The 70658-nt window shown below is 39.3% G+C and overlaps 6 protein-coding genes across 9 annotated transcripts in view; 3 read left to right on the forward strand and 3 right to left on the reverse strand.

Moving 5' to 3' along the window:
• Positions 1–3219: 3219 nt before the first annotated feature.
• On the reverse strand, positions 3220–8550 carry LOC102298157 (zinc-binding protein A33-like). The gene has a single exon (XM_005938852.3). It carries the CDS (start codon positions 8124–8126, stop codon positions 6723–6725), a length of 1404 nt encoding a protein of 467 aa, XP_005938914.1. The 5' UTR covers positions 8127–8550; the 3' UTR covers positions 3220–6722.
• A 3121-nt stretch (positions 8551–11671) lies between these two features.
• LOC102298794 (nuclear factor 7, ovary) lies at positions 11672–14384 on the reverse strand. The gene has a single exon (XM_005938854.3). It carries the CDS (start codon positions 14148–14150, stop codon positions 12744–12746), a length of 1407 nt encoding a protein of 468 aa, XP_005938916.1. The 5' UTR covers positions 14151–14384; the 3' UTR covers positions 11672–12743.
• A 681-nt stretch (positions 14385–15065) lies between these two features.
• On the forward strand, positions 15066–27262 carry LOC102298468 (deoxyribonuclease-1-like 2). Of its 2 annotated transcripts, none has more exons than XM_042225827.1 (10): positions 15066–15198; positions 18463–18548; positions 19449–19537; positions 20142–20222; positions 20450–20562; positions 22246–22358; positions 22583–22740; positions 22996–23092; positions 24600–24672; positions 25141–27262. In XM_042225827.1, the coding sequence occupies exons 2-10, from the start codon at positions 18468–18470 to the stop codon at positions 25635–25637; spliced, it is 1302 nt and encodes a 433-aa protein (XP_042081761.1). In that variant the 5' UTR covers positions 15066–15198; positions 18463–18467; the 3' UTR covers positions 25638–27262. The 2 variants fall into 2 exon arrangements, with proteins under 2 accessions (XP_042081761.1, XP_005938915.1); XM_005938853.3 differs by having other exon boundaries at positions 15069–15198; positions 25018–27262.
• Positions 27263–27389: 127 nt separating this feature from the next.
• tma7 (translation machinery associated 7 homolog) lies at positions 27390–30872 on the reverse strand. The gene is made up of 4 exons (XM_014338942.2): positions 30749–30872; positions 29828–29883; positions 29186–29273; positions 27390–28085 (listed from the first exon to the last, which is right to left on the reverse strand). The coding sequence occupies exons 1-4, from the start codon at positions 30762–30764 to the stop codon at positions 28051–28053; spliced, it is 195 nt and encodes a 64-aa protein (XP_014194428.1). The 5' UTR covers positions 30765–30872; the 3' UTR covers positions 27390–28050.
• An 8-nt stretch (positions 30873–30880) lies between these two features.
• Positions 30881–36093, forward strand: ccdc51 (coiled-coil domain containing 51). 2 transcript variants are annotated; one of them, XM_005938855.2, is made up of 7 exons: positions 30881–30988; positions 31476–31556; positions 31630–31837; positions 31941–32078; positions 32195–32359; positions 33107–33313; positions 33904–36093. In XM_005938855.2, exons 2-7 carry the CDS (start codon positions 31552–31554, stop codon positions 34465–34467), a joined length of 1287 nt encoding a protein of 428 aa, XP_005938917.1. In that variant the 5' UTR covers positions 30881–30988; positions 31476–31551; the 3' UTR covers positions 34468–36093. The 2 variants fall into 2 exon arrangements, with proteins under 2 accessions (XP_005938917.1, XP_005938922.1); XM_005938860.2 differs by having other exon boundaries at positions 31636–31837.
• Positions 36094–59229: 23136 nt separating this feature from the next.
• osgn1 (oxidative stress induced growth inhibitor 1) overlaps positions 59230–70658 on the forward strand; it is an 11897-nt gene continuing 468 nt past the window's right edge. The window contains exons 1-8 of one of the 2 annotated variants that reach the window (XM_005938861.3): positions 59230–59455; positions 65220–65282; positions 66288–66424; positions 66508–66699; positions 66966–67057; positions 67901–68100; positions 68308–68651; positions 68759–70658. The exon at positions 68759–70658 is cut by the window's right edge and continues 468 nt beyond it. In XM_005938861.3, the coding sequence (XP_005938923.1) occupies positions 65225–65282; positions 66288–66424; positions 66508–66699; positions 66966–67057; positions 67901–68100; positions 68308–68651; positions 68759–69337 (1602 nt within the window). In that variant the 5' untranslated portion in view covers positions 59230–59455; positions 65220–65224 and the 3' untranslated portion in view covers positions 69338–70658. Of the gene's footprint in view, positions 65283–66287; positions 66425–66507; positions 66700–66965; positions 67058–67900; positions 68101–68307; positions 68652–68758 lie in introns of both variants that reach the window. The other variant, XM_042225826.1, reaches the window with a different exon arrangement.

Below are 70658 nucleotides of genomic sequence, written 5' to 3' on the forward strand. Positions count from 1 at the left end.
CTATACAGTAAAGACCCTCTTTACTGTGATTTATATCAGCTTACCATCTGAACGTTCAGGGGAAGCTGGATCTAGAAAAGCAGGTGTTTTCATGGCTATTAAAATGAAGCGTTGCACTAAATTCTGCTGTGTATATCTGGGTGCTGAATGCTTAAAAAGAAATCCCAGAAATAATCAGCAGGACAGGATTTCATTTGTATGATTTTTTTTTAATGCCACCAGCTTTATGGATCCCACCTCAATTTTAGGCAGACCTGCCTGAATGACTCACTTGAACCAGCAATATACCTAAACACAACCATTAGAGCAACTTTGGGACCTATATATGTAATTATGCATAATAACTTTGACATAGAGTTCTAATGCCTAATTCACTCTGTGCTAGCCTGTAGTGAATGCTGCTAAGGCAGAGCTGATGAGGAAGCAGGAGGAGCTGGCAAAGAAACCCCAGGGCCTGGAGAGTATAGAGCGGAAGCTTGTGACACACAACCTCGTAGCAGGAGCAACGGGAGTTAAGTGTAGAAGTCAGAGAATTTGAAACCTTTAGATTTAAAAGACCCTTCTCCAACATTATTTTTTATTTCTTACTGTGTACGTGATTATTGCAATTTTTGAGCACCCACAGCTTCACAAGTAAAAGAAGCCAGCCACATTCATTTTTTTTTTAGAATCAGCTTTATTGATTAAGTATATGCACAGATACAAAGAATTGGGCTCCAGTTTTTTTCATTGCTTTGTGTACTCAACAGAGTTTATAAACAGATAATAACAACATGGATATAACACATTTCCAGACTTATATGTGCAACGGAGCAGAGTGCATGATGCTGGATTCATTATGAAATGAAGAAGGGTGGATAACTGGTTACTCTATATAAAGTACCTGGCGATAACACCAGCTAACCTAATCTGCTTCATAAAAGCACCTAAGGAGCACCTAAGGCAGCTGATAGTAGCTGAAGTTCCCTCTGCGCATTGAAAAAAGACTGACTGAGGGGTGACATTGTGCTGGTGTCAGGATTCAAAAAGGACATTGCAATGCTGGAGCTTACACTACTCTTCAGAAGAAAGAGTACTTCTTGTCACTGATTGCTCTTTTTTTTTGTCAAAGAAATGTTCTAATATCCCCAAAAGTTGATTTTGTTCCTCTGGACATAGGGTTTTCAGTGGGAGAAATATAGTCATCCATTGAAATTCTTAAATTTACTTATGGCTGTGTTTTCTTACCCGACATGTAACATAATAACTGAAACAGTATCAAAAATATTTCTCTATAGATTGGCTCTAACAGATGTGTTCATACATTGTAACACCTGTTAAACAAATAGGAAATGAACTGATGACATCCCAGTGACACCAAAGTGTTTTTTGACTTTATTCTTCCCCCTCCCCCCAAGACTTAAGACTTGCTAGTTGGAGACAGTAAACTGATTCGTGCATGCGTAACTTCTCCTACACTGTCTGGCACAAGAGCTTGAATATTTGTACAAAGACTCGCGCTTCACTGTTAGATCAAAGACTTGGGGACACTGACATGGGGCATCTGCAAAACAACCAATCCAGCTGGTTAAGCTTGCAGAAGTTCTCCTTGAGTCCTTCAAAGAGAAATTGTAGAATTTCTCCACACCTTGTCTCTTAGATTAGGCCAGGAAAAAAGTGTAAGAGGAGCCTTTAATATTTCCTTGATACTGACACTTGACACGGATTTTGAAAGTGAGAGAGAAACTAAATGTTGCTAAATAGAAGGGAAACAAAACAGAAACAAGTTCTAGTTTTGTTCTTTTACAGTTTTAAATGGATAAAGCAGAGATGTCAAACATAAGGCCTGGAGGCCAGAATTGGCCTTGCAAAAATTCCAATTTGGACCACTGAATGGCTTTGGAAAACATGATGGAAGGCATAAATATTGGACTTCTAACTGCATTTTGTGAAGTTTCACAGAGGGGATTTTAGAGGGGACTGTTTGCTTTAAGATGTAATTGCATCATTTCTTAAGAGCTGATGCAATTCAACTGACTGAGCTGTCACAGGGTGTATCCAGTAAAAACAGCCTGTAACTGCTTGTGTCATTAATAATTATAATTTCGATTTTTGCAGAATTATCAGATTTTGAGGACACCTGGACCTGTAAAACTGTAAAAGTGTTATTAAGATTACATTATGCAGTTTCTGTGTGAAAATGCAAAGAACAAGAGATTTAAAAACAGTGTGGAGCTTTTTTAATAACGGCCTGTCACACTCTGAAATCTTGACCAGGCAGCAGACGACAACAGTACCTGTGAAAAATGGCATCATATTGCATCAGCCAGAGTCAAAAGGGAGAAGGATTGTTTGGTTTTGATCCCTAAAGTCAGGCTGCAGTTCTTTTCCTTTTTATTCATAGTCTCTTTGTTGCTTATCTATGTCAAGTCTGCACAGGCACGCTGTTCTTCAACCTGACCTCTTCCCTGGCCCTGTTCTGCATCACCTCGTCCAGTGATGCTCGCTCTGGTCTGTGCCTCGCCGCCCTGTGGGTCGTACTTTTCACTCCCTGCTCCTTTATCTGCTGGTATCGACCTGTGTACAAAACCTTCAGGTGTGTTGTCAGTTGTTTTCCTTTTTGGTTTTTGCTCAGTACACTCACAAAAAATTGTCTGAGTTGTTAGTTACTGTGCAGACAGCTCAGTAATTATATTGTTCCCTCTTCTAGGAATGACAGCTCCTTCAACTTCTTTGCCTTCTTCTTCATTTTCTTTGCCCAAGTGGTTGTCTTTGTCATCATGACCATCGGCATCCCTGGTTGGGGGTTCAGGTAAGGTACCTAAAAAAACATCTCTTTGTTATCCCAGCTAAAAACTAGCTGGCGAGTGGTTGCTGGCAGTCAGTAGGTCAAACTGATAGAAAAGCAACTATTGCATTAAAACCCAAAAGTATATGGCTCAGTTAAAGTCTAAACAATACTAGAAATCCTGCTCATTTGGAAGTATTAAGACTTGGATCTTATTTTTAACTATAGAGAAAGGTAGTCCAATCATATTGGCTAATGAACTAATACAAAATTCTTTCTGAATCTTTTGAGCAATGTGATTCCTACATTTGTTGTTCTTGCCCATGCACTTTGTTCATTCTAGGTGCATTGCCGGTGCGATCATGATGATCAATGCCACTCTTTTTACTGCAGAAACCATCATGTCATGTTCAACTCAGGTTGAACATGACATAAATGTCACTTAGATAACTTAGAAATGTTCATGTTTGGTTTATCTTAGTGTTTGGCTGAGATTAAAGTTAAGCTCTTCATAACTGAACCGTTTTATTTCAGTTTAGAGTCTTACTTGGAGAGCTGTCACTATATTTTAAACCAAATATTTCACCTGTCATATCCCCTGATGCAATATGTGCTGTTCTTATTTAAACAGCTGACTTTGAATTAAATCTAACATTAAAAATATTTAAATTCAGGAGGAAATTCAGGAGGTAATAAAGATCCTGAAGCCTGCTCCAAAAATAAAAGAGTTCTAACATCTCATCTGTTTGTTTTTATTCAGGCATACATGTATACTACTTTTATTAATAGCGAGAATAAGCGTGTGTTTCAGTCATAATAATTGTGTTTAACTGTATGAAGCTTATTAGACATTATGAAAAAGATGATATGTAAAAGCAAATTTTGCCAACGCGCTTGATACTTTTTAAATGACCTTTGTTTTCTTAAAAAAAATAGACAGGTAGATAAATAGATTCAACAAGAATTAATTTCCAGATGAGTCCTATTCACGATGGTATGGATGACACTGGCTCTCTTATAAAGTGTAGTTTTGAGACTGACTGCATCAGTAAGAGTTAACGATATGCAGTTGAATGAAAGGAGCGATTAGCATTTAAAGTATTTCTTATATTTTGAAAGGAAAAAGGGAAATGTTTGAAAAGTAAAGAAGGAAAATATGAAGAACAAAACACAAAAATTCACAAACCCGATAAATGCTGATCGGATGTATAAAAAAAAGTATTTAAAAAACAGATATGTGGTGCAAAAATAACTACAGAAAACAACAAAGACACGTTTAATGTTTATTCTTAAGCATTTTGAAAAAAAAACTTTTTTTCACACACACCCACCAATTGTATAACATTCAAAAAGTGCAAATCAAACGCCGCACATGTAAACTCACTTTTCTGTACATTTTCCCATTTCTTGTTAAAGTTAAAATTAGCCAATCACATGACAGCAAGTCAAAACATGTAAGCGTTTTATCATGTAGACACAGGTCAAGACTACCTTCTGAAGTTCAAATCAAGCGTCAGAATACCCTCTAGCAGATCGTTACGTGGAGAAACAAGTGTGCTGATCCACACTGGTGTTCACTGTTCACAGTGCAGCACAACATCGTTCAATATTTAGTATTTACTGTTATTTGCTGTTAGCTATTAATGCGATGGTGTTGTGTTTATTATGCCGCTCTCTTCTTTTTTGCTTGTTTTCTCTTTTTTCCTTTTTTTTCTCTCAACGGTTAATTGAGGAGATTTATATATTTTTAAGTGTCCTTTCTCACTGTCCCTCTTCCCCTCTGGTTTTCTTTTCCTTCATTCTTCTTTCTCCCTTTCCTATCCCCCAGCCATGTTTGTCCCATCTGTGAGAACTGAAAAAAAAAGCATCAAAATAGGAAACAAAGGTGATTTAAGGCAGGCTAATTTCAGAAACTGCATATATGCTGGGAATTTCCCACACAAACATCCCTGATATTTACAGAGAATGGTCCAAAAAAAGAGAAAATGTCCAGTGAGCAGGAGTAAAACTGCCTCGTCGATGTCAGAGGTCAAAGGAGAATCGAGAGCAATTTGCATGATGCTGTCACATTAATATGGACAAAACAAAGTATCAGTAAGATGTACCTATATAAGTGTCTGTTGACTGCAATAAAGTCTCAGTGACAACCAAGGCTTTAAATGAAAATGAAAAAGTCTACAGCCTCCCCATGTGGTCATTTTATGAAATGGCACCAGACAAGCAGGAAACAATGCACTTACTCTATAAGTGTATTTACCAAACCCATGCTAGTTTTTCAAGCTGAATTGGTTATATTGAGCTATTTTTCAGAACATGTATGTAAAAAGAAGCCAGTTATGTTAAAATGTTATTCTTTCGGATGTGCAGAATGCATAGACTGTACCAACTAGCAATAAAATAAACAAAGGCATCACATGTAATCCACCAGGCATGGGCTCTTTTTCCAGGAAGCAGCTCAAAGACTGTTCAACATGTTTCCTGCAATAGGGCCCAGAACACCACATAATCCTGTGTTCGTTGCTTCTGTCCCAGACACATCAGACACAGCCAATAAGCGGACTGAACGTGCCACAAAATTTATAGCCTACAGACACTTTTCAGTTCAGTTGTTTGTCCACCTGGACTTTTCTGCAAAACCAAACACCAGGAAAATGTTCCAAGTTTTGCAAACTCATACGCTGATTTGGATCAGATTAAAACAAACTAAAAGACTCCAAGACTTCTGCAGCGATCAATGACTACCAGTCAAAGTTCATGTTACATTTTATCATTCAAATGTTAATGAAACCAGTGTTACTGTAAATACAGCAAATTAGGCATAGGATAGAAACAGAGGAGGTCTGTCACATAATTGATACACACATTTGTGCTGTGTATGGGGCACACAGATGAGACAACAGTGAGTTCTGGGTGTTTTAACATGTTGTATAGTTTCTACAAGTACAAACAACTTGTGTATGGTGCACATCATTAAAAAGTGTATTCTAATTATCTGAACTAAAGTAATAAAAAGTGCATTTAACTTTAAGTAGAGTAGTTTTACTTCAGTATGCTACATTATTGCCTCTTTTCAGCTTAATTGTTAACACTGTTGTTGAAACCGTGCTGTAGTAAATGATGTCTTTATATCTATGTGTCTCTATCACCCTAACATGGACCTTATATAGAACTTTTATATTCTAGCTAAGCACCCAAAGTACCGTATACAACTTGCCCCATTTACCCATTCTTGGGTAGCATCCATACAGTTTAGAAGAACCAGGGATTGAACCACTAACCTTGAAACTAGTCGTTAACCGGCGCTACCTCCTGAGCTACAGCCACCCGACATCACAAGAGAAACTGAGCTGATAATGTTAACTTGAAAATGACAAACCTTAAGCAACCGTTACTTTTTCTGAAATGTGGGTTGTAGAGAGATGATCAGAACCGAGTTATAAAAAGAAGGAAAAGTGCATATGTCTACATTAGCATAATGTTAGCCTTGCATTTGAATTCCAGCATATCTTGCTTCACAGAGTTTTTCTTCTTTTCAATACTGTTATTGGATGTACTAGTTTTCCAATATACCATGGTTTACACCTCATTAATTCAAAACAAACCTGACATAATTGTTGATGGCAATACACCCCATTCATTTATTGCTGTAGGATAAATCAGCTATTATCCTTCTTAAGTAGGTAAATAAGTACTTTGAACATGATTGAAACTCAGGCAGAATTTCCCACTTCTTGATTTCTGGGGGGTCAAGTCTACAGATTTTACAGCATGCAAACATTAGTAACATTAAAACCACTTACGGGTGGTGAGAAAACCATTAATCTTCTCATTTCGTTGCAGTTTTCTGCTGAGAAACCTTAGGTTCTGGGTCATGTGTGTGATACTTTGACACATTACCTTGGTGTCTGTCCATGCACAGAAGGACAATGCATCTGCTTATCAAACACAACAAACTTTAACTGAGATAATCTCTTGTTACAGAAATTTTGTCTGGTAATATCTTCAGTGGCATGTCGTTTAAAGTACCTATGCATGGAAACAGCTTGTCAGTGCAAGAGTGTGTGAAACTCTGTAAGTGTGAGCCAGTATCAGGATCAAAGAATGACAGCTTTCCTCTGTTCCAGTCCAGATGAACTCTGATCCTCTGCAGCTTCTTTTTTACTCGGAGAGCAGACGGTGGGGCTCCCAGTATGCGTGTGCTGTATTTACCATTGTAGAACTCGATTTGCCAGAATCCTGATTTTACCCGCTCCCTTTTCTGAATGGATTCGGCTGCCACTCCAACAAACCAGGCTGTGTTGTCTCCCACTTCAACATCCCAGCTGTGGGTCCCTGAGTTAAAGCCCTCCCAGCCGTGGACAGAACGATGATAGTCAGTCCTCTCTGGGTTTTCGGGAAGCTTCTGTCGCTCTCCGTGACTTACACTTGTCAAATCTTCAGAGAGGATAAATTCTGGGTTGGCAGTGTTTGGATCCAGAATCACAGGAAAGTAGGAGACCATTTTCTTCATTTTGTTCCAGATGTTGAAGGTCAGGTTGCCCAGGTGTTTAGCCACATCTATCAGAGCTCCTGTGGCCAGCTCTGGATCATCCAGTAGGGGCTGCTGTTGGACTAACTTCACTGCATCGTTGTAGTTCTGCAGGAATGAGACGTCTTCGGCTTTCAGCTCTTCCTCCGTGGCTCTAATCGTTTCTGAAAGAGCTGCTATCTCTCTGATCAGACTTTCAATCTTCTCCTGTATTGTCTTAAACTTCTGCTCCTCTTCCTCCCTCAGTGCAGTGATCCTGGCCTCCTCTTCCTCTTGTAGAAACTGGTGCATCCTCTTAAAATGCTCTTTAATCTGTCTCTCTGTGTGGCGAGCCTGGACCTTAATGTGTTCTGCTGTTTTATCACACTTTTCTTTAATTTGTTCAAATACTTTCAGTTTCTCATGTAAAGGCTTCAAGGATTTCTGGAGCCCCCTTTTTTGCTCCTGTGCAAATTCTTGGATGGGTCTAAACCTGTGGTTGATATGCATTTTTGAGTCTCTGCAGATAAGACACACCAGCAGCTGATGGTCCAGACAAAAGAGTTTGAATTTTTCTGAGTGCAGGCAACAGAGAGCCTCTGACTCCACAGAAACCCTCTGATCTCTCTCCATTTGAAATGCCTTACACGCCTTTGCTAATGCCAGGTTTCGAGGTGGGTCACTCCTCGATGATTTCCTTTTACAAAGAGGGCACTCATGTACTGTTTTATCACCCCACCATGTCTGCAGACAGCTTTTACAGAAGCTGTGGCTACAGGAGAGGACAACAGGATCTTTAAAAATATCCAAGCAGACAGTACAGGAGAGGTCCTCCTCAGACTGGAAAGCCATTATCTCACTGAAGCTGAAAACACGCCAGGCAGAAAGCACAATGCGACAGCAGTCATTCGTGGCTAATCTCACTCCTCCAGAAAGTTCCCGGAAGATCCCAGTCTCTTGTTTTTCCTTCTTAGAATCACAGATGGGATAGCAATTTAAAGTTGCAGTACTCACAGTATTTGCTGCTGTTGCTTTCCCCCCTCAGGAAGTCGTGTGTCTGATCTGAATGAGATAATCGTTCTCTCCCTCTCAGGGCGTGTCTCTTTCTCCCTACTGGATGAGCAACAACCGTTTCCAGGTATTTCTTAGGTGACGTTTTTCCAGGTAATGTGTGTCAGACATTAAGCCACTATGTCAGGGCACAGCACCTTAAATATAGTTTCTGTATTAGACAAGACCAACAAAAAAAGCTCCTCCCCTTTTTGGTAACAACTAAAATAGAAATAGGTTAGGCACTTATTTCTGCTGCATTCAGGTAAGGTATGAAATGTAGCACCAACTTATAGTTTTATGCAATTCCAGGGACATTTGAAGAGAAAGACACAGTATTTTTAAATGATAATAGGAGAATTCTGCAAACATGCTGTAGAAGTATAACTGCCAAAAAAAGAAGAGAAAATGAGCTGAGGCCTGTGCTTTGAAGCAGGATTCCTTGTTAGTCTTAACCCTGTCTTTTCTGTACTATGATGGTGGTTCACTTCTTACCATTGTAGAACACCACTGTAACTTGTGCTGTTGCTCTGGACCAGATTAGGTTTCACATTAGAGGTCAGCAGATATGAAATCACTGCGTATTTACCAATCAATTCTCCAGAAAATAGTGTCACGCTTCCTGAAGTTCCTTCAGACTTTTGTGGGGAGGGTAAGAGGGTTTAAAGTTTTTGCATTTCCCTGATAGGCATCAGTAATGAAGATAGATTCTTAAATCAAGGAATAAATTTGCATCTATTTTTTTTGTTGGCAGCAAACAATTTTACAACAGTTTTATTTTTCTGTAAACATAGTCTAATAGGCTATATGATCCTAAAACAGGACACACATGCTGTATTTCCTGGCCTCATATCAAATTTGCACCCAGATTAAGCCTATGTTTGAATTCAGTTACATATTTACTGTCAAACCTTAAACTGCAATGAGTCTGCAGCTGAAAGAATAAAACATGATAGTGTAAGACTAGCTCCTCTTCTAGCACTCTGCTTCACTGGGTTTATGATTCGTGGAGTACTACCAGACTCCATGCTGTGTATTTTACTTGTACCAGTTATGAAGGATAAAGCTGCAAAAGTGAGCTGTCTGGATAATTATAGGCCGATTGCACTAGCCAGTATTTTATCTAATGTGCTAGAAAGAATCTTGTTTGACAGAGATAGTGTGTTCATCTCTTCCCTGGAAAATCAGTTTGGCTCCAAAAGCACGGCACTGGGATGTGCATATATGCACTCAAAGAATAGGGCCAAAAATTAATCTGTCCTCATGTGTTTCATTGATGCCTCTAAAGCTTTTGATCGAGCGAACCACAGAAAACTTCTTGATAAATTGAAGCAACGGGGAGTTCCTCGATACATTGTGAGGATTCTGTCTTGCTGGTACACTCGTTAGAAGATGCAGGTTAAATGGGAAAGCAGTATTTCTGCCCCCTTTGTTGTTAGCAATGGTGTCAGACAGGGTGGGATTTTATCTCCAATTTTATTTAATTTATATGTTGATGATTTGTCCATACAGCTGAGAATGATGAATGATGATGATGACATATACAGACAATGTTGTAAGCTCTATGTGCAGGCAAATATTATTGCACGCAAATTCAGCTTTTGTTCACTTCCAGTTAAAGTGGCTTTGTTTAAAGCATATTGCACACTGCTATATACTGCCCCCTTGTGGCCATCCTACAAACAATGTAGCATGCAGAACCCGCATGCTGCAACTTCACACCCGATCAGATTTGCACACTGTTAGACCTCTGCTTTACCACCACAGACAAAAACATGGCTGTGCCATGGGCTCCCCTGTGTCACCTGTTGAAGCCAACTTTTACATGGAGGAAGTGGAAAGAAAGGCTCTTGGCTCTTTTAAAGGGAGAGCACCCACCAGCCACTGGTACAGATATGTAGACAACACCTGGGTCAAAATCAAAACACAAGAAGTGGAATCCTTCACTGCGCACATTAACGCCGTGGATAAAAACATCAAGTTCACCAGGGAAGACACAAAGGACAACTGTTTGCCTTGGAGTGACCAAACACCTACTTCACAAGCGCATGGCACAACATAGAAGAGCCACCTCCACAGGACAAGACTTGGCTGTCCATCTGCATCTTAACGACAAAGGTCACTCTTTTGAGGATGCTAATGTTCACATTTTGGACAGAAAAGACCGATGGTTTGAAAGAGGAGTGAAAGAAGCCATTTATGTCCATTGTGAGCGACCATCTTTGAACAGAGGCGGGGATTTACGACGCCAACTGTCTGCCATCTATAATCCAGTTTTGGGATCCCTTCCCAAACGCCTTAACACCCACTCACATCCTGGGCCATCTGACCTCAGGAAATCACATGATAGGGTGGGGCCAGGTTTCACAATGAGCTCACCCGAAATTGTGACCCACACCCGTTTTCACACCTTTGCTCATGTGATTAGGTAGAGGATCATCAGGGGGTCCTTTTGTCCCTCTTTGGTAAACTCCCACTGGGTTTAAATCTGGGACTCTCCGCCATTTGACCTTAGAACGGAAGAAGCTTCTCGGATGAGAGGTGAAACGTCTTCAAGCAACTTAAAGAAGTCCAGACGCTTTTCTTTCCAAGCTCCTTAGACTACGATGACCTGGATGACTGAGAACCTTCACAGACACGCAGAACCTGCATGTTGCATATAATGATGCAATGAGAATCCTTCGTAGGATACCTAGAGGCGGTAGTGCCAGTCAGATGTTTGTAGCTGTGGGTGTTTGGATTTTTAAAGCACGTTTAAGAAATCTGATGTTCACTTTTAGGGAACAACTGGATGGCTCTAGTAACAGTATCATTTTAGCACTCACAGATCCGACGGTGAGTGGTCCCAGTTACTCATCTAGTCTGAGGAAGCACTGGCTGAAGTGTTTGTGTATTTATTGATTTCTTCTAAGTAATTGTGTATTTTATGTATATTATGGTTTTATATTTTTACAGATATTTAATATTTTGTTATTAAGGTTTATATGTTGTGTTTTGTCTTGTTTCTTTTTTTCTTTTCTTTTTTTTATTTGGACTATGGACATAAAGTCTGTCAATAAAAATTGAATTGGAAAAACTAGAAATTGAAACTGTCAGCAGCAGTGGTGTGACAGAAGAGGGTGCTAGAGACAGGATTAGATGATCTGCTGTGAGGATCCCTAAAAAGAGCAGTCCAAAGAAGAAGAAGTAATCTCTTCTGCCCGAATTTTACTTCACCTTCTTGGATTTTCTGTTTGGATATTTTATCACTGGAATGCACAGATTCTTCAAAAGTTGAATAAAAGATAAGCCAATGAATGGAAAACTATTGGTTGATAAAAAAAATAATAAAAAAAAATAAAACACAATGAAGCTACAGATATTTATTTACAGTTAAACTTGCTACCATTGCTTTAGCAAAGAAGCTTTTGTTGCTTATAATGATATAACATGAGATATAAGAAATGTTCCTGCCACAACCACAAGTCTGGTTTGTCTTCAGATTGCTATTCATGACAATATTTATGTAAGTATGTAACATCAGCCCCACCACATACACACACTTGTCAAGACATACAGTATGCATGAGAGATTATAAGAAACACACACCATAGAATAAATACATAAATGGAAATTACAGAACAGAGAACCGTAGGAGGTGCAAACTCATAAGCTAATGCTACATACTTAGTGTATAGCATTGGCTGAGTGGTGTTGTGGTGGAGCCTGACATACACCCCACCACAACACCACTCTGACCTGGATAAGTGGAACGGATGGATGGACAATTGTAAAGCTACTTGAACCACAAAGTGTTTAAAACATCAGCAGACTAATACATGATCAGTATATTCAGTATTAGCCAACACTGATTTTTGTGGTGAAATGAGATGCCATCCCTTTATTGTATCAAATGAATATTGAGCCACTGTAAAACTAACACAAACAAATATTGAAAAAAACGTTATAATGAAAAAATCCCTTGATTTTTACAACAAAAACAAAACAAAAGCTATAACACAACTTTTTGTTTTAAGAATTGCCAATGCATCCAGACATGCACGTCGCAATTTAGCTGCTATCTAAAATGCCAGTGGACCAGAAGGCATACATACCAAAATCCAAATAAGCTAGTCGCTTACATTAGCCTACATTGGATACAATATTACTGAAAGAAATATATTTACATGATGTGAATTTTATTGTGAAATGTCCATTAAAGTAATTGACATCATATTCAACTCAGACGTTTTTTTCTTTCCCAGCCTAACATACCATACAAAATGATCTGACCTATTCAAACTCAGTACAAAATCTTAAGCATGTGTCATTTAAGTAACATTAGCATGCTTTCAATATTAGCTTCATCAGAAGTCAAGAACAAAGAAAAGATCTTTGAATAAATAAAATGACCTATAGTATTTGATAATCCCATCATTTTCATTGATTAAGCAGTTTTACTGTTGCAGAAACCTTCAGCGGAAGTATTTTTAGCTGGTGTTCTTTCTTATTGATGAAGTATGGAAACAGCTTCTCCGTGAAAGTGTGTATGAAGGTGTGTATGTGTGTGTCAGTATCGAGATCAGAGAATGACAGCTTTCCTTCGTCCCAGTTCAGATGAACTCTGATCCGCTGGAACTCCTTCAGTGGGTGAATAAAGGTGTGTTGTGATGGGGAGCATGCTCCATATTTATCTTCAGTTAGCCCAATTATCCGCCAAAGTCCAGATTTTATTTCACTCTTTCTTTGTACAGACTCTGCTGCTACACCCAAGACCCAGCCTGTAGAGTCTCTAACCTCAACATCCCAGCTGTGGGTGCCTGAGTCAAAGCCCTCAGAGCCCAGGACAATGCAATAGCAGCCAAACCTCTCCGGATTGTCAGGAAGCTGATGCCCATCTACAGCTCTTACGCCAGTCAGATCTTCTGATAGGATGAGCTCTGGATGAGCTGTGTTTGGATCCAGAATCACAGGAAAGTAGGAGACTATCGCTTTCATCTCATTCCAGATGTTGTAGGATAGGTTGCCCAGGTGTTTGGCCATATCTATCAGAGCTCCTGTGGCCAGCTCTGGATCATCCAACAGAGGGCACTGCTGGATTAATTCCACTGCATCGTTGTAGTTCTGCAGGAACGAGACATCTTCAGCTCTCAGCTCCTCTTCCGTGGCTCTGATTATTTCTGAAAGAGCTGCTATCTCTCTGCTCAGACCTTCAATCTTTCCCTTCATCATTTGACTCTTCTGCTCTTCTTCCTCTTTTAAAGCAGTGATTCTGGCCTCCTCTTCATCTTGTATAAACTGATGCAACCTCTTAAACTCCTCCTTAATTTGTTTCTCTGCCTGCTGGGCCTGGACCCTAATGTATTCTGCTGTTTCATCAAACTTTTCTTTAACTTCTTCAAACACTTTCAGTTTCTCCTGTAAAGATTTCAAGGATTCCTTGAGATCCTTTCTGTGATCTTCTGCAGCTTCATTAACGGGTCTGAAGCTGTGGCCGAGATGTATTTTTGAATCTCGACAGACGAGGCACGCTGGCTGCTGATGATTCAAACAGAAGACTCTCAGTTTCTCATGGTGCAAACTGCAAACAGTTTCAGAGAATGCAGAAGCATTTTGATCTTTCTTTTGTAAGAAGGCCTCACACAGGTTCTTTAAGGCTGAACTAACCGGTGGCTCACCCAGCAAAGGTCTTTCCTTACAAACCGGACACTCTTTTATGGGTTTGTCTCTCCACCAGGTCTCCACACAGGTTTTACAGAAGCTGTGGCTGCATGCCAGGACGACAGGAATATCAAAGATGTCGTGGCAGATAGGACAGGACAGGTCCTTTTCTGGATTATAAGCCATTCTCTCGTTCTCAGGTGAAAGTAAAAAGCTACAGCGCAGAGCATGAAAGAAGGAAGTTCAACTTCACTTTCTCTTTGCTTGTTTTTCTTCAGTCAAAGGCAGGTTGAAATGCAGGATTACGATGCTGTGTTACGTTTACTTCTGCTGTGAAGAATTATTTCCCCTTTCCTCTCAGTTGGAGCCTCTCTTCCAGTGAACAATAGCTGAGAGAAATACATTTCCTGTGTTTTTTTTGCCCTAGGGTTAGAGGTGGAGCTTCGCCCACCCATCAGTGTGTTTCACTTAAAGGAGCCTGTCACACTGCACTGCCACATAATGTAAGCAAATATGTCATGGTAGAGTAATAGGATGAGCTCTGTCTTGCGAATTCAAACCTGATTCCTTTACCTTGTCATTACCATGTTTCGTCTTCTTTTTCCATGACAATCCCTTTAAAGGCTTCCAAAGTACAATGACTCCTTCTGCTATTATGAATACATAACTGTTTTTGTTTTTTTGTTTTTTGTTTTTTAATGAAAGCTTTTAATGAACAATGTTAAATAGAGGTGGAACAAACTGTGGCTCATGAAAGAGGCCAAGATGTAGGAAATGAAGGTAAAAAAGTGCAAGAAAAGCAAATGTCAAAGTCAAGTAAAGAAAAAAACAAAGGAGTCCAGCAGGAATTATAAATATTTCAGTGTGAACTTACACAGAGCAGTAAAAATACAAATATACAAATCCATAGATTTGATTAAATTTACAGGATTGTGGGAAAAGAGGCAGGGATGCTCCGGCTTGGTTGTCCCACGTGTGGGACTAATAAAGGTTATCTTATCTTAATCACAGGGCCAACACAAAGAGGCAGATAATCACTCACAGTCACATTCACATGGCTAATTTAGAATGAATGAGGAAGGAAGTAAGCCAGAGTACCCAATAAAAATCCATGCAGCCAGAGGGAGAACCACACATGATTGGTGCAAACCACCGACAAGTCTCCAAACGAAATGAACCAAGAACACATTTGAACCTGCCCTCTAACGGACGTATTACTGCAAAAAAAGATTTGGTAAGTGCTCCTTTAGGTTAGTAGGAAAAAAGCCTGGACAAGTTTAAGGAGAGGAGATTATTTGGGTTGTAGTTGATACTTTGTTGGCGTTAGTGCGCCTTGGTCATCATTGAGCAGGTGTCTGAAACAGGAAATGAGTGCTGGTCTTTCTGTCATGGTCCATTTTGATATAGTTTCTTTTTGCGTCTTGTTTTGAGTTTACCACCACTGCTGGGTGGAAAAATGCACTTAACCCATTCACACAGTGAGGCAGTGGGCAGCCACCAATGCAGCGCCTGGGGAGCAGTGTGTAGGGACGGTACGTTGCTCATGGGTGCCTCAGGGTAGGCGTTCAGTGGATTCGAACCCCTGACCTTCTCCCAGTTTTTACCAAAACATCATCAGGATTGAGGTTGCTTGCTTTGTTGCAGCTGTTATCTGCTGCAATCTCTTCTGATCGGGTGTCTAAATAGGAGCACAAAAGCAAACCAGTCCGACAACATTTTTTTGTGCTCGGTTAAACCACAACTTGGAAACAATAAGTGGCGCCAGGGCGGGAACACTGACAGTTAATATCCACCCTGATGTGTGTGGACTCATACCCAGGCCTGTGAACAACTGTTCATTCTTTATTTTGTTTATTAGTTTTCCACCATTAGCTGAGTCTGAGCCTCTCCAGATCCCCTTCTCCCCGCCACACACTCCAGCGTTTCGAAGGATTCCCCAAGTCAGCTGATGCATTCTGCAGAGCGTGTCCTCAGTCTGCTCCACTTGGACATGCCCAAAACATCTAGGAGGCGTGCAGGCTAGTCGAGTACCCAAAACCAACTCTGCTCAGAGGCAGTCCTGAAAGGATGAGCACCTCACCCTATCACAACAAGACACCTGCCTCATTTTTTTCTATGCTTACATACCTAACTTTTTTTTTTTTTTACTTAGAGGTTTTCTAACTTGTCCTTGTGTACTTAAAGTATTACATTTATACCAAAAGAAAAACTGAATGCAGCCTTTGTCAGAATAGATTTATAAATGGAACGAACCAAAGTGAAAGAAACACTAGAGTTAAAATCAAAATAGTTATATAAATTGAATGAGGAAACACATATTAGGCATAGTTTAATAAATGTAGTTAAAAAGACACAACAAGCACAGTAAATGTCAGGTGCAAGTATCAGTCACAGTACAGATGATTCTCTAGACTGTTGTTGAGCTGACGCATCAACTACTTCTTGTATGTGTAGCTTTGCATGATTCAGTTAAAAATAATCCATATTTATTTTGTGCTAAGCCTCTGTTCATCCCCTGTCTGAATCAACTTATTTCAACTTCTCTTCTGATTGGCTGCACCTTGCAAATGGAAGGTTTGAGCATATTAGGAGTATCATCTCTGATTAATGTCATGTTGATGAAAGGGTAGAAAGTGTTTAGGTCGTAAACATTCCTTGTACATGACCTGAAGTCTTTATTTAAAACCATATATGACGGCTTAGATCCTTTAATTCTAATGATTAAAACTCCCTACAGCTGATGGTTAAACTGAAGAAGCTGCTTCTATAAGGAGCATATCTGGCAGGAAAAGGCATCACTGGAGACTCACAACTGCTGCATGGAGTCAGTGTCACACCCACTGTGTTTTGACTTCTAGTAAACCCTTTAATTTCCTTTTACATTTGTTGGCTGGTACGTGGGTTAGGACAAAGTGTATATGAGTCACTGATAGAGTATTCAAGGTGCAGTATTGATGTAAAGCTGCAGGTATAGACTCAGCTCAACGGAGACGGGGCTTTGGAAAGCAGTGCTGTAAAGACGGAGACTGAACCTGTTAGAACAGGTTTCCTGTCTTCGTTCCTCACACTAATGTGAGGGATCTCAGTGGGGAGGATTTTGAGAAGAGCTTACTGATTTGTTAAAATACGTCAGCAGCAGCAAAAAAACAAACTCCAAAATGTTTAATGTTGTTTAGAAAGGTCCTCAAATAAGAAAAACAAATGCAATAGAAAAATTAAAATCAAAAGATACATTTCGACTAAAAATAAAAATAAACACAGAAAAAAATCATCTGATTTAATCAAACACTAATTTAAAAACAGGTTAAAATGTATTCATGTATTTTGGAGTCTGAACAAGATTTTCTTTTACTTATTTCAGGTTAATCTTTCATACTTGATTTCATTAATTATTTTATGTATTTATGTCCATCCTATCAGTTTCTCCATAAAGGTGAATACACCTGTTGTACAACTCAAACAACTATCAAACATTTAAATTGTCCCGTGGGGAAAAAACATGGATTATTTGCAGAAAATATGAACTTTGTAGTGTTTCATGAAGGCCTCAGGCAAGCCGATTTGGAAAGCTGCCCAGAGTTTGTTTATTCAGCCTCACCTCTGGTGCAGGTGCCCACCTCTCAATTTTAAATACATGTAGACATTGAGGGTTCTCAGGAGGGGCCGTGCTGAGGCCAGCTGCTATCTGACAGAGGGTCATTGGTACCATGCCCCTTGTATGGGGTCTTCATAACCCCATTCTCTGTGCGCCATTTGGGGCAGGGTGCGGGAGAAGGAACTGGCCGTCTGGTTGGGGTCTGGGCTGTTGGGCCTTCCTGCTGCTGCAGGACTGGGGGCAGTCTGCTTGTCTCCACCCCAGAGTAAATGGAACCATTTCCTGGGTCTGGGGGTGGATTGCTCTTCTGGGGGTCCCTGGACCTTGGGGTACAGAGTATTTTTGGGGAGTATGAGTGTGTGTGCAGTGTTTAGTTCTGTGTGCCTCCATGTTGGATGAGTATAACTGAGCCTAACATGGTTCCCAGTTAAATACCTTCTTCAGGAACAAAAGGCAGTACACAGCTGTTTCACACTCCCTTGCTACCTCCCAGAGTCCTCAAAGAGACAAAGGTTTCTTTCTGTTGAGCTGTCTGCTTCCCCCAACGTCCGTACTAGACCCCACCATTTGTCTTACTGTATGAGTGTGAGACATGTTAAAATCCAGTGGCACCAAGGCATTATACGATAAAATAATGTGATTAATATATAAGTAAAAGAAATTCCTATACAACGCCTATCTTCCCCAACTACGCTCGCTGCAAGTGGCTGATGCTCCCACCCGTTGGTGGTTCTCAGTGTCCGGGGCTGGGTGCTCGGGTAGATCGAACAAACTATGACAATCAAGTGGACCAGTATGGCAAAAGCAATAATGGTCCACTTGGAAAAATGGGAATATCTGTTGGGAATTTTTCTTGGCCTTCAGACAATAATTCTGATTGCTATGCTTGTCCTCTTTTTGCAGACATCATGAAAATAGCATCTTTTAACATTAAGAAGTTTGGAAAGAAGAAAGTGTCAGACCCTGATGTCCTCGAAATCCTGACTAAGGTAATAACCAGTATAAAAGCCCACACATACTTTCACCTTACAAAACTGTACATGACCTGCAGGTCTGGCTGCTGCTTTCATTAAAATGTCTGATAATGTGACAAAATAGTAAGCTTTGCCTTTTTGTCACATAAGAAGACCGAGGGCGATAACAATGTAGAAAAGTAGTCCAGCCCTCCTACCAATTATTAAGTATTTAAGTAATTAAGTATTATATAAAAACTTTCTATTAAATAGCTGAGTTGCAAAGTGGTAAAATAAGTATCAGGACTCACTGTTTAAGTAAAAATGTAATCCTATATATGCATCTGAAAATATACTGAAATACATGGAGTAAGTTGTATTTTGACTTGTGGTTTCTTGCTGTATCATTGAATCACTGGTTTTTACTTTACTTTTATTCTGGTGATGAGGTTACATTTCCAATTCTTTGCTTAAACCCATGTTTTATTATTGTTATTGTATTAGATCTGTTTCATATTTAGTCAACAAGCCACTGTACAGGTCAGCCGCCCTGAGTGTCGGCTGTTTAGGAACCACAATAGCAAACACACAATCAGGGTGTGTTAATTTAAACGTGGATCCACTGGCCTGTTGTCCCTTCAAGTAACCACGCTCAGTGGCAGCTTGCCCTTCATTCACAGAACCACCATTACCTCTATAACCACACAATTTAAGTCACTCAGCATTTCTCTGATTGTTCCCATCTCTGTCTTTTTTGATACCTCTTCAGCTTTATTGTTGCAACTCAGAATATGTACATAAGTATTTTTTTTAAAAACACAGAAAAATGTCAGTTTATATTTTACATATCTGGAAGAGCTAAATCTTAACTGAACAATTATCTTTAAGGTAGTAACGCATCTGATCAGTTCAGCTTTTTTTCTCTCTGTTTCAAAGATTGTGTCTCGATATGACATCATTCTGATCCTGGAGGTGGTGGACGCCAGCAGAGAGTCCATAGAAATCTTCATGAAAGAACTCAACAAGTAAGGAAATGCTTTGTTTCCAGCATCATCACTGTTATTATCATTTAGGGTGCTCGTGTTTAAGCATGATGATGGTGGCCCAAAGAATAACAATTTTCTCATGGTAACCAAAAATGATTACGATTTTTAAGGATTATTATATTAAAGAATATTTACACAGTTACTTCTGAAGTTATTTGTGTATTATAAACACAATGGTATATTTATTTTTTTAAATAGCACACTTATTGGCAGCATCTGTATAATAGTATTATGCAATAATATTATTATCAGGAATTCTTTCGGCTTCAATAATCATGTATTAAAGTCTGATAGCGTGACAGCTGTAATGACAACACTAAAAACTGCTGATGTTAACAATTTATGTTGTTAGTCATGTTCATCTTATTGTCAGGGAAAATGTAATTTGGAAATAAAGTTTGAATGAATGTAAAAAATTCAACTTTGACCTGCTTTTTGTGTTAAATGAAAAGGTAATGTTTCACTAAAGCGTTGCACATTCATCCTGAACCAATTCTTTTCAGAGAATCAGAGGACATAACATGATTTAATGGACCAAAATTAAAGAATTATACAAAATTTCTCTCAACTTATATCTTCTCAGAGTCCACGAGGGATACACCTATAACATCAGTGATCGTCTGGGCAGTACACGCTACAAGGAGCAGTTCATGTTCATCTACAAGTGAGAGTTCACTGACAACACACATCCTGTTCATTTGCAGCTTCAAATTTTTATTCTTGAACTCACTAGAGCAGCTTTGCATGATTCACAGTTCTGCCGGGCCTTGGTGCAGTGGAAGCAGGTGGACAGTGTTTCATTGCTCAGAGCCAGAGTTGAAATGACTATATTATTAACATCCACACTGTGTGTGTGTGTGTGTGTGTGTGTGTGTGTGTGTGTGTGTGTAGAAGTGATGTGGTTACGTTGGTGAACCATGAGCAGTTTAATGAAGAGGCAACAACAGGAAAAGATGTTATTAACAGAGACCCCTACATCCTGAAATTAAGATGCAGCAATACAGGTAGGATATGTTTGTCATGGAAACAAATGCAAGGATCAACAGGGAGTTAAGCTTGTGTGTAATCAGTGTAACAGCTCACTTTAAAGCTGATACTATGTCTTCTGTGGCCTTCCTGTTGGCTGCACCTTTATGTAACCTGATGTACAGATGAGTCTCTGGTCCAGGTTTTTTTTTTTAAAGCTGTGATAACCTAAATCTGTTTACACATTATGGGGAAGTGTGTATTTGTATGGAGAGAAAATCAGCTGGTTTTAACTTTAGGGTAATTAAGTAATATATAATTATTTCATAAATGTTATTAAAAGGCAATCAATAATTTGAACTAATTTACACTAATGTAAATAATCAGTAAGACTTGAATGTAGTCCTGCCCCCTGTGTACAGTCCCAGATACACTCAAGCACAAATTCACAACCAGGTCCTCAGGTGTCTAGCCGAGAAAGTTGAGTGCAAAAGGAAATCCATCAACGCTCAACCTTTCACGAACCAAGAGGAGCATCAGTTTTCATCAACATTTGTCCGGGAGGGAGACAAGCCGAGGACAAGCCCCTCAGCCCAGGACCTGGGCCCGCTGAAGGCTGCCAGGGATTGGCAGATGCAAGTGGACTTGGATCAGAGGCTAATTTTTCCCACAGAGATCGTAACAACTACTCTGCGACCAGACCTCGTCCTTTGGTCTAACTCTCAAAAACATGCGTATGTCATTGAGCTGACGGTACCGTGGGAGGAAGCAATTGAGGAAGCATTTGAGCGGAAGAAGCTGCGCTATGCCAACTTGGCAGTTGAGGCAGAGGACACAGGCTGGAAGATCAAGGTGCACCCGGTGGAAGTGGGGTGCAGGGGCTTTGTTGCCAGTACAACAGCCAAACTGCTTAGAGAGATTGGGATCAGAGGACACTGCTGAGAGGACCAGTCACTGGCTATGCCTAAAAAGGGCTGACATCACTTGGGCAGTTAAGGCAGTCAGCTAACTGCGAGAGAAAATAAATATTCTCCTCTTTTCCCCTCTGCTCTTCTTCCCTTTTCTGGGAGGCAGTGGGGAGGTAGAGCGTACAGCCCAATTCGGCGGGGAGGTGTGGAAAGCCAGCCCCAGCCCCCCTTCCAGCTCTCTTCTCTGCTCTCTCCTATCTTGTCCCTCTTGTCTTACTTCTCTCTATCACCTTTTCTATCCCTTTGAAGAAGTGAGGCTCCATAAATGCTAAAGAGGTAAGTATTATTTCTCAGTTGCAGTGAATAGACAGAAAATAAACTGTAGAAAACTAAACAGAAGAAAGAAGAGAAATAACAATTTAACATAAACCAGTGACACACTCCAGGGCCTGATCAACCCTGGCAGGGCCTCGGTGGATGAGGGTGTTTAGTGATAATGGCCAAAACACCCGATGAATCCAAGGTCCACAATTGACAATGTGTCCCAAATTTTAATATGATAATCTAGATCAGATCTCTAATTCCTGAACCTAACCAAGGAAGAAAAAATGGCAGATTAGCCTGGGTAAAAGACCGAAAGTTGAGGCACACAACAATGTGTGCTGCTGGTAAAGTTTCTGGGCTGCCTTTCCTCATAACAGAGATCCCTCAAGAGTCTCTCCATTTAAAGCAATGCATTATCAGGGACTGTAACATCTAGTCCTTTTACTGAGTCATGGATGTAAACTATGTGTATTTGTGTTCTCGCTGTAGTTGTGGAGGACCTGGTGATGATCCCAGTTCACACCAAACCAAAGGACTCTGTGAAGGAGCTCGATGAACTATACGATGTCGTCATGTTTGTTAAGACGGACTGGAATACTGATGTAAGGAGAAATTAGAGAGTGTCTAAAGCTTTGCAGCTTGGGTTGGTTGCACAACAGAGAAAGCAGGAATTCATACTTCTGTGAAAATTTGTAGATTTTGACAGAGTTGTGTAGCAAAAGGCGTATGAACCAATCCAACCACTAAACTGGGAAAACAAAACAAATATATATTGAGGAGTTAAAGCAAAACACTCAAGTGCAAATATTTCATGTCTGTGCTGCAGAACATTATGATCTTGGGTGACTTCAATGCAGACGGCTCGTACGTTTCCGACCATGACATGAAGACCATTCGCATTCGTAAAGACGAGAACTTCCACTGGCTGATTGGAGATAACGTCGACACTACAACAAGCACCAAGAACACCAACACCTATGACAGGTAATGCATAGCAGCTACTGGCTGCAGCTTTATTTTGAATCGACAGACGTGAGACTGGTATCGATCTGTTCGTCAGCAAGAAAATAAACACATCACGCTGTTTCTTCAAATTATCTGAAATAAGGAGGAGTAGATTCTTTTGTTTTGCCACATTAAAATGGAGTGATGCTAAATGTTCTTGCTTTTTTCTAATTATGTATTTAAATTTGGTATTATGGGTTTTTAAAATAAGTCTTTTTCTCTATCTGCGTTAAGGATCGTGGTCTATGGAGATGACATGCTTAATGCTGTGGAACCAGAATCTGCAAAAGCCTTCAACTTCAAGGAGGAGTTTAATCTCGATGAGAAGCAGGTCTGTTTTGATTAATGCTTTTCACCAAATGAATTACTCTTATATTCTCTGCCTTATTTGCAATATCACACGTAGAATATGATTAGTCAGAAGGGTTTTAGACACTAAATTATAAGGCAGATAATTGTGTTTTTGTCACATCACTCAGTCTGTTTAAAGATCACTGAAATAGCTGGACATGAAAAACAGAACTCGGTGTGTAAAAGCTGGCATGGTTGCTTAAAGACGGTACCAAAGTACAGCTGCGGTACGGTGTTATGGCTTTAATTAAAATTCCTAAGAGGCCGTCAATCAATGGCCACAAAAATGTTGAAAATCAGCAAGCTTTCAACTTTCAAAAAGAGAGGGTTCAGTGATGTGGGACCTTTATTCTTACAAACAAAAGGTTAGGGTAAATTATTAACAGTGTCACAGTCACCAAGTGTCCTTGGTAACTCTATGACAGGGGTGTCAAACTCAAATACGCAGTGGGCCAAAATTCAAAACTGGAACAAAGTCGCGGGCTAACATGAATATTTATTGGAAAAAAAAATCTTCCTCCAGATATAAGAATGAATCTTTTCTTATGGACTCAAATAAGTTTTGCTGGAAAACTGAATATGGAACAAGCATAGCTTAATACTAAACAATATATATATTAGCTGTATAATACCAGTAGGCCAGCTCTGATAGTAATTTGGTATGGCTTCGCGGGCCAAATGTAATTAGGCTGCGGGCCATATTTGGCCAGCGGGCCAGAGTTTGACACCTATGCTCTATGACCTGGGTTTGACAAAGACTCTACCCTTGGCCTGTCAGCTCATTGTCTTTGAAAATGTAAACCACTGCAGTATGGAAAGTATCCATACTGTCATAATGACAGTATGGATACTTTCCATACTGTCTGTCATGTTTGCGGCTGTGTGCAGGCAGGATGAGGACCCAAACGCAAGCTCACAAAGGCAGGAATGAACTCAAAAACACAGCTTTATTGCTGGAGAGAAAAGAGAGACAGCCTGAGGAGAGCACAGACATAACAGGCTGGGGAAAACATGGAATAAAACACAAGGAGGGGAAACGAGGGCTCACAGATATACAGAGGGGCACACGGGGGGTAATCAAATAAGGAACATCTTAACAGAACAACCTAGAAACCACGGCATAGATAAAGAACAAAACCCAAAACACATGAAAACTAAGAATGCTGGGCCAACATGGCCCAGGATCATGTCACTGTCATTAGGTTTTGCCTCTTCAGGCTGAACCTGCACACCAGGTGCACAGCATCAAGCTCTCACCCCAGACCTAACCTTGTCCCAGGAGGGTAAACTGGTCCCTTGAGTGTGTCCTCATAGGGTTTTGTGAAAAACTCTCTTGGCCTCTTACCCAACACCATTTTGCTTTTGTAAGACCCTAGCAACCCCAGACAACATACCCCATGCACAAACCGCTGATTCATGGGGACATTCAGCTAGACCTCGATATTTGTTCAAAAACTATTAATCAGTACATTTTGTTTCTTTTGCAGGCTCTGAAAGTGAGTGACCATTATCCAGTGGAGGTTGAGTTGAAGTCCATAGTTGAGACAGATGAAACAAACGGTAAGCAGGATATTTATACATATCCAAGGCTTATGTACCATAATACTACAAGACCTGTTAAAATTGTGAAGTCAGTTTTTCATTCTTATTAAGAAATGTTTTTTTTTTAATCTTTCCCAAAAATGTAAAAAATAAAACTTACACACGTTTTAGACATTTGTTAGAAAGATATGCTTACGTTGAATATATGCAGATTATGTTCAGAGAGTGAGTTCAAAATCAACTAGATGCAGAATTTGTTTTTTCCTGACATGTTCAAAGTGTGATATGAACTTTCTGCTCAAAGAAAATATTTATACATGCAAACATGTTTAAAATTAATTAATTAGAGCAAATTAATTGCAGCCAAAAAGCCGAAAGGAAAACCCCCCGCCTACGCATTCTTTGTTGCGGACTTCTATAAGGAGCACAAGAAGAAGCACCCAGAAGCCAAAGTAATATTAACAGAGGTTTCCAAACTGTGCTCAGAAAAATGGAAGTCCATGTCACCTGAGGAGAAGGCAAAGTTCAAAGAGATGGCCAAGAATGACAAGCGCCGGTATGACCAGGAGATGAAGTCCTATGTACCACCTGCAGGTGCCAAGAAGGGCAAGAAGAAGAAGAAGAAGGACCCCAACGCGCCCAAAAGGCCACCTTCTGCTTTCTTGATCTTCACCTCTGAACACCGTGAAAAGATCAAGGCGGATAACCCGGTGATCTCCATCACTGACATCGCCAAGAATTTTGGTGAGATGTGGAAAAAGATGAGTACCACAGAAAAGGCCCCCTATGAGGCCAAGTACGCCAAACTGAAGGAAAAATATGAGATGGAAGTGGCTGCCTACAGAGCCAAAGGCGCCAAGAATGTGGAACCAGCTGACGACGATGATGAGGATGAAGACGATGAGGATGAAGATGATGATGACGAGGATGAAAATGATATTGACGGGAAGATGGCTAAGTCGTTTCTGTATTTGAGGATGTGAAGTTTGTGATGCGTTTGTTTGTTTATGTTTGTTTTTGTTTTGGGTTGGACGAGTTCAGCAGTATAACCTGCTGTCCCTGTCGGTTGACCTCATTTGAGCTGTACTCTTTTTCTAATTCAGGGTGTTAGATTTATATTGTTTATTGTCATTTATGCTTAGAAATATTTAACCATATATGCTTAGAGGTGTATAATCGATTGTGTAGTGATAGGATGTGTGATCTTTGGCAGTCTGCATAGGCTTGGTGTGCATTCCACAGTGTTCTGGCATTCACACCCACATTCTGGGAGCATGGGAGAGGTCATACCTTCTCTTATTGTTTTATGGTAGGATAAACTGTCTGTATCTGTTCTAGTCTAAGTGCTTTTTGTTTAGATGAACTGCTGGACTTCCAAACCAGCAGGGTTAGGGAAGTTATTTATGGGGTCACACTCTGACCCCACCCCCCCACACACACACACTTACACAACGCACAGGCAAGGTACTCTTTGTGTGTATGTATACGTCGTATGTTAATGCACCTATGCATATTCATGTAACCTCAATAAAAGAGCAGTGTTACGGGGGAGAAGATGAGAGCAACTGGGGACAAGCGAAGGAACGGCGTTTGTCATTCTCTCCCGTGCACGAGAAACATGAAAAACTTTGCCTACTCGTGTCTTGCTTTGCTGTGTAATTAAATTGTCCTTAACGTTCCAGCGAATAGGTTTATGCTACAAACCTATCACAGGGATTTAGTTTTTGTCACTTAGTCCCCTTTAAGATTTATATTTTAAAATTTTCTACTGTAATGAAATTGTATATATTACCCATTAAAAAAAACTGACTGTGAAGCTATGCTTTTAACACGACACAATTGAAATAAATATTAAAATCACAATTTTACAATTTATACTATGTATTTATTGGGACAACAAAATCCACAAGATAAGAGTTACTTTAAAGGAGATGGAAATATTGGAAAAGTGATTTCATACAATAGCGTTAACACATCTGTTCTCAGGCTCAGCATTACTTATAATTGTTAGCTAGAGTCTAACTCATGGTTTAATAAACAGGGTTGTAGCTTTCAAAGACTGTATAGATGAAAGACGGAAGGTGTGCCACTGTGACATCATCCACTGATTTGCAAAGTGCTATTGCCTACCACTTTCACCAAAGTCACAAGTACGCGGTAGATCTTAACATGAAATCGAGTGATCTAGCGTAGCTTTTTCACATTAATGGAGAACATAATTTACAAAATAAACATATCGTGTTCAGTGAAACTTGAAACTACCAATTGCGGCCATGAACTCATTAAAGTATTTACTAAGGTCAAAAAGGAAAAGCAGTGAGCGCTTTCCTTTATAATCCTTTACAATCACTACTCTTTCTGCCACCCCCTGCTGGCTATTAGACCTGTCTCCAGACATGTCTGCACTGGCTTCACTTTTCAGACTGAAGCAACATCTTTTATATACATACTTTGAGAGCAGTTTCTATTGCTGAATGAGAAATATTGAGTTGAAAAAAATGCTACAAGCATGTATGTGCCTTTTTGTTTAATCTGTATGTAACTACAACACTTCAGTTGTCTCTTCAGTCCTAAAGTGCTGTTGTTTAATTTAATAAAACCAGAAACAGATTAAACATTTTAATAGCATTTCAAATAAAGCTTCATCACTACTGTTATTTTAAACACAGCTTGATAATTAAGCTTTAAGTGATTTCTTACCAAATATTTTTAAAAAGAACAAATAATAACAAGCATTAATTAAAAACAAAAAACTTTATTGGCATCTCCTGCTTTACAAGATAACAAAACTCATGGACTTGGGCTGGTTTGTGATGGTTAGAAATTTCATTTGGACACAAAATGCAGTGGACATTAGTTTTACAGTCCTTCTAAATCTTAAGCTGCAGGCCTTTATTTCATTTCATAACTAGATTTAAAGATATTGGTCAATATACGCTGATCAGCCACAACATTAGAACAGGATGTCATCGCCTACCTAAACATTGGTGCATGGCAGCAGCCTCCTCTAGCAGGACGATGAACTATACACAAAGCAAAAACTGCTTAAGAAACATGAAGGTGTTGGCCTGGCCTCCAAAAATACCCAGACCTCAATCTAATCAGGCTCGATGGGCAGAAAGAGCCCAAAGAGATCCACTGCCAACGCCTCCACACAATAATGATTTGTGGCTGATCTGTGTGTATGAGTGAAACATCACAGTTGGAGGGCCATTGTCCTTGAAAACCTAACATCATTAAATTTATTCCCTGTACTACTCCACTAAAGGTTGAGCACCCGAGCAGGTTTTGAGTTTGATGCGGTTTATTTTTTAACGAGCAAAACAAACTGTAGTCTTTCAGCAAAAAGACGAAGGAAGCGAGAACAGGATCAAACAAAAATCAGCAGCTCAGGTTTTACTTCTTCCCAGATTTCTTGATGCCACCTCCAGCTGAAAGAGAGAGAAAGCAAACAAAAAGATTGGATGTTAGAAAGCATCTAATTAAAACTGCAGCCACAACTGTGACCAGTGAGATTTCAAGTTTGAAAATATATTGATGACTGAAAGACTTTAAAATGAGAGGTTTTCTCAAACAATAACATAAATTTACTTTATTTTTTCTAAAAGAAGAGATCACTGCATAAAGGCATGCATGCTTATAAAAAGTCTGAAATCAAAACAAAATAGCATAAACAAAGTATAAAATATTTGAATTTTAAAGGAGACGCAAACATCAGAGAGACATGAGGTCTACTTTGGACTAAATTTGCTGCAAGTTTGGGGTTTGTTTCAGTTTCCTGACCTGCAGAGAAAGTACAAGCTGTACAGTGAAACACCAGGGCTAACCTGAGGCTTTCACTGTAGCCATGGTAAGAAATGTTAAGCAAGGTTAAGCTACCAAGTTGACAAACATCTGAAAGCAGTCTATGGACGGAAATAAGAAAATTGAAAAAAAGTGAACCCTGAAAACTGAAATGGCTACAGAAATTGGCAGATCACCTGAATCCTGCAGCTCAGCACTCTGCTGAAGTCACTGTATTCCTGAACTCTCACTGTGTGCTGGTAACGTATCAGTTATAGAAACACCACAGCTGGTGTGTATGATCATGATGTGTATGTTTGGAAATATGTAAGGTTTGTCATTATGAAACAAAATTAATAAATTCAACCTGATCCGGATTTTTTCTGTTTCTATATACGTGGGATGGTCTGGTGATTGAATGTTGGGTGGATATAGACACAAAGGTTTTATAGTGTGTGGGTTTTCTTGGTTTGTTTTTTGTGCGTGGGACTGGGGCTGGAGGTTTTCAGGTATTATTGGTATTATTCATGTATTATTGGTATTATTCATGTATTATTGGTATTATTCATGTATTATATTACTCCACTTGTAACTTGTGCTTTGAGTATGTATTTTGCATTTTATCACTCCTGTGTGCACCTGATCACGGAGCAGTGTAGCAGTAGTTGCGGGAGTACATAAATCTGGTGCATTTCTTCACTTCTTGTTTTTGTGCATAATTCTTTACAAATACAAACACAGCTCTTACTTAAAGGTCCTTTTCCTGATGCTTTGGCTTTCAACGCATCCAGGGCCTTCTGTTCGTCCTTCTGCTTCTGCTTGAAGGCTACATCATCCTACGGAGACACATACAATCTAAAATCTTTCTACGCTTCTGTCTTATGCTCAGCTCATTCCAAGCCACAGCTGACATTTACCTCTGAATATTTCTTCCCTTCAGTCAAATAACAAAAATTTATATTTCATCTGATTTCCATTTATCAGATTCTCAGCTGACACCTGAAGACATCGCACTGGGTTGTGTAACAATGATTTGATTTGATTTTGTTATCAACAAGTTAAGGAATACATTTTTATCACCAGTTCTAATTTTCAATGGGCATTAATACAGGTTACTAAAGCAGAATTAAATGACAAAGTAGATCACAAAAAATATAAAGGGTTAGCGAAATGATCCATACATCAAAGTTTATGTATCAAATTATCTGTGAAAACAGCTTTACTTTAAAAAATAAACAAAAACGAAATGTATAAAATATTGCAATGATGCAATGTAAATGTCTTCTTATCCATGTTATCTTGATTACAAAGGGATGCAAATGATTTAGGGGCTTGATATTAAATGTTTTACACAGTCTATGGTGAGGGGGGAAAAGAGCCAGATACATACGTCATCCATGTCCTTGTTCTGTTTCTTGGGAGCCTTCAGTGGTTTCTTTTTACCTCCTGAGAAATAAAATTTACATAGATACATAAATACAGTGAGAGCAAAATGAAACTCAGAACTATAAAAGTAAATTAATAAATAACACAATAAGTAGATACAAAATATGAAAACGTAAGCTAGGCAAACGTATTTAAAGAACAGATCCACAAAGTAAAAGTATACTAATAAAAACAGTGGGGAAAAAACTGCATTCTATAACAATGGACTACAATGTCTGAACGTTTCTCTTTAAAATAAATTGACTAAGTTTAGACAATCTTCATTACCTTGTTATGAAAATAAAATAGAAAATATAACTAAATCTACAATATCTAATAAACAATAGTCAGTGAATAAAAATGAAATATACGAAGGAATATGATCCAAGTTACGTCATTACGTCAACACAGCGTTCTTGACTTTTTTTTTTTTTTATTGTTTGCTTGGAAAAAAAATTAACCTAAACTCCTTAAAATCTGCTTTAACTTAAATGGCAGCCAGATGACCGCGAAACCTTGAGCCTCGAATACAAACGTTAGTTACCACCACGGGTTATTCGAAGAAAGAAGAAGGAATATATTTAAAATTTTAAATATTTCGTTTATATTGTCTGTTGCCTGAGAGAATATTTATAAGCCGAATGGTCCATTCGGTCCCAATAATTTAAAAATGGCCTGAAAATATCTTCTATCTTCCGTATGTATATCCCAAAACAGAAAAAAAATCGTAATATGGCACATTTTTAACTGCCGATTGGTCAGAGAAAACGTTATCTTTAGCGGCAGCTAGCATTAGCCCACTATAAACGTGCTAAACTGAAAATCGTCAGTATCTTTTAAGATGTGCAGATTTTACAGACGAATCTCAAATGAAGCAATCTCCCACCTTCTCTTCCAGACATGGTTACAGTTTGTTATAAAATTTAAAGGAAAGGAAAGTTTGCTGCGAAGACAACTGGTACTTCTCGCTAATCCGCGCTGTTAGGTCCCCGTTGAACCGGAAATAGAATGACCGCTTGTTGCCTGTCTCAAAGAAAATTCTTGACATCAATATGCTACAATGCTGTTACCCTAAAGAAACGTAATTCGTGTCTTATGCGTCCGCTGACATAATTGAAGAAAACGGGTATGTTTGCTCTGTTATATCGTTTTGTACATAACAGTATCATCAGAGTCCCAAAACAGTTTAAAACTTATGAAAAGTCAGCTAGCCGGTAGCTACATGGAGCAACATCTAGTTAGCTAGGAAGTAGGTAACCTTGGTGGAAAAGTACTCTTGATATATTTAAAATGATATCCAGACATTTTTTGAACCGAATCTGTGACAAAGTGCAGTGCTCGTGAGGTCCTGCACCCACTGGGAACGAGTTTGACTTATTATTGGCAGACTAAGCTCTCACTGTGCCTGAATGGCCTTTGAAAGCGTGCCTATAACCACTACTACTAAGCAGGATTTCTGGGAGATTTAAAAGTTATCCGAAGAAGCTCCATATTACTAGATGGTCTGTCTTCTACAACAGCACACCCCCTGCTGACTGCCTTATGCAAGATGCCACAAATCTTATAAAGCTTATAGTTAATCAAATTAAATTGTTTTCCCTTTATTCTCCCAGGTGCCTGTTCCAGTGTTGGCTGCTGTGACGGTCAATCTCTGACTATTCTTAACCTGTACTGCTGCTGCTCTGCTCAATGAGGTACTGGTGTGAGCATTGTATCTGTATTTGTGATTGTAAATATAACTGGTTAATGTTATCTTTACTCTGTCAGGTACAGAGGGGCTCAGATCTATCTCTGGGTTCATGGCTCATGCTGTCTGTCCCGCTACTCACTGCCTGGCAAACTCACTCAGGTACGAACCTACAGTGCTCTCCATCAGCCTGGTTCATCACCGCCACCACCTCCAAACAAGCCTTCCCCTTCTGAAGGGAAAAAAGGATCAGAGCTTCTGAAGGAGCGTGCCTTGACTGTCTTACAGGTACAAAAAGGATCTTCTTCTTACGGTAACAGCAGAACTTCAAAACACAATGAAACAAATTTGAACACTGTCATCCTTTTTCTCTCTTCTCTTTATCTTTAAGCATGCAGGTGAGTTTGGGCGGCAGTGGAGTCAGAGGTCGGCTCAAGCAGCCACTGCCACAGTAAACCACTGGTGGGAGAAGTATGAGGAGTTTGTGGGGCTGAATGAGGTCCGCGAGGCTCAGACAAAGGTCACTGAGGTCAGTAAAAACACGGCGTCCAAGTTTAGTCTGTGCCGACATGACTTAGTGGATAATGAATAAGGAATGTCAGGTGCTTGTTATACAGTTCTCTGACAGATCTTTGTATTTTCCAGGCTGAGGCAGCATTCATGGTGGCCAGAGGGATAGTTCGTGAGGCTCATGCTAGCCTGGAGGCTCAGCAGGGCAGGCTGAAGGAGATCAGAGACCGACTGGACAGAGTCTCAAGGGAGGAGCCACACTACCTGGAACTGGCCACAATGGAGCACAAACTCCTACAAGTGAGCTGAAGCTATTAAAATACACAAAACCCATGTCCTTGAGTCATTAAAAATTAAATGTCTTAAATTTCATGTCGCTTTTGTTGTAATTTGTTTTTCAGATGGTTTGTTTAAAACAAACCATAATCTCACAGACAGTCCAAAAACCACAGAGATTCACTTTACTGCCATGAGTGACAAGAAATAAAATTAAATACCGTACTGCAGGTATCACTGGTTTGTTGGAGACTATTAAGCATTGATTTAAAAACAAATCTTTGATTTATTTTTAATTGAGGTCGAGACTTCCATAACAACATGTGGTCCATCAATTGTTGGTTTAGGTTTTATAGTTGGTTTGAGGTCAGTAGTGGAAGTGGAAGTGCTTTTATTTTGAGTTAACCACAGTTCACATTATACAATCATACATCATTAATCTCCTAAGACCTGAACTCTTCCATGGCATGCATTTTTAATTACTCTTTGATATTTGGGCGTATTGGGACCCAATGAATGTAAGAACAAAGAATTACCAGGTTTTTATTTTTATTTTTTTACCTGATTTTGGTTTCTAACATTCGTTAGACATTCGTTTAAAGTTTCTATAGTTTCCTCGTAAGTGGATATCAGGCCCTTGTAGAGCAAAATTGAGTATTTTGGTCTAAATAACCCAAAGTGTGATGTCCACATATGTGGACGCCAGGTCCTAGGAGGTTAATGATGTCGGATAAGAAGATTGAATTGAACCCCACCTCTCTGTCACTGCAGGAGGAGCGCCGCCTCCGGACAGCGTACGAGAATGCAGAGGGTTCAGAGAGGGAGAAGTTTGCTTTATTCTCTGCGGCCGTTAGAGGAAGCCACGAGAAGGAGAGGACGAGAGCAGAACGCACCAAGAACTGGTCCATCATTGGCTCGGTGCTCGGAGCCCTGATCGGAGTCATGGGGTCAACATACGTGAACCGAGTCCGCCTGCAGGTGAGGAGGGGTGCTACACTAGGGGACATCATTCAGTGCACCGATTCTTTTTTCTTTTTCTTTTTTTTTTTTTACCTGAAGCAACTGCGCTGGCGCTGTTCCAACACCCTCCCCTAAACTCTGGGTCTTACTAAACACTAACAACAATGTGAAGCTTTGTACCTGTTTTTGAAAAGTGTCTCATATTTTTTTATTAATGTTTTTAGCTTTACTGTTATAAATGCCAACAAGAAATAAGAAAATGAAAAAGATGAATGAGAACAGTTCACAAGCGTTGTTGAAAGTGCGAGTGAAACGGAGTAAGTGGTGGACTTTCTCAGGAACTATACCCATACCCAATAGCACTGTAGTTCCTGTTTCTGGAAGGTTTGCTATGCAAAACCTACTGCCATGTTCCTTTAAGAGAGCCTTCATGAGGCCAATTTTGGACTTAAAAACAGGTTAAGTTAGAAAAATGACTGGACTAGCCTCCTTAATGTAGGTTTTTCCTTTAATATGTCACCCATCTGTAATTAACACTTGCCTTTATCTGATCCTCACCAAGACAGCAGTTATTTCAGCTCATATACGTTCTCTTTTCTCCTCTGCAGGAGCTGAAGAATCTGCTGCTGGAGGCCCAGAAAGGTCCAGAGAGCCTGCAGGAAGCCCTGAAAATCCAGGCTGGAAACCATCGCTCCCAGCAGGACGAGCTCCGAACGCTCATTGACAGTCTCAGAGTTGCTCTGAGTGAAACCTTCGCACAGAGGAGAGCTGTTCGCCAGGACAAAGAAGGCACAGCCCCACACTCGCCCTCTGTGTCTGTTTCAGCCTTAAAAGATCTCCACACTGGAAGCAAAAGGACCGAGTCCCTCTTAGAGTCCCTGCCACCAAAACTGGGACAACTGGAACGAGGGCTTGGGAAAGTTGAAAGTGAAGTGTCAACCGTGAGGAAGCTGCTGGAGACCAAACCACAGCTTCAGACACAAGCTGGTCAGCTGCTACATGAGAGACCAGAGAGAGCTGAGTCTGAGGCAGTGGTGAGGAGTCTGGAGGAGACTCAGAGGACTCTGGGAGAACAAATCAGGACCACCAATCTTTATAATGCAGTGTTTGCCTACACCGCCACTGCCATCACCATCTCTGCTGTCTACCTGCTGCTCAGAGGAACTGGTTAGATACGATACCTCCAGTTTGAATATGTAAATGTACGGGAACACTATCGGGCACTGGGACTAATAATCTGAACAAATGAGTGCAAATTACAAACCGCAGTGAACTCGGTTTATCTAATAAACTGGCTGCAGGTGTTGATTTGGGTTTATTATCTACCTCTGCTGCTTACTGCACTAATGAGGCTGAGGACTTATTTTAACTGCTTCTAAATATTTAAAATTCACTGATCTCAAGCTGGCAGATAAACAGGAGCGCTGTTGGTGAATGTCACGTTTAGCAGCTTAGAAGAGAATCCCACATTACAACAACTAAAAATGATGTTTGTTGTCTAAACTGAACAAACCGCTGAATCAGACTTCTCAACAAATATCCACAAGAAACTTGAGTCTGGGTTATTATAGTTTAGCATTATAGGTTTAAATAAAAGAATAATAAGTAAAAGGTAGACTTCTGAAGAAAAAAAAATTAACTGATGTGATATTCTGTACTTTTACAGATACAAAACTATGGTAAGTCTGACTCGAGTTCTCCAGCACATTGTTTAGGTGACTTGGGTTGATTGATTAGCTGATACAGACAAATTCATGGGGCCTTATTATTCCTGCTTCTTACCCATGTTCATTCTCTCGTGTCTTTTGCTGCTAAGTTTTCCACTTCTTTTAAAAGCTGGTCTCTAAATGTCTCTGTGTGGTCTTTGGTACTAAGGAGGTCAATACACTTGAGAGCTTTCTCCTCTGAAATCAGCTGCCTGCTGTAGCTGAAAATAATGCTACAACGGCAGTAAGAGTGGACCACAAAGACAGAGTTAGATAAAAAATCTTTATCAATTATGATAACTTCAAGGCTGGTATTGACAAACCTTTTGTGGTGCATATATCCTATGTACTTATCTTTCCATTATACTTTAATTATAAATCAGAAAAAACTGCCAAAAAGCATCTTACCGTGCAAGAGTTCAGATTTTCTGTACTTTGTGAGAAGGCGGCATACAGAGAACAAAGTAGTAGCTCAAAAATAATAAAATCAAGACTTGTAGATGTCAACACCGTCAAACAGAAGTAGAAATGGGACATAATCAGATGTGGGGCCAGGTGGTTGCAGTGCCATGTGAGTTTTCAGCGTCTTGATTCAGCCTTATACTCGTCAGCCTTGGATGTAGTTAGTTGACCAGCTGAACCTCAGAGGGACCACATCACAGGTCATGATTGCACCACTGGCATTCACCTCCAAGCTAAAGCAGGATGGAAAACTGAAGGGAGCTGAAATTTTAGTATGTAAGGAAAGACATGTTCATTTAGATTTAGATCTGAAAACCTGTATCTTTGATTTCATGGGACATAATATTGTGTTTAAGATGAGGATAAATATAGAAACGAACAATAATGAGAACTGTGTTTTCATTAACATGAGAAAAGTCACTGAGATGGACTTCAAAATATATTTTGTTCTTTAGATAAAACTAAATATTTACCTGAGAACAACCACACCTATGCACTGCAGTGTAACACCCTCTTAACCCTCTCCAGTACTTGAACCCGTGTGCCGTCATGTTGGTGTCGGGCTGTTATGTAGCTGATTATTTGTGCTGAACTGAGCGATGATCCTTGTTTATTAAACATCCATATGAAGAAACTGCTGTTGCAGAGAGTGATTTGCAGGCTAATACTGAATGTCTGTCTTCCTTTGTTTACCTGAACAACTCGTGAAAGAAAAACTGTCTTTAAATGGCTCTTATGTCTGAATAATAACACTAAATACAAATATATTCAGTTTGTTATCATTCATCACAGCAAACATAGAAATTCTTTATGAAGAAAGATATTTTATACACACAAAAAGCCTAAGTTATACATCTGTCGCAGATCAGCTTTTAGAACTGAAACAAAACTTTCAGGCTTAATGTGTAATGCCCTCTGTCACCAGTAGGGGGCAGCAGCTTAACACTGATGGAGCACGCTGCTCTCAACTTTCTCCGGTCTGCTGAACAAGTCGGAAAGGCCGCTATTACGCTGCTTTTTATCGCTGCACAGCATATTGTGCTCATTCAAGGGAGGGGACGCTTATCCTGAATGACCCTATAGTCCTTAAAGACAACCTGCTATGCTCATTACCAGCTCTATATTTTTATTATTGGCCTTTGCACGAGTCACAGTTCAAAATAAAACTTTTTTATTGGTCTGAATTTATTCTAACAGTGTTGCTTCTGGTGACTTTAATTGCTGAAGCATTGTTCATGAAACCTTCACGGACAAAACAAAGAAAGTCTTGTTTGGAAGAACTGGTTTGTGCGCATTATCTTTCTCTTTTAAAAATGAAAGCGACTGTGAGTAAATCCTTGTAGCTAAAGCATGTCACGTGTTGTAGAAACAAGGAAAGTTTGCATGTTCACGCGTCCACATTTGGCGCGTCTCTTTGCAAATCTACTGCAGCAGGTGTTGGTCTTTATTTAGAACAAGGACACACACTCATTTTTATTAACTGAATAATGTTGATGGTGATTTGGAAAATAAACTTGTTCTTTAAGCTCTTTGAAGCTCAATAAATATTTTGGGCTGAAAAGGATTAAAATTTTAATCATGGCAAAGACTTTTGGCTTAGAAACAAAGTATTTATGGAGTGAGCTCATCAGACCTCTGACTGGGGCTACATTAGCTTCTTCTTGCACAACAAACTGAATCCCAGAGAGAAATGAAGACATTTGAGCATGGTGGGAAACACAGGTGCTGAGGAAGAAGAATGAGTCAAACAAAAACAAAGCATTCCTCCTTAGAGGAAAGAGAGTCAGCGCTTAAAACTCAGTGCATGTTGGGTCATCTGTTAAGACGCAAAGATCTCAGTAAAATTTGAAATTGCAGTGTTGCAGAAGCAAATTGAATCGTATCACAAAAACACCACAAAATAAAGATGAGATGCGTAAAGAAGTGTGATGCTCACTTTGTAAGGAGAACGTCTATAGTGTTTGACCTTTTCCCTTCTTGTTCCTGACTTCATGCCGAAAAAGGTCCCAAAGACTCACATCCAAGCATCTCGGTGCTGTTCTCGTGACTGAAAGTCTCTCAACAGCAAACATATTGTATGCTTGACTCTATTCCTTGAAACTATGCCATCACAAGTTTCTCTCAAGGCAGCAGCAGCCTCATGATGAGTTTACATCCTTCTGTCTTCTAGAAATGGCTTCATGGAACATGCTGAAAAGTGGGAACCCCGCCGTGTTTGTGCTGTTGTTCTATTTTGGGGGATTTTAAATAGAATTGTCTGAATAATAACATGACTTCCTGTGAAGTACTGGCCATCTCAGAAATATGTGCTTCAGTTTGTCTACCTGTTATTTAGCACTAATTAGCAGTTATTTGTGTCTGTACATTTTACCTGTGCAGCTCATCGACCAGCTAACCAAGCTTACAGAGTGTCATCTTGTCATACAACAACAAAAACAACACAAGTCCAGAGACCAGCCTGTAAAACAGCCTATGGATACGTTTCAGATTGACAGTTTGGCAAAAATGGTTGGAGTATTCCTATCTTCAGAATGAGGAATACTCATAATTCTGATGCTGGAATTGAAGCTAAAGCTGGAATTTCAGTGGTGCCTCATTCAGTCATGTAGCATGACAAAAAATGTTAATGATATGGTCTCATAATGCTTCATATATGCAACCCCAGTTCCAAACAAGATAAGACGCTGTGTGAAATTTAGATGAAAGCAGAATGAAATGATTTGCAAAGCAGTGCCCACTCCCACACACAGTGCATCCTTGGCACAGCGTCTTTTCTTAAACTTGATAAGATCAAACATTCTCTCTGAGGCAAATTCCAAAAGTTCTCAGACAAGTGTCGACCCTTCCTGAACTATTTTAGGTCATTATAATCTCATGAGAGTGCGACCTCACTCCTCGTCCTCCCACCTTTCTGCTATATCTTATCATTAATTCAGTTCTTTATTTCTCTGTTATTATTTATTTCTTCACCTGATTCTTGAAATTAAAACCAAAGCACAGTAAGAGGGGGGAAATGTAAACCTGTCAGTATGTAAATATATCAAACTGAGCATGAAAGAGTGAGAATGCAAGTAAAACAATAAACAGAGAGGAGGACGAAGAGGAACAGAGACAGTGAAGGGCTCCGAATAATGTGAGGGGGAGGGAAAAGTCTAGTAACGTGCCTCCTCACATGATAGCGGTATCCAGGTCACGCACTTCAGCCACTCTGTATGAGAGAGAAAACTCACAATCTGTTCTTTATTGATGAAACGATTTCACTGCACTGTCCTCTGAACTGCAGCGAGTCACACTCAAAGAAGGAGCACAAACCATTTAACTCACAGTTTGTGAGCTCAGGCTTTCAGTGTCGTCGCTTTGAGCCTACATTAAATACATTTAGAAGATTTTTGTCAAGTGCATTAAACGATAATGCTACAATTTGAAGGGTTGCTCTTTGTGACAGCACGCAATGACAGAAACCAGCAGCATTTCAGCAAGACTCTGAACCGCACGGCTCACCTTAAAGAAACTCAAAGCAAAATCAGTTGAAAGTCAAATCTCCCATTTCTCCTGAAAACTACCTAAATGCCACATCAACTGTTTGAATTAGTTTCAGCAAAAACACTCTTCAGGTTCAGACTGCAGGGAAATTTGTATTTAAATTCAACGAGGAAGATCAATTTTCTCTCGTCTCTGTTCCTTTTCATGGCTGAGCTATTTGTGCTGCTCTAATCTCTGTTTTCCTACAGTGTCGAAATAGTCTCATTCAAAATTTTGCATCACTGCATTTATCCAATAATCTGTCTGCCTGAATTCTTCAAATTTTCTTGAAATTCACTATGATCTGTCCCTTTCCCTCTCGGTACAGCAGTCCTACAGCCTCTCTCCTATCATTCTCCACTTTTGTTAGGCTCATTTCCATCCATTCAAAATCAGGTGAAGATAAAAAGAATGATGAAAACCCTCAACCTTGTCAAAAAAGCCAATAAAAAGGTCACCTGTCACTTTGCCTTGTGCATGAGATACAGAGGAAACCCAGACACAGCTAGTAGTAATCTATAGCAGATTACTGCTATAGATTACTACTAGCCCCACTACTACTACTACTACTAATAGTAATAATAATAACAATAATAATAATAATAATAATGATGATGATGATGATGATGATGATGATGATGATGATAACTTCCCTTACAATATAAGGTGACTGTTGTCATGATTGGGTGCTATGTACATAAAAAAGAATTGAACTGCCTTTAATTCAGCTCCTGGCATCCTTTGACACTGCTTTGATCCTACCCTTGGACGTGGAGAGGTTAGAATAGAAGACACTGATTCTGTGGTCAGGTCAGAATAAGGATCATCAAAGATTCATTAAACACAAAATGATGATGTTTGTAAATCCGTATTAATGGTATTAAGTTGTGCGTGGATACATGTTGCATGTGCAAAAGCAAATTAAAGTGAAATCTCAGATAAACTGGGTGACAGTGGTGGGACACCACAGAGACGGTCACAGGAGTGGAGCAGAGCGGGAGCAGGGCCAAAGCCATGGAAGGAGGGATTCAAATAGCCCTGCAGAGCACTGACCCGGTCTTCTGCAATTCCTGTAATCTCAACACTTAACACACACACATACACAAACAGCAACCCTGCAAAAAGACACCACAAATCCAAGCTGCTACTTCCAGACTTACAAAAATGAAATATTTTAGAAATGATCAGTTTCTATCACAATTTTTTTTTTTGCTGATTTTACAATTAGCAAAAAATTTAGGCCGTCAATTTATAATTTTTTTTTCATTTCCACTTTGTTGTGTCAACAAACACTGCACAGCCAATGTTAATGCAGCATTAGTGTGGACACTACACAAAAAATTCCCCCAAACCAGCTCTAGCTGTATCAGAGAAAATGCACACTGTGCAACTGCAATAAAAGTCAGTGAGATGATTTAAAACAGCTTGAAAAGCTCTCTTTGCCGTTTTATCACTTAAGGAACATGATGGAAAAGTTTTACTGCTGTTTGAGTGTAAAAACTTTGACCTCAATTGCTTTAGAGATAAAAACAAAACGACTTGTTCACAGCATAGTTCACTGTGGAAAAGAAACCTCTGACTATAAACACAAACAGCACGTAGCATCTATTAAAAAATGATTAATTAGCGTATTTATCTTGTTTATTGCATTGTCCTCTTTTTTTCTAGTGTGTTTTATTCTAGTGGGGGGGGGGGGCGGGAAGGGTATTATAGTCATAATATGTAATAAAAACAAAACAATTTAAGTCACCTTAAAGAAGAAAAACTAGACTTGAATTCAAATTAACTGAAAAGATATTTTCTAATCGAAAGCTAAAAAACCTACATGAGGTGTAACGCCCTGATTAGCAGGCACATGTGGGCTAAGTTATGAGCAGGCAGATGTTTGGTGAATGCTCTTTAGAGCAACATCTAGTCCACCAGGCTTGACGTGGGCGTCAGCAGGTTGTTTTGTGGTCCTGAAGAGCCCAAAATGTGACACATCAGACGTGTCGGTGAACCTCGCTGAGCTGCAGCAGACACACACACTGACTCAGCAACTTCGATGAAGGACAAATTTGACTCGTAGGGAACTGCAGATGTGGGCTACATTTGGCCCACTGACACATGTGCAAAGTCACATGTTTCTATCAAATGCACCTCTTAAACTTACAGACGCCCTTTTTGTTGACATACTTTAGATACGGTTTATGAACAATAACTGAACCGAGTACATGAAAACCGGTAGAAATACAAAACTGCTGATATTTTGTTACCTTTATGTTTGTAATACTGTTGTTAAGTGTGTCTCATCAGCAGCATGAGACACACTCATCCTGTTAATTGCTGTGATTTTTACTGCAGGATGTAACTCCTGTTCTTTCAATATATATCTGATAAAGAGAAGTGTTTGTGGGAAGCTATTAATGTTAGCATTATGCAAGCACAGTGTTTACACACAGTGATTGCACTATAATTAACAATCACACTGTAAATTAATTAAAAAATACCTAGAAGGTAAAGCAGAGTGTTATGAAACTCACCTACACAACAAACAAGTTCCACCAGTCTATCCTTAAAATGACGCTGTGCAGACTTAGAGAGGTTATACAACCAGCTCTTAGAAATCACCACCAACGTTTTTTAAAAAGTTTCTGAAAATGAAAAAAAGGATTTTCACACGATGGATGAACAAAACATCTGGTCTAACCTGCATTTTAAACCTGTCGTGCCCTGTGAGAAGAGCAGACACTGTGTCAAAAGGAAAGTAAGTAAAAGGTATTCAGTAGTAATAAAAACATTTCCAGCATGTATGCAAATAAAAGATTTTTCATCAGTCATATAAATTCTTGTGTAAGCCAGAGGCACAGACTGATGCACGGGTATCCTCTAGCACAGTATCTTCAGGTTTAACCCCTGGGTTGTTGCAAAGATCCTTTCTTTCTTACAGAGATAATAAAGATTTTGCAGAGCAGCTTTATTTCTTTATTATTTTCCTCTTTATTGCTAACAATTATTAATCAGTATAAGCCTTTTTATAGAGACATGATTCCACAACAAGGCTGGACTTGTTGACCTAATCCAAAGCTTGCTGGTTTGAGTTCTGTTTTTCTATTTGATGCTTGTCTAAGCTAGAATACAGCACTTTTTCCACTCTTAGTCACCAAAGATCCTAATGCACAACCATTCATTCAGTGCTTTTCATACTAATCTACCGCACAGTGCTTTTTTAAATCGCTCACTGTCTTCGCCTGCAACCACCTGTATTCAACCTCCTCAAATGTTTCTATTATTGTAGTTGCCCCCTCTGCCAGTAGATGTGTCCATGCTCATTAGCCAGATAACTGAAAATACATATCCTGACTACCGGTATGCTCAACTTGGACCCCGATGAATGACTCTCATGCATCAACAGATTAACAAATCTAGGCTACGCCTAAAGTCAGGCAGCAATTCCAGTGATACACAAGTCTGTATTTATAGTGCCAGGCAGGAGCCAGGTGAACATGGTAGCTGCAGGACTTTATCTACTTAAACACCTAAAAAGCAGCAGTTTTGCTGGAGGCAAGGAGATCAGATATGTAAACTTTGAACAACAGACTGAAAGAAATACATTTCCAGTCTGTTGAAGTGAGGCGCAGCAGTCTTTGTTTGCTGGATCAAAAAGTATTATTTATTCCTCATACAAGACTGACGATCAGTCTGTGGCAGCTACAATCTGGAACAGCTTACCACTACAGCTATGTTTTGTTAACTCTGTGGCCTTTTTAGAAAAGCAGGTGAAAGCTTTTCTGCTTAACCAGGCCTTCTGTTCAGATTCTTTTCTGGTTTATTGTGGGTTTTTTCTATTATTTGTATCCATAATGAATGTCTTTTCTAAATGTGTTTTTTGTAAGGTGCTTTGTGACTGTATGCCTGTAAGAGGTGCTCTATAAAAAAAATCGTTATTTACTTGACTGTTGATAAGATAAGAGTGCGGAAAGATCAGAACAGGGAACAGATGGGCGAAACGGAGACACATCAAACGCACCTCACTCAAAGCTGATCCAGAGCAACAATCAGGCAGGAGTCAGAAAAATGAAGCTTGCCTTTCATACAACTCCAATTCCAAAAGATATTGGTTGTTGTGTGAAAGTGTGTGTGAAAAAAAAACTGAATACAATGATTTGCAAATCTCATAAACTCACATTTTCAAAATAGAACACAGAAAAAATGTTGAATGTTTAAACCAATAAAATTTTAAATTTGATGGCAGCACCAAATGTAACAGTAATCATCTAAGATCTGTTCTGCAAAAAATTCATTTGCTCTTCTGCAAACGCTGAGGATCAAAAACACAACAGGTTTAGGGGTGTAAGCAGAGGTGAGGTGCCCACGAGAAAAGCGCTTGTAGTTGCTTTATGTTCATGCCCTTTTGCAGCTGAGTTTTGAGCTTTTTTAAGAACCGTTTGGAGCTCAGAATCCACAAAAAGGAAATATCTGAGTTGAACACGTGAATACAGAGGGTTTCACTTCTTTGTTGAAGCGCTGGGGTCAGCAAGTTCAGCAGGCTGAGGGATTAGAGAACTAGTGTGTGTGTTCTGCACGTAGCAAACGTATGTGCGTGCGTGTGTGTGTGACCTGTTGAAGTCAGCTCATTGACAAAGAATCACAAAGTCAAACAACAGAGGGAATATTTGTTTATGTGTCCGTGGGTGTTCCTCTACATTTCTTTTTAATAATCACTTTAAGTACTGAGGAGTGGTACTGTGGTCTTTGAATGCTCGGGTTGCGTTCACAAGAGCCTTAACTCTCCACGTAGCAACGCCATGCCTTTATTTGCTTGAACACTGGGGGCTCTGGAAAAAAACAGGTTGAACCAGGCTTTACATTTTCTGTTATGTAATGTGCTACATTACCCATTCAAGTGCTTGCATGTACACATCCTTAGGTATTATGGTATTTGGCAGGTAAAGATCGGTTAGTGAAATTACCCAACTTGGAAGAAATCCCAGCTGGTTTGTACTCTGCGCTCTGGCAGTAGACACATGTGATCATGTGATCTGTTCTGGTGCTTCTGCAGCTCTGAGGGTCTTTGAGGATTTTGAAATGACCGTACAATGAAATAAGATAATACAAGTAACGTTTATGGGAAAAGTCCTTTGTCATAGTAGATGAAATAACAACATCTGCACCAGCATCAGAATTAGTAGCAATAGCAACAGTAAAAATAATATTTTAACTTGTCACAGCAGGAAAAACACAGGTGAGAGTAATAATGGCAGAGCCGGGTTTATTGGTAAACTCATGGAATAAACCAGGTAGATGTGGATATGTAGGGCTTGTAGAAAGGGCATGAAATTTCTGGTGTAGGAGTTTTTATCTTTCAGTTTTTTGGTTCTAGTCTGAATGCTCCTGGCTTGGTTTTCTTTTCCAGCCCAGGATATTATTGTTTGTACATACACCATGCTTAGACCTTGCATTAGTGCAAATCCATTTCCTCAACCAATGCTGATTCCAGCTCTCGTATATACTCGCTTTCCAGCCAGTGCTTCAACAAGATGCTCGAAATATCAGTGTCCTTGAGTTTAAACTAATTTATTGTGTTCATAAATACTGTGCATGGGTGGGGCAGACGGGAAATAGGGTTAATATCTATTCACAGTAATAGGGGTGTTTATCTGTCCCTTAGCAACACTGTTGGCTTTTTGACCAGATTTGGAGCAACAAGGAAAATGAGAGGAGATAAAAGAGCCGACTGGGCTGAGCTTCAAAAGAAGCAAAACACAAGAGAAATCCAAGCCCTGAACATTCATTTTGTTAATCTGTGTTGATCCATCCCCTCATTAAGACCTGCAGAGTCACCATTACATGTTCAGTCCTGTTGGACATTTGAACTTACCTCAGACTTTGGCTCAGTCCTCTGCAGTCTAATGTTTTAAATTAATTGCTCCAATTTTGATTCTTTTGCCTAAGAAAAATATTCATTGACCCTAAAGCTCTTTACCAACATTAAGCAACTGTTACCTGCCAAAGCAAATGCCAGGTTTCTGTTTTGGTTTTGTTTTCGTTTTTATTATTGTAGTTTTCTCCTTCATGTTTCATAGTTTTTGCTCTTTTCAGTGTTTCCGGTTTCGTGTCTTTGATTTAGCAATATTCTGTTTTATTTTATTTTCATTCTCTTTAGATTAATACCTTTTTCCTCCTTTCTGATTGTTTGACCATGCACTCATTGGTTCTACCTGTTCTCAGGTAGTTTCCTGTGTATAGTATACAGTAGTTTTTTCATTTGCTGTCTTCTGTATTGTAACCCTCCTGTTGGCAGTCTTGTTTATGAATTCCAGTTTCAGTTACACTGGCCTTCTGTTTTGTGTTTTTTTTGTATGTAAATCTGCTTCTGATCTCTGCGTTTTGGTAGCCAATGCATTTTCTTATCATGTAATGGTTCATTTATTATTAACTCTAATAATAATATTTTGCTGTATGCAGCAAATCTGTATTCTGTTGCATTCTGTAATTCTGCAATCCTGCTTATTTTTCTCCAGGCGACAGTTCGTGAGCCACATGAACTCCAAATGCCCTCCAATATGATCTCAACGAGCTACACGAGGAAAAGTAGTTAAAGAAACACGTTAGAGCATAAAGAGGTAGAAGTAGATTATGAAAAATTGTTTTTCCATTGCGTTTTTCCACATTTAGTCAGACCAGTGTCCATAACTGCTGCTGCAGGCTGTAAAACACAATGGTGATTTAGACTTCTTGCTCAGACAAAAGTATTCATTTATACAAACACTTTCTTGACATCAATTCTTCTTGCTTCCTGCTACAAAAGACAGTAAAAAGTCCAAAACTAATGACCTCCCCCTGCTTCTACAGAGCCAAGAAGTGGGCCTGAGTAAAGCACGAACTATTGGACTAGTTTGCTCTGTGAGCCTTAGTTTGACAACCCTTCTGGAAATGACACAAGTAAAATATTCTGCTTGAGCAGAAATTTCCCGTACTAAGTACACTTGCTTAGTTTTTATTCTGGAATCCCTGACATTAACTGTTTGTTTTTTTTCTTTTTAACCATTGTGTGAACTTTCAAGATGAATCCTGCAAAAATACTGCGCTTCAAAACCACCACATAATCCAGAGGAGCCCAGGGATGCTCACAAAACTCCCTCCCTATTTTCAGTGTTTGGAAAAAACCTGTTGCACCACTGAAAAAGGTGGGAAAGCTTAGTGTTAGCCTGACAGCTCGACCAGAGAAAATAAAAAAGCAGCTATAAAGACAGCTGTAAAAACTATATGATAGTTTTTGTTTTTCTAACTCAGTAGCTACCTAAAAACAAATGAACCAGATTGGAGATAATAGTATTTCAGATTAAGTACAGATAAAAACAGATATGAGTGTTGCAACATTGGTCATTGCCCTCAATGCAGAGAGTAAAAGATCATTTAAAAGTAGAAAGGATGAGGAGGATCTCCAGTATATTAGTGGGGTTATAAGGACAACAAAAACACTCAAGTTGTTGCATAAAGACTTCATCAAATGATGGATTTTGTTTAATTTTTGCCCCTTTTAAAAAAACAAAAAATAATTGAAAAAATGCAAACCTCACATCTAAGTTTGCAGTTGTAATCAATAGCTGACACACTGTTGAAACAATCAATCCAAACAAATTCACATGAACACTGAACTGAAGTCTTGGCTTTCACGAAAAAATCTTTAATGAGTAGCAGTGGAAAAATCTAAGAAAATAGCCTTTTAATGATTAACACTATTAGAGCGGGGAAACTAATGCGAACAAAAGAAACAAGGGTAAAAAAAAAAAGTGCACTTTAGACTGAAATGTTAATGTGTTAATCAGATAAGCACAGAGCACTGTGAGAAAGGTCAAACCCAAGAATGGACGAAAGATAAAAAGGGAAAGGAGGAAAGGAAAGTTTGGAAAATTTGGTTTAAAATCAGCAAGAAAGTATTAATGATCAGCTGAGTTAGGACGTGAGCAGTTTAAAATATCCAAGGAAATCGTTTTTTTACTCACAAAGAAAAACAAAGAGACTCAGAATGACCAAAGACAGGACAGAAGAGACTGCAAAGTGATTCAAAGCAACAATAAACTGCTTGTGCTGATGACAACAAGTCTCACAACTTTTCTAGATTACTTAGATTAAACACAGTAAGATTAGTTTTCACCTTCTCATCTCGTCTCCAAAAAGGCAAACACTTTGTTTAAAAAGCTGTTTGATGGAGTATTGGTTATATTAAGAGATGTGAAATCTCATAAATCTCTCTTATCTTCCACATACGGAGGCACCTGGCCAGCGTCATTAGAGACTCTAGGCTGCTTAAATTCACTGAAACACAGATAGCTGACAAAAATATGCATCTCCATCCACTGAATCACAGCCTACAGACTGTAACCAGGTGAGGATTACACTGGAGCGCCTCATGTTGACCCTGGTTTTCCTTCATGATGCCCTGCAACTGGAATAGCTACAAAAATATACAGAAATATTACCTGTGATGTCAGATTACTGCGTATGCACTGCATGGGAGGGGTTTTAGTACACAACCATATGAAAATACATTTTTGGATAATTTAGTAACAACTCCTTTGCATGCATTTATGTTCATTAAAGGTAAGCAAACTTTAGGCTGCGAGGGAGAGTTGCAGGGGGATGTGTGCAGTAAAAGATGTGCAGTACTGATGTTGCGTCCTGTGACACAGAGGTCACGTGAAAATTATCAGGTTTTAAGTTATCTTCAGTATTGCAACAATTCGCTAATTGTTAGCCAGCATACCACTGGACGTATAAACCGGAGCTGCTAATAGATAAGCAGGCATGCTTATCTATTATCAGGGAAAATACATTTTTAAAAATCAGGTTCATGTTAAACTTCCTGTTAAATATGCAACAGAATTGCAATTCCCAAACTGGAGCTTATCATCAAAATTTATTCACTCATTCTTATAGGAAACTTTTGTAAACGTTAATTCAGCATTGCTGCATATACATGTGCATCAAATGCTCTCTGTGTACAATTACTTTTAAGACAGAGAGCAACTTTAATATACTGAAGTAGGAAACGGGACTCATGACATGACAGTTTAAGATAATATATTTATTTAAAATGAACAATAGTACTGGCCTTCTACCAACAACATGTACACACAGACCTATGTGTGCATGTCATGGGTAACAGAATCCTTTAGAACTTAATTATAAGTTACAATAGTTTTTGTTTATTTTTTTTGCGCCTGAAATAGTTAATCTGTCTAACAGAATTTTTTCAGTTACTTAATTACACATCAGCCATTCTAGTAAAAGTCTGACCAGTTTTCTGAAGTTACAAATATTCAGAGTCTCTTATTTTTCTGGTTTCTTTCTTCCAGTTATAGATCAGTATTTCTGTCATTTATTACTGTTTTTCCACTGAATCAATGATCCCAATTTTGAACCAATCCCAAACATTTCCAATAAAAAATAACCAGTAGTAGTTCCCAAAAAATAAAATAAAAAATCAGGTCCAAAAACTCAGGATCGCTGCCAGTGTTTTGGCACTGCAGCAAACAATAATGGCTAAACTCACATGGAGCCTGTAGAGTCTGGCTAGTGATTTTCATTCCACGTAAGTTACCCCAACTGTCCCTAAAAAACACATTAAAATGTTTGGTTCTCAAACCTGCTGAAATGTAAGCCAGCTCTCATGAGTCACCAAGGCCGAACTGGCTCCACACCTTTAAAAAACAGAAAAAGTTAAACCTATGTGTGTTCTTCATAACTTCTTCTAACACTGAAAACACACATTAAGGCTACTGTAACTTTCTGTAATTAGATCTGTTTTCCTCTAATACTAATCTCACATAACACACCAAACAGGCTAGAGCACACTATTTTGTCACTGAAACCATCTCCCATACAAAGGAGAAAAACAAGTTATTTTTTCTACTTATGAAACAGTGATAGCTTAGCTTCATAATCAGACTCACTTCCACGTTGGGTCACTTCATTCAGCTTGTTTAAAAATCACTGAACAAAATCAGATGACTCACAGGTGTCAGGGCTTGAAAAGGCCCATCCTGTTTTTTGATTAAACAGCTTATTAATCAGACAAGTAACTGATGTTGATTACAACATAAACATGCACAAAGCACCTTCTTAGAAAAAGAGATTCAACCATTTTAAGAAACCTGAAGCATTAAAGCGAATCACGCAACCCTTTCTGCAGACGTCAACCACTGTGTTTCAGGAAGTGATTCAGCACAACGCTGAATAATTATTATATAACCCCATCTCCACCTGCATAACTGTGGTCTGCTATCAGCTTCAGATCAACTTTTGAATTGACAAGCTGAAAGTTCTGATATGCTCGATGGGCTGGTGGAGCCAGTTTAGTTGTTCTGCAAACTTTAAGGTGAATGCTTGCTGCCAGGGCTTCTAAACTTTGAAAGGTGTTATCTAAAAGGATCCCTGTCCTCTTTTAATCTTTTAAAACTAAAACATTATATTATATATATTCACTACATCATAGTATTTATATTGTTTAAACTGTGTTAATGTTACTTAAGTAACTTTGCATTTTTGGGTGAATTAGTAATTTTCTGTGAACTGTCCATTACTCTGGAATTAAGCAATTACACAACAACCACAGTGTGAGAAAGATTATACCAAGTCAAAAACACACATATGCACACTTGCCTTAAAGTGCAGCCTTTTTAATTTGTTAAGCCTCTCATCTGCTGTCAGAAGCTTCATGACACCTAAAAAGGGTTGCATCCCTCAGTAGATTGACCGAGTATGAAGGACTGAAACTACTGATTTAAAATACATAATTGATTCAAAAAATAATATCCACGTAAACATAGTATAAAAATAAGTACTTTTTAAAATCCTATTCCTTTATTTTTGATTTTGGCCATTTTGGTCCTCCGTAACTTACGCACACTAAAATGAAAATGTTCAAGAAGCTCAATGCAAGTCTGAGAAATTTAAATGTCACAGATTTAAATGTCTCATGCAAATATTTCTAAAGAACCAAGATCAATCGTTCAAACTGTTGCACAAGTTACTGGGAAGTGTAGCTGCTATGTCAACATCAAACATCAGACTTGTTCCCCTCAGCCAAGAGGAAGATGGTCGTTGGAAGATGGACAGTGTTAAGTTTGTGAGAAGGTTTGTTGCGAAGCACGTGGACAAAGAGTGCTGTTTCTGCCCCTACAGCAAAGAACTACATCAACGCCAATCAGTCAGCCTCTCTGCACAAAGAATAAATAAATTCATAAGCTAATTTATATAATAGTTTAATCCAATTTTCAACAAACTCCTCTGTCAATAAGAGGGTATGAACCAGACTGAGGCTGGACTGAAGAGAGAGGGAGGGGAAAGGGGTCTTACAGGGTCAGGGGTCAGTTTAGCCTGCAGTCTGAGTAACTCCATTTGATCTACAGTTTGATCGCCCATATACCTAAAAACAACTCACCTGGCTGAGCAGTCAGTCTGTGTACTAAAGGCTGCAGTCCTTCTCCAGTGTTCTTTCCATCTCACTCTTTCCCCACTTTCTGAACATGTCCCATGTAATAAAGAAAAAGATGCCCAAAAATATTATATAATTAAAAAAAATATTAATAACATTCCTCACACAGACCAGGCCTCAGACAGGTGAGCTGTCCCAGTTTTACAGCTCAGTCTTTTATTATACAAAGGCCATGTCCAGATGAAACCTGATCAGTTTACAGAAGTAAAAAATAATACATTCTCTTTGTAAAGTATAATATGTTTTTTCACTTTAATTTCATGTTTAATTAAAAATAGCAGAAGGAAACATGATTAGTGATAATACATTTCAACAGATGGTGTGTTTCAGAGAACAAAACTTCTGCAGTGTTTGATTTAACGTTTTTTTCACCAGTCTGAGAAAGACTGCATGAACAAAAATGTTAATAATTAGGTTTATCACAGTAAAATTGCAAAGAATTTGGTCATTTTTACCACAGCACATAATATCATTAAAATACTTACAGAATCCAGCAAAATCTCAAAGTGGTGAAAACAAGCACTGAGTGCTATGACCTCCAGTCTCTGCAGCAACGACTAATGTGATTATGTGGTTGAAATCACTGCATAAGTTCAGGAACTCTTTTGAAAATCATTGCTAGTGAACAAATAAATAATAGGAATAAAAATTAACCATGTAAAGAAAAATGCATATATACAGAATCCATAAATGTTGTTGTCTGGGTTAAAAAACGTGACTTTTTAAAAGTACCTTTTAATGCAGGATGGGTGAATCATAATGCACTGCTGGTCCATACGGCAGACATCTTCACAACCTAAAGCATACCACATTTTATTATCTGTTTTACTCTAAACAAAACCATCATTTACAAGATAAACTTCACAGTGATTAGAGGAAGACTTTAAAAAGAGCATTTAAAATCATAAACCCATCAAGAAAGTGTTTACTGGTTTCATAAATAAACTGAGAAGTTGGGTAATTTTCTCATAGATGTCTCATAGAAGACACTTACAAATGCGGATTGCACAACACTGGATATTATATTTCTTCATTTCCATTTAATACTTGTACAGCTGCTGTTATTGTTCTATATTTCTTCATGCATTCTTATATATTTCTATACTGTGTATTGTGTATTTTGTTGTGCAGTTATTTCATTTTTAACTTTAATTTTTATATTTTATTTTATTCCATCCTGGTTAAATTTACCCTTTTTAATTTTCATATTTATTTCCTATTCTATTCATAGTCTTTTTTTTTTTTTCTTTAGGTTACGAGCAGTTGTCTAAGCATTTCACTGCATATCGTACTGTGTATGACTGTGTATGACTGTGTATGTGACAAATAAAATTTGAATTTGAATTTGAGATGTCTGTGTGTTGAGATGTGGTTTTGCATGTAATTTCCAGGAAAAGCCTTGAATAAAAAGTGTTTAATGAAGCAGTCAGTAGAAAATGGTTAATTGCATGAATGGAAACTGTTAAAGTGAACCTGAGAATCCTCTGACATCTTACATCGTGGCCATCTCGTGTGTGAGAAACCGTCACATCCGTGTAAAAAGTCTTACGTTGCATTTCTCATGTGTTGCTGTTTTCTTTGGTCTGTGTGAAGCTCATTCGGTGTCTGAGCATCAGTGTACCTCGCTGTGTCTCCATCTGTCCCTGGGAAAACGGCAGAGGAGGAATGCTTTGTGTACTTTTAACCCTTCACAGGCCCCTTTGTCTCGCTCTGAGCTGTTCATCCTCTGCCTGTGATCTCTGCTCTTTAAAGCAGATCCGGGTGACGTCAGCTCTCAAATGCCCGCTGACAGACAAAAGAAGGCATCCTGGAGAGGATTACGCAGTGACTCACAGAGGATCGCTCGGTTACCAAAAGGCTTCTTTAAACTCACACCACATTGCTTTTCACGGCACGGCCAGTGAGAGCTGTTTATTTGAAACCTGAATTATTTTATGAATGGTAACAAAAAAAACAGGTGTGTTGTAGATAAACTGAACAATGAAAAATATTCAAATACTCTCATGAGACATGTCAGTGAATGCAAGTCACCGTAAGTAAATGAGCTGGTCTAACGCTTCTCAGTGACTGTGCAATATCGTTCCTGGGAGGGTTTCGAATTCTATTTCACTGGAGACCATGCTTTGTAATGAAAATCCCATCAGGGACCAAATATACTGATTATTAACAGTTCAGTTTAATTAAGCAAAATACTTTTTGATTACAGTTGTACAAGCGGGCTATCCTGCAGCCAAGTCAAGCCTGAGGATAACATGATGACACACGGCACAACCCCACCAAAAATCTCATAAACTTGTATTTTATTCACAATAGAACACAGAAAGCATATCAAATGTGTAAACTGAGAAAAATGTATCATTTTAAGAAAAATATCATTTTGAATTTGAACACATCTCAAACAGTTGGGGTCAAAAAGTAGCACAGCCATTATAGCACTGTGTAACCGTCTGGGAACTGAGGAGACTGTTTACTGGACTTCAGGGAGAAGGATGCTGTCCCCTTCTTGTCTGATACATTATTGCTCAAAAGTCCAGCAGTTGTCATATTTTTCATTTCATTGTGTCCCAAATGTTTTGTGTTAATGAAAAGTCTGGTCTGCAGACAGCTCAGTTCAGCTCCTGGATTCTTCTACTACAAAGCCATGTTGTTGTAATAAATGCGGTGTGCGGTGTGACGTTGTCTAGCTGAAATATGCAAAGCCTTTCCTGAGAAAGATGTTATCTGACTGGGAGCATTTTTCAGCATTGATGGTGCCAGTTCTATAAGCACTGGTCTACCCCCATACCATGCAGGCTTTTGACCATGAGCCAGACGATCCCTCTCCTCTTTAGCCCGGAGGAGATGGTGTCCAGGTTTCCCTGTTTCAAATTAACCTAATTAGCTGCAAAACTTTCCTCCAGCTGCTTTTATAAACCAACACCTACTTTCTCAGCCCAACTTGTTGGCCCGACGTGTTGCTGCCATTAGATTCATAATGAGCTATTATTTTTTTTCTTTAAATGGCAAAATGTCTTAATTTAGATATTTCATGTGTTTCCATTTTCTACACTCTGTTTTTATTTAATTTTACATTAGAATTGCAGGTGTAGTTGAAAGCCATGTAGCTTACCTGTAACACACAGCCCAGCCTTTTGACAAAACTGGCTGCATATAAAAAAAGGAAACTTGGCTTTCGCTTTGAGATTTGGCTCAAATAAACTTATGGCGCAGTTGTAGCATTCCTTCCTTATCTGTGCCTCCATGTTTATGCTGCTATGTGGATACACACATCATAATGACCAAGCAAATTCTGTTCTTTGAAATTATAAATCATCTTTGGATCTTTACACTCTGTTAAGACAAGGACTGCTCGGTCTCAGCAGAAAATATTTGCCTTCAGTATTTTTGTTTTGTTTTTGAGCATGGGTGCTGCAGAAGGTCTGGCAGTCTGTGTATTGGGCATGTGCACAAGACACGTGTTGCTGTGCCTGCTATATTTACACCTACACATGCAAATGTTTTTGAGAAAGTAAAGACATTGTAAGTTTGACATGTGAGTTAGTGTAGAGAAAAAGCAAATCATTTATACATTTGATTCATGTTACACACACACCAACACATAAAACTAAAGGTATACTTTTACCAGCAAATATATTATTGTGTGGCATGAAATAGACCAGTCAGTGAGATCAAAAAATAAAGCAGTTATTGGAATTACTCAACTTTTTTCTTTTTAACATTTTCCTTTATCTAAAGCTGGCAAATGAAAGGAAAACCTGATCCATTCACTTCTACAGTGAGCTCTGTTATGCTGTGGTTCCAAATCTTTTTATCTAAACATGATGTAAAACCACATCTGCATTTGCCATTGTGTAATTTGTAGCTTTTCTATGTGATCATTTCACAAGAACAGTAGTCTGATGATTCCCTACGAGGAGGTAAAAGCGGAGACGAAGAACATCTTTTTAGCTGGAAACGCACTCTTTGAACAGAAGAGGCAGGCACCTGCAGAATCTGGTTGGGGGGGAGAGAGAGAGAGAGACTACAAATAATAAACAGGACAAAAGACAAACTAAAGGAGAGAGAAGACAAAAGTTAATGACACGCAACACATGAAAATAGAGGACTGAAGGAGAAGTGCTTGCTGCATCTTGGGAAGTCCCCATATAGCCTGAAACTAACTAAGGGAGGATTCAGCATCATATGATCCAGCTCTAACTAGACCAAAGCTTTGTCAAATATCAAAGTTTGAAGTCTGATCTGAGGGCAAGGTTTTTTTATTTGGATAATGTGGTGAAGTCTACTATAACCTTCTGAGGTTTCATGGTTAATGTCCCCAACCCTAAGCCCAGGGGCGTGTCTAGAGGGGTGCCATCCCTCTTCAATGCCATTAGACCAGCGGTCCCCAACCTTTTTTGCGCCACGGACCAGTTTATGCCCGACAATATTTTCACGGACCGGCCTTTAAGGTGTCGCAGATAAATACAACAAAATAAAACTAGTACCGGTACTGAAAAAAGAAGATTTATTCATGACACACGTGAAAAGACCCAGGAAAACCGAGTTGACGATAAAAACGATAACAAAATAACGCTAAAAACCGATAAAAACCCTGAAAACCATACATTTCACACCTGAGCCTCAACTCTCGCAGCCCGGTACCAAACGACTCACGGACCGGTACCGGGCCAAGGTCCGGGGGTTGGGGACCGCTGCATTAGACCACACTACTGTTAATCTTACAATGCTCAAAACAATTAAGTGAGAGCATGATGAGGACAATTGTAAATTAATACAGAAGGAATGTAAATTACTGTACTTTTGTAAAGCACTTATTTGAGTGCTTTACAAAAGTACAGGAAAAGTACAGCAAATTAACTGGATGCTGTGTAGTCTAATGTTTGCACATGTTGTAGGTATTTCCCCACTTTGTTGTGATCTGTATTTGAGTCTTACTCAAAAAACTAATGTATTACACATATTACACAGAACACTTTAATAACAAGCAATGCAGTGCATTATTTAATTACTCCCAGTAGAAAGTATTTTGTTAAACCACTTGTTACTTTACTTTCGCTGTAAAATGACCTGAAAACCACCGTCTCATAATTACCAATTAACAATATAAACCTGAGGCTACACACCGACAGAAATCCCTATCCTAACATATGATCTCTTTCTTTGTATTAACCTTTGAACACAAAGCCGAAAACACAAAGCAAAGATGAAACACAAAGCAAAGCGACTTCAAAACGGTCGTCATGGTGATGAACTGGTAACGGAGTCTGACTGCTCATGAGTTTGTTCACAGTTGAAGTTCAGGGTCTGGCTGCTGAGTTGGGGTCGGCATTCAGCTTTAACATCACTCTGGGTTCTTGGCTAACCCAGCGTTAGCATGCTGTCCGAGCAAGTGTTTGCAAAGAGCTGAAGTTGTGTTAACAGTATGATATAGTTGTTTCTGTCCTGGATGAAGTTTGCACTTTGCCATTGCACTCTCATCCTTTTGTGCAATAAAATATAAATAAAATGTCCATATCCACTCGGCAGACTGCTCCACTGTTTTCCTTCTCCAGCATATCAGCTGAAATCAGCTGATTGTAACTCAAGTGCAAGTGGAACAAATAGGCAAGCAGACTAACTAAAATGTGTTTTTTCAGTCAATTTGTTCCATTGTAAATTTGTCCTCTCACACAGTTTTATTTAAAGGACTTTTACCTGCACTGTGGTGTAAAAATAACAATGAAAAAGGCTAAACTTAGAAGTAATTTTGAAAAGGTTTTTTCCTTTAATTATTTATCTCAGGATAATGTTGGTGAAATTCCTGGAATGATTAGTACATCTATGAGTGACATACATTGAAAGTGTGTGATCATGTATAAGTTGTATAGTTTTAATGTTTTATTTGGGAACAGAATGGTGTGTATGTGTAAGTTTGGTGATGGAGTCTTTATTATGAATGAATGATGAATTTTTATGAATTATTATGTCTATTTTTTTATGTTTTAGGACAACAGATGGAAATTAGCCCTGGGCTATAATCTGGTATGTTTACATTCATGTAATTTTTTTTACATTTATGTTCATTAATGTAAACTGTCCTAAATAAATAAATTAAATTAAATACTGAAGGAAAAACATAAACCAGCTTATTTTATGTTGTTGGTTGCATATAAATGAATACAAAGTTGTTCTAGCTGATCAGCTTTGTCCTGACAACACATTTTTATCCTCATGGGAATGATGTGTTTCAGGATTCCCCTCTCCGTGGAGCATGTGGGCTGAATGAGGAAGAAAATGAAGTTAATCGTGTCCTACGACCTTTACCATCACCTGTAAGGGATTTGGTATTAACATGTTATGTCGAGTGAAGTGAAGTGCACAGACCTGCTCTGATTGTTCTGGTGACACTTTTTCTTCTTAGTTTGCCATCTTTGTTTTTATGAAATAGCTGAACTCAAACATTTGGAGCACTTGGTGATCTGTTCTGTTAGGAAGGGTTCACAATAAATGGTTTCATGTCACCAACAGTCCTGTTCGTGTTTAAAATAGAAACCCAAGAAGGCAAAATAACTTATTTGCATGGCTGTGCCTGGCTTCAAACCTATAGCTTGTTGTCTGATTATGAGGTCTGGGTGTTTTGGAGATGCTTCTCTGTCGAAGCTTTCATCTCATATTGACTTTTAAAGACTTTGTTTAACTGATTCTGAAGTCCTGTGTTTTGCCTGCTTGTGTTAAAACCCCGTTGAACATGATGACCATCACAGTCACTCTTCTGAGTAAAACTTTGTGGGGAAAGTAAAAGCCAAACAAGAAAAATCAATATCAGAATTTAAGATTTAAAAATAGGTAGATTTTCTGTCCGCTCTCATCACATTGGTTGTTATGATAACGATTATAAGGAAAAAGTGGATTTTTTTTTGTGGTGATTAAAAAAACAGATTCTGTCAAAAATTGAAAGTTACACAAGGACAACCCTACTGCAGGTGTGCTACTGTTAATTTGCACGAGGATCTGTTATAGCTTGCATAACAGTCTGACTAAAAAAACAACAATCTTGCATGACACAAAGTCATCTAACGTGTTTTGGGATGTATAGCTGTTATTCCATACCAATCACTGCAGAACGTGGAAGGGAAATAGCCACACGCACATCTGAATTCGCTTCAATTTTAGCTCTAATGTGTTACAAAACATATAAAATCATGCTTTGGGTTCTCAAACGTTAATTTCCAAGCAATATTATATATGAATGTAGAAGGAAAAGTGGCTCACAAATGTACAATCTCAGAACGATTAATTTTTTATTTATTTATTTATTTTTTCAAATGTATATCAAATAAATAGAAATAGAGGAAATGTGACTCCCTAATAATAAAAATATCTCAGAAACATCAGCTAGACATGAGGCCCTTCAGGTTATTAAACTGTCATTATGCAGTGCTCTGTTTCAAGGGCACCTGGTGCTCTTAGAGGGGGAAGAAACAGAGGAGTGGCCACTCTGTTTGCATTTCCAGGAAACTCAAACGCCACATGATGAAATCTGTTTTTTCGGAATAAAACAGTCTTAGCAGAAAAGTTAAAGCGACGTCGCCTTAACAGCAGCGTAAACAACAAAAATACACAACCACGACTAAACTTTACCAGCTGTGAATGAAGTGTGGTGTAACGTATGGCAGCCATATTGGAGGAACTCCAGTGTGAGTCAGCCATGAAAGCTTATAGTCTTTTTAGACAGAAGTGTGTGAGAGGTGTGTCTCTTACTACTTTTGTTTACTCTATATGTGTACATGGATTTGCTTTATCTTTATGCAATTAAAGTTTAGCTGATTCTGATGATTTAAATAAATCTGAATGCTCAGGGATTATATAACTGTTCCAGTGCTTTGTGATGTTCAGCATGTTGGTTTTGCAGTCATCAGCTTCTTCACAACCATCAGGGAAGTTCAAATTTTAGGTAAAACAGTCGTTAGGTCTTGTGAAACGGGAACTCACATCAAATTTGGATCCTGCAAACAGCTAAACATGGGAACAAAGGTTTTCTCATCAGTATGCGACATTTAAATGCTAGTTTTTCATGATACCATTGTTTAAAGAATTATAAGGATGCTTCTGACAGGACAGAGATCAAAGTATATTATATTTAACTAACAAAAATGAAAATAAAAACTAATTAACTTACTGAAACAATCATGTACGCTTACGAAACTGAAATAAAAAATATCAAGGAAACAGCTTTAGCTTTAGTTTAAGAAAATTATATAAGGTTATAAAAGAAGCTACCAATAACTCGGAAAAAGTGAAAACTAGAGTTAAACTGAGATTCTCTAAATAATAAACTTAAACAAGCAGATCCACACTGCAAAACGACTATAAATACTGTAAGATTTTTTTAAAAGTCAAAATTTATAATAATCCAGAACCAGATCTAAATTTGGCCTTTTTTCTCTCTTTTTTATTTATACAGAGACAATGACTATGTTATGCTGTAATAATAAAAGAAGAACTGTGTCTTTTCTTTATTTCTTTTCTGTTTTCTCGTGCATTTATTTGTTAGTTATACAGACACGAGGACTGGCGTTTGTTTTAACAATAACGAAAGAAAATCCAGTCCATCCTGTCGTCTCTCTCCATCTCGCAATATAGACGATTTTTGCTTCGCTTTATTCTGACGACGTAGCAGCGTAAAGATGGCGGCGTTCACGGGGTAAAGCCGGGGCAGCGTCTAGGAAAGAGGCGTGATTCTTATTGGTCGACGGGGGAGGGGCCATCTGCACTGTTACATTAAACGAGTGAACGTGCTGCACGACGCAGGAGTTTGAGGCTCGCGTTGAACACGTGCGGGGGAAAAAAGAGAAGGCGGCTATAAAAGAAGGGGGCAGAGCCGCGACATGACAGACTGAGAGAAGAGAAGAAGCAGCAGAAACAGAAGACAGACGTGAAACCCTCGTGTCTCCTGAAAGGCTCAAACAGCACGCGGGGGACACAGAGCCTCACCTCCGGCGCGAATCAGTGAGTAGCCCGAGGCCACCATCTTTCTTCTTTATCCATTCATTTAGGTGAGCATCCATTGTGGCGTGAGTCATTGTCCTGAGTTCGTGGAGCGGTTAGATGGTGAGGGCAGGCTCCTGTCAGCCGGAGCTGGGAGCTGTGAGTCACGTAGCTGACCGGCAGGGGAGGGGCGTGGGTGGTCACGACCGGACCGAGCGGGTGCAAGTGCAACGTGGGGAGAGACGTTTCTAGGGTTTTCCTTAAGAATGCAGAGCAGATAACATCTGTAGCGCTCATGCAGACGTGCTGCACAAAAAATGGATTTTTACTGGAAAACAGTATTTGTTCCCTTTATCTGAGTGTCCGTCATAATCCTGGAAAAGTTTCATCATCCAGAAGTACTCTCAATGCTGAATCATATACATTCACGTGGTACAGCATGCGTGGTTAACTTTAGATAAATACAGAATGATACGTTTATAGATTAATTATTTAAAAGCGCATTTGCTTCCTATACACAGCTATATATAAATACATATATATTAGTACAATTAAAAGTAGAAAATATTTCATTAAAGTGTAGTTTAATATATAAAATATTTTAGGGATACTAAAGATTATCACACCATAGCTAAACAGTATTTTTTTTTATAGGAAAAGTATATTTTTATAAGTTTACATTTTGTAACACAATAGCTGGTGAATGATTTGTTTTGGTACTTTGGGTTTTGCACATAGTTTTATAGTTGTTAATGTCAATAACTGCTTCACTGTGCTGAAACAATAGAAACAGCTTTAGAATTCAGTTGCATGTTTATCTTGAGGTGGAGTCGGTGGGTGGTGGTTTTGCTAAAACAGTGATGGCTGAGAGTTCACAGGAAACCGACAGGAAGTTCAGAGGGTTGTCGGGACACCCAGTGCCAAAATCCCTAGAATGAAACTGAGTAACACAGGGAAAAGAGTTTAGATTATACAGACAGGTGACAAAATTAAAGAGGGCTTTAATTTATGCTCTGTCATAAAGGTACTGCTACTGTGATGTTCTCATGTTGCACCTGGTTAAATTTGACAAACAGGTCAGTGTATGTACAGTAAATTCTGACTGCAGACATTTGAACCCCACTCTTGGATATTTTATGATAATGACACCAAATAGATTGTATCAGGCACACAGCACTGGCTGTCAGCACACAGAAATCCCACCCACCCATTGTTTTAGCCTTTTGTTCATGAGGGGGAGCTAGTCAGAAGACAGCTGGCTGAAAAGGATCAAGAAGTGTGAATACTTATGTGTTTAGTGTTTTAGTTTCCAATACTGCACAGGAACCGATTTGGTTCTCCCTACACTTTGCAGACTGCAGCAGGCGTCTAGGCAGACATAACTGAAATCTCATTAGCCGTCTGGCAGGTGCATATGGCGGATTAGCTGGCCAGATGCTGGAAGCTTTAAGGTAGACGTATGCACAGGTGCCATATTGAGCATTTCTCAAGTATTTTCCACAGGTAGAAACAGATTCATGTAGGGCGTTGCATAAAATCAAGGGGCTCAGATTGAGAGCCTGTATTAAAATAGCAGCAGCAGTTGGATAAGAGTTTAGATAAGCCTTTGCTATATTTGCAGCCTGATGAGTAGAGAATCTGATCCAGTGTCATAGAGATTCAAGCTTCACAGGGGCACAAAAGAGGAGAAACTCACCAACGCTTTGTTTTTTCCCCCCTGTTTTTGTAACTGCTTTGCTTGCACCATTCATCAGAAACGTAAAGCAAAGACGACTTTGCCTGACCGTTGTTTAAAATCAGAAATGGTGCCTCAGTTTCACCCCCGAAGGGCCATCAGTTATTTAAAATATATCTTTAAATAAGTGGGAGGTTTTCTGCTTTTTAAGTTAATGTTTTGATTTGCTGATTTGAGTCTTTTGCATGAGCAAAACATTTGATTATGTAATGGTGAGCAGCTGATTTAAGACCAGTCTTAACAGGAAGTTGCACCCTGTAGTTTCGAAATAATATGAGGGCTTTCATGGCTCCATATTGTTGTGGCTCTGCACACTGCACACACATACCTGCAGTTGACATAAGTCGAGACACAACTGCTGTGTCATTGTTATAGCTGTGTGGTTACTGAGTTAATTATATACGCCACCTGTGGCGGGACAAACTTTCCTTTGCAGTAAATGAGTCTTACTGCAAGTGTAACAAAAAATGCTTTAAAATAAGCTTACGCTGTGTGTTGAAAAGCCTGTTTGGCAGGTAGACATAGGGAGATAGAGGTAGTGATAAAACATATCTGGTTTACAGTATTTGAATATTTGTCGGTATCAGCTGACTTACACAAAACATAAGTCTTACCATAAAGGAAATACACAACCTGGAAGTGTAGTTGCTTCATTATTTTTTTAAGTATGCCTCTTCTCAGAGAAGGACTGAAAGTAAAACATCAAAACAGGTTGAACATTTAATTTTATTAAGGATTTAGATGACAGTAAAGGTGAATTTTTGGGGGAAAATATAATAATTAAAACAAGGTGTAAAACCGAGGTCCTGTTTTAGGTTAAAAGCACTTCTTACTTGTAACACCACCACGTCTCCAACTTCTTAAAGCAGTATTTGTAGTCTAACTTGGGACCTTTATGTCTCACTGGCCAATATTGCTTTGGCCAGTGCTTTGATACCAAACGACCTCTTACACCTGGAATTCGAATACCGAAATGAACTTGTATAACATGTAAGTCTGAAACATCCAATATAAAAATGGGTGTTTGGCACAATGACTAATGGAAAAAAAAAAAGACTAACCTGTCAGGTATCACAGGTCATGAATGATGACTGCTATGACTGGTCAGTTGTGTTTTATCCAGTTGTCCCAGTTAGAGTTTATGACTTTTATAACTGTAATATGACCCAGAGATCACTGCAGGTGTGCTGAAGTTAAGCAAACATGCACAGTACCTCATGGCAGAATCTTTAGTTTTCTTTTTATATTTAGATTACAATTTAAATGAGTGTTTAATTTGAAAATAAGAGTAACTCTTTACTCTGATAAACTATATTAATTTGGAAGTACCATACACAGAAGTTGGTACGTCTCATCGATCTTAATTTTACTTCTTTTTTTTTGTTGAGATAACAACTTGGCATAACTGTTATATTTGGTACATTTAATGCTGTAGCTAAAGTCCTCTTTTTTGTAAGCATAAACACTGAAAATAAAGTGTTTAATGACGTCTGTGCTGCACATTAGTCACATTTCCCTGGAAAACACTTTTGGCATTTTGTGCCAAAGAAATTAAGGAAGCCTAATTATCCTCGCAGGTCAATCCCAGGGGGAAACACAGCTACTAGGCTTCATTTAGCCATGGACTGTATGTGTGTGCAGCCCGCCTTCACTGGGCTCTCTGCCACCGTTTGGGCTGGATTATGTAACCCTCTATCTTTCTCGCAGCTACTTTTCTTTTTCGCGCTGATTCTGGTTCAGTCAATCCTCTTTTTTTTTTTTCTTTGCCCCTTTTCACTGCTTTGCTTATCTTGACCTTGTGTTTTTTGTTTTGAGTCATCCTCTTTTTCCCTCCATGTCCTGCAGTAACTTTCTTTTCCCCTGTGTAAGCATGACTTAGCAGATTATGTAAAGGGGCAGGTCTGTGCAAATGAGTAACGTCATACCTTAGCTGACATCATGAGTTATATTACAGTTGTCTATCTATCTGTCTAGAGTGTCTGCAAAGGGGTAAATGCATTACACTCTTGCACCACGCTTCATAATTTACTTATTGGGCATTCAGTTAAGTTTTAACGAGTTGGGTTAGAGACAAACAGAGTTTCTATGTGGAAAATGACTTGCTCCCATTTCCGTGATGAATAACTATATTTGCAAAGATTTCCTGGTCATTGCATCACAGGGGTGGGAAAAAGTAACTGCACACTGTTTTGGTACAAATAAAGGCACCGTTACACCAGCGGCACTCCTCTGTGGCTGCTGAAACTGCAGTTCATGCAAGGCGTTTGGTGCTTTTTTGTTGTTGTTGTTTTTTGTTTATTTTAATGGAAAAAGCCTCCATCCTGTCACCAGTGCATTAAAGATTTGAAATATTTCTTAAAGATAGAAAACAGGGACCCTTTGAGTGAGACCTTTACTAGAGCTACTTGTAGAGCAGTGAGCTCCTTCTAATGAGGATGTATTGGAGACCATTTGTCTTACCACCATCTTTTTTTTTTTTTCTTCATTCATTCTGCTAATTTTGTTTAATTTTAGACTATATAGGCCTATATTTTGTGACCGGTGGAAAAGGGAGTTAAATTTTTCACTTTTTCTTGTGGAATAGTTTTTGTAAACACTGAGATTCCAGCAGACTTGATGTTTATTTTAAACCACACTGAGAGGCATGTACCCAGTAAACACAGGGGCGATACGAAGTAAGACGTTCCTCCCTGAATATCAGTTCCTCGGTCGTTCATTTCTACGCTCCGTCCTCCTTGTCGTGGTCATGATAACAGCTGAAGGACACAAGATCTTCTCATTTAATGGAACTCCAAATATTTTTGTTTTTTACCTCCAAATATTTCCTTTTTTTGTTTTTTCATGGTCACATTTTTGTGTCAGGCTGATCACAAAACACTCAGTTTGAGCCTTTCTCAGTGTCAGACCTGCAAGGCCAAAATAATCAACATCGTCTCATGCTGATAGTCTTTCCTGGAAGTCCTCAAAAGAAATTATGATATCATTCATTTGTTTGTACCGGCTGAAACGGCCAGTCAGAGCTTTAATGAAACAACTTATAATCACCAAACTCACATTTTCCCTTTTTGTTTTAATCGTGTGAGCTCCAGAGGTTGCCTCACTCGTCATGAATACAATCAGACTAAATGGCGCTTGGCTTGTGGTCCTTTAGTACATAAACTGTGCAAAAAATCCTCAGCAAGGTCTCCTTTCAGAAAAAAAAAGTTGAAAGTTTGAATTGTTTCTTCATTTCAAACAGATTTTTATTTTAACATTTGAGGCCTTTGGTTCCTTTAATAAATAAAAAGGTTAGAAACAAAGCAAACACATTGATGCACATTAAAATGAGTGAAAGTGCTTAAAGATTAGCTTTGTGTTTAGAAAATTCCAAGCAAATAAAAGACTCTCCAAGGCCAAATTTGTTGATTTAATCCACAACAGTTAAACTTAACAGGGGGAAAGAGGCGCGCTGCATGTTGTGGGGGTAAAATATGATGTGAGTACAGGTCGTGTGCCCTCAGGCTTTTAAGCATCTTGTGATCTGAGTGAGTTATTACATTTGATTTAATGCCTTTTCACCCTGGGTTAATGTCTAAACTTACAGTGGACGTGTTTTAGTTGTAAAACTGATTCTCGCACTTGACCTACTGCTGTGTGTAACAGATCTAGTTCCTCTACAGCCGACCTTGATGTACTGAGTTGACCTCAATGTCTTGACTTGTTTGTAAACTCAGGAATAGTAAAGTACAGCTTCAAACTTGCAGGTTTGAAAAAAATTAATTCAGAGAGTAAACAAGGAAGAAATTAGCATCTTCACATGAAGTCTCTCTAGAGACTGTCTTCCTGTGTGGTTTATGGTGTATGTGGCAGCGTCATATCTCTATCTACGCCATCTCGAGCTACGATGTCAAACTGAGGCTCTGCAGGGGAAGTGTGTGCATGTGTGTGCCACAGGTCACATGAAAATGAACTCGACTCCTCATTGTTAATGCTGACTGGACTCAACAATCATTAACTGTGTTGAACTACTTTCTCAGTCTTGTATAAAAATGTCTTTTCTCCTCTTTGCAGTTGAAATGGACCTTCATGACAAAGAAATTCTCCCTGGAGACATCTTGCCTGTGGTGATCATTGGTAAGAAAACACACATGAAGAACTGCAGTTTTAATTGTTCGGTTACAAACCTCAAAGGAGCAGTCATTAGCTTTGTTTAGGTGTGTGCTCGATTAAGTTATTACAGCAGTTACTAATGAAGTTCACACCCTAAACATTAGCCAGTAGCTTTGAAATAAACCTGACAAACATTAAATTGGATCATTGTGATGGAGCTCAGAGGGAACTGCATGAGAAGAAATATACTTCTGAGAGTGAGTTGTGCCAGTTTTGCTTTGTCTGCATTTCTATGGTCTTTTGCATGACCCTGGGATTCCACTTTATAGCCTAATAGTTAGCCAAGGTATTAATTGGTTATAGGCTAAATATGGCTTAGATTTTAAGAGATGAACTCACCAACAGCGGGAAGCAGATGTTGCACAAAATTGAGGCAAACAATGCAATACTTTAAAAGAAACCCACTGTGGTTTTCCTCATTTTCAGTTATAAATGCAAACACTGGCTTTCTTATGGGTTTTTTTTCTACTGTTGGTTCAGGTGAACACTCCTGCAGCATTACAGCTCACTAATGGAAAAGAAGAGCTTCGCTGTCCATGAATCAGTGATGAATCCAGATTAATGATTCACAGAAAAAAAATCAGAGTGAATCCTCGCATCAGCAAAGGCTGTTGTGTTAAAAAAAAAGGCTCAGTTGGATTACTTAGAGAACTGAAAGTGGGATAACCACTTTCAGTCATGACTGTGCAACTGGTTTTGCTGAATCATTGGCCTCTTGTATGTGCTGTATCCAAACCCCCTGAATCATGCAGCACACTGACTTTAATGTCCCCCTTTCATTGACAGGTTTTTTGTTTTTGTTTTTGTTTTTTGCAATGTTTCTGTTGGAAGTTAAATTGAGTTATTCAAATTTTCTTTTTCTTTTTTTTTCTGATCTGTGTTCAGCTGTGCGGTAAAATTGGTAATAACCAAACTGCATTTTTTATGAATGTATAACCAATCACCACCTTACCTCTCATTTATTTTCAGGTAATGGCCCCTCAGGCATCTGCCTGTCCTACCTGTTATCAGGTTACACCCCTTACCTGTCACCTGAGGCATCACATCCAAATCCCCTGCTGCACAGCAAGCTGGCAGAGCACCCTCACCTGTCGCTGCTGGAGCAGGTAAACGTCTTTCTTTTCTCGGTGAAGTTGTGAAGTTGCATTAGTGCAGTGTGAACAGAGCCTCACAGATGCTCCCTTTGTAGGACTTGGAGTACCTGTGCGAGGGGCTGGAAGGGCGGTCGTCCAACCCCGTAGCGGTGCTCTTTGATTCATTGTTGCTGCCAGACAGCGACTTCGGATTCGACCACACCTCTCCGCTGGAATGGCAATACGAGCCAGAGCGTGCCATTCCCCACCTGGTGCTGGGGAAGGGTCCACCTGGAGGAGCCTGGCATGTAAGTTACAGAATAGGTTTTAAAGGCTAACCCATTCTGTTTTGTGTAAGCAGAAGGATAAACAGTCGTCTGTTTAGTCCTTATCATCATAAAATGTTATTTTATAAGATGGCCTGAATTCGATCGTAAAGTAGATATGTTTAGCAAACACATAAAAAAAATGTTTTGCCAGCTGCTTATTTACACACAGAAGTTGATGTGCACGCGATAGAAGGCAAACAGGATTTGAATAACAAAAGTGTTAACAATGTGTGTGCTGTGTGCAGGCAATGGAGGGCTCCATGCTGACGCTGAGCCTGGCTAACTGGATGGAGCTTCCCGGGCTGAAGCTGAAGGACTGGATGAGAGACAAACGCAGGTCTGCTCATAATAAAACCGCCACTTTGTGTACAGAGCGTGTACGACGTGTTGTTTAAACACTCAACAGGGTTCATGAAGTTTTCAACCGTAATAAAGCTCCTGGCAGAGAGGCTTGTGTACAAAAAGATGTCTCCACAGTGGACAAATACTATCTGATTACCTTTATTAATAACAAATCTTGACCACCCGGGCTTATGTTTACAAGCTGAGAACCTGAAGCTAAATGGGGTTTGAGTTTCAATGATGGAGCTGCTCTTGTAGTTAGCTTATACTTGGATTTAATCCCCACAGCCCTGATTATTAAGACTAGACTCAAGCTGTCATTGCAGTGAGGCTGCTAAGAACAAGAATGACTTTTAGGAGATGTATTGGTCATATAAATTAAAATAAATTGATAATGTAATAAAAATTGATGAAATTAAGACTTGGAGGCCTAAATTAATACGTTTTTTTACCACAAAGAATATACAGTTACAGTACTCTTCTGAGTAAGCTGAGCAGAGAAATAAAAGAACAAAGCCATTGATCTTCATGCGTCACACTCTTTTAATTTGTTTTTCAAATGACTCAGCCCAGCTGGACCCACTTGATTTACATAAAATAGCAATTTGTGACCATAGCAGCAGAACAGTGGTCTTTAATTTCTGTGCACCACAATCAGACTTGTGTTTCAATATCGCCCCAACAACTCTTTCATTTACTGATTTTTTTTTTTTAATCAAAACTTCGTTAGTAAATATCTTCTTTCTGATCCCTAATACTCGTCTTCATGTCCTGTGTCTGTAAACAAATGCGTGTTTAACCTGTATCCAAATGTATTTTCGTGTTTCTTTCACAACAGAAATGTGCGAAATGACCGTGCTACACCAGCAGAGATCGCCTCCTACTACCAGCACTACGTTTCCCAGATGTCCCTGGAGCAGAACTTTGCCTGTGGGACTTTAGTCACCTCTGTGACCAGGCAGCCTATCAGCCAGGAGGGGTCGCCGCCCTGCTGGAGAGTGACAGGACTGCAGCGGAGAGAGGGGGAAGAGCTTGGAGGTACAGTGAATGAAACTCTCTTGATCACTGTTAAGATTTGTTGTGTTATAAAGTGTTAAAGCACATTGCCAGCTGTATAATAGGATTCTAGGACTGCACTAAAGTAGTTTTGCTTGATTCACTGCTCAAAATCATATTAATATGGACTTAATGCAGCCTCTCAGTAAAGCCGATTTTCACCTATTGATTCTTCTCTCCTACTTTTAGATGGTTCCACGCTTTCAGAGGAGGTACCTTTCTCCGTGTTAGCACGCAATGTGGTGTTGGCGACGGGCACGCATGACATCCCGGCCAGACTCGGTGCACAGGGCGAGTCCCTGCCCTTCGTGTGCCACTCATTCTGGGATCTAGAGGCAGCCATCGCTCGTGGTGAGCTCAACCAGTCGTCAGACCCAGTTCTGGTGGTGGGGGCAGGACTTACGGCAGCCGACGCAGTACTTGCCACCCACCATCTCAACACCCCTGTCTACCACGCCTTCAGACGCTCCGTCAACGACCCAGAGCTCATCTTCAACCAGCTGCCTAAACTGCTCTACCCAGAGTACCACAAGGTGAGGAGAGCAGAGCCACTCAATTTCCTGACTGATCGTCATGGCAGCTGAACCGGGTCGTCTAGGATTTTAATCGCCTAACCTCTGTTCTGTACTTTGTCCTCCAGGTTCACCAGATGATGACTCAACAGCATCAACGCAATAATTCACAACAGGACCATACGCAGAATCTTCATCGTTCCAACCCTTCTTCTTCTTCCTCCTCTCTTCCCCGGTACCCGGGTTACCTGAGCTTCCCGCGCCACAGGGTTGTCGAGTTCAGACCTGACCGAAAGTGCGTTCTAGAGTCAGACGCTGGCGAGCGGACGGTGGTTCAGGTCTCTAAGGCTCTGGTTCTGATTGGCGCCCACCCCAATCTTTCCTTTCTAGACAATAACGGGCGCTCGCTTGGCATGAACCCTGAGGAGCCCATCTCATGCCGGAGGAACCCAATTGAGGTGGACCCGTTTACAAACAGGGTGATTGCTGCGAACGGGCCAGGCATGTACGCCATGGGGCCGCTTGTAGGAGAGAACTTTGTCAGGTTCCTAAAAGGAGGAGCGCTGGCTATCGCGAGTGACCTCACCAAGAGACAGAAGGAAGAGGCAGAAAAAGGAGAAGGCGAGCTAAGCATAGACAGACTAATGGACAGATGTGTGGACAGACAGACTCGGGCAGATCCAGAGGTTTGCCTTGTGGATGTGTAGCAGATTTTTTTTTTTTTTTTTTTTAAACTGAAGAAACCAACCAATCACCACAAATCTGTGATGTCACAGAGGAATCCACACTCAAACGCCATAGGTCAGGTCATTGTCGCCCATTAGTTGCCTATGAAACGGGCAACAAGTGAGCTCTGACTGCACTCGCACTGGTTTGAAGACTTCTGATTTTCTTAGGTAAAGAAAAGCCTCCAGATGTGAGGCAGTTAGAACAGCTGCACTGTTTCCACCAGAGTCAGATGGCATTTGTAAGTAGGCAAGATGGAGAGATGAGTCAAAGGATGCAGTGGAGGACAGACAAGGGGTCTGTTTGTGTTGTCCCCATCAAATTGTATAGGTAGATATCACTACGTCAACATAAATTTTATTTATAAATAAAAAAATTTTTACATTTAGTTAAAAAAGAGGAACTAGTCAAATGTTTTCCTATCACCACCTAGTGGTCAAATCATGCAAATGATCTCCAATTGCTCCTTTAAATTAGACCCATTCTATTAATTTCATCTCAATAGTCATTTTTGGATTTATTTGTATATGCTCTTATTACATGAAATGCCCGTTTCAGGACACCTGCCGGCCAGATACCAGGAGCATAATTCCATATTCAGGTTTACACCCTACCTTGATATATTTTTTGTTTTAGTAATTGTAATTCAGTATAAGCACCAATGTACCCTGCGGCAGAATAACCAGTCATTACCTTTGCATGTCTGCGAGGACAAAAACTGACGTGAAGAAGCAGAAAGTCAGACTTGAGCGAGGCAGAGAGTTTATTAAAGACTGACTGGGGACAAACTTGAGTGACGTGGTCCTGACAGCTCGAGTTTCTGGACACTCTGAGAGCCTTATTCACTACAGTAACCACCTGATTAAACTTTAATCAGCCAGCAGCACCATATGTGACCAAACCGACACATGTCGTCTCATCCTCAGCCTCTTCTACAGTGAGGATAATGAACATGTTTCCATAGCTAATAATTTATTCTGTTATTGCCACTGTCCTATTTAATTTTGTAACACTAACAATATTGTTTGTATATTGAGTTTTGCTGTTTTCTGAACCCGCCAACCTCTTGTTTTTCTATGTAAAGCTGTAACTGTACCCATCTGTGTATCTTTTTACATCCTAAAGTATAAAAATATTTTCTACTTTATACAAAAACAGAACAACTCAGAATATTTTTGTAATTTCTGTCGGTGATGACATTTAATCTGAAGCTTTGACAACATTAGATTTTGGCTTCACTGTGAATGAGAACTGTTTTAAGCCCTATTTGTATTGAAGTAGTACAACAGTGAATGTCATTTA

Source organism: Haplochromis burtoni, unplaced genomic scaffold (genome assembly GCF_018398535.1).
Source record: "Haplochromis burtoni strain Fernald_Lab_line unplaced genomic scaffold, NCSU_Asbu1 Contig_183, whole genome shotgun sequence".
Taxonomy (NCBI): Eukaryota; Metazoa; Chordata; class Actinopteri; order Cichliformes; family Cichlidae; genus Haplochromis; species Haplochromis burtoni.

Bases quoted from the DNA above. Each gene is read 5' to 3' on its own strand.
- LOC102298157 (XM_005938852.3), bottom strand. From the start codon at position 8,126: ATGGCTTTCCAGTCTGAGGAGGACCTCTCCTGTACTGTCTGCTTGGAT.
- LOC102298794 (XM_005938854.3), bottom strand. From the start codon at position 14,150: ATGGCTTATAATCCAGAAAAGGACCTGTCCTGTCCTATCTGCCACGAC.
- LOC102298468 (XM_005938853.3), top strand. From the start codon at position 18,468: ATGAAAATAGCATCTTTTAACATTAAGAAGTTTGGAAAGAAGAAAGTG. The intron at 20,223-20,449 runs GTGAGAGTTCAC...GTGTGTGTGTAG, and splicing joins CAGTTCATGTTCATCTACAA to AAGTGATGTGGTTACGTTGG. The intron at 20,563-22,245 runs GTAGGATATGTT...TTCTCGCTGTAG, and splicing joins ATTAAGATGCAGCAATACAG to TTGTGGAGGACCTGGTGATG.
- tma7 (XM_014338942.2), bottom strand. The intron at 29,274-29,827 runs GTATGTATCTGG...GTGTCTCCGTAG, and splicing joins AGAACAAGGACATGGATGAC to GATGATGTAGCCTTCAAGCA. The intron at 28,086-29,185 runs GTAAGAGCTGTG...TCTCTCTTTCAG, and splicing joins ATCAGGAAAAGGACCTTTAA to CTGGAGGTGGCATCAAGAAA.
- ccdc51 (XM_005938855.2), top strand. The intron at 31,838-31,940 runs GTACAAAAAGGA...TTTATCTTTAAG, and splicing joins GTGCCTTGACTGTCTTACAG to CATGCAGGTGAGTTTGGGCG. The intron at 32,079-32,194 runs GTCAGTAAAAAC...TGTATTTTCCAG, and splicing joins CTCAGACAAAGGTCACTGAG to GCTGAGGCAGCATTCATGGT.